Genomic DNA, 72,089 nt, shown 5'->3' with positions numbered 1-72,089 from the left:
ACCTTGAAACTCTCTTTTGGTTATATCCATATTAGCTTCTCTTATCCTTTCTGTTTATCATTTACGTATCGTGAGTGTTGCGCTTTTTGTTTTACTGTTTTCAATTTTAACTTTTCTTCAAAGGCTCCTAGAATAAATCTTCTTCAACTATATTATATATAAGCTTTTATTTTTAGAATTCGTAGTGCCTCGCCACTTCTATTTTACATCCTAGGTGTAAAGCTCTGTGTGGTAGGGTGTTACAAAGTGTGCCACCAGACTATTGAGTGAAAAATTTGAAAAGATGAGCGAGCTAAAGAAAGCGATCGTTCCTGAATTAGGTTTTGGTGGACTCGTGCACATTTCGAAAATGAATGTGCCTCACAAACTATTAAAGGAGTTGGCTAACTCCTTTAAATTGGGAAAAAACACACTGGAAACAAGCTATGATCTCGTGTAATAAATTTAGGTGTATATGAGTGATATTTGGGTGTATTTCAAGTAATAAATTGTTTTCTTTTTTGTAGGAGATCTATTTCCTGATAAAGTGAGTTATAAGAATCTTTCTTAAGAGAACAAACTGATTTTTAGAAGGTTCCAGGGCAACACTCTAAAGAATCTGACCGATGACATGATGAGTATCGGTGTTGAAAACGAACAAGATTGCCTGATGTTCAAGAGGATTTTCATCCTCTATATTCAGATAGTGTTCTTGTTTCCAACTACAATAAGCAAAGTATCCCGTGCACATAGCTCCAATTTTTGAGATGGAGAAAATAACGGAGGGCAACTTGGGAGCCCATGTGCTGAATTTCATCATCAAAGGTATAACAAATTACCGTTTGAAAAAGAAAAAATCAATTCACAGATGCCTCTATGCCTTGATGATAATCTATTTTCATCTAGCAAAAAACAAGGACAAGAAAGGATAAGAAAATCCTGAACTGTCCTGGGTTAGCAACTGGAATAGAGAGCAGCTGGTTGCAAGGATGAGAGTAGAGATAGATTGTCATATGATAAGCGAACATAATACCTTCTCTAATTTGGGTGTGTTTTATTTATGTAGATGCTATAAACTAACATTTCTACTATTTCAAGACATCGTCAAGATGGCAGAAACAAAAAAGAAATTGAAAGAAATGAAAAAGAAAAAGAAAAGAAAGGAGAAAAGAAAAAACAAAACAAAGAAGCCAAATTCATCATCTGAGAGTGATCCATCAGAGACTGAAGTTGATTTTTCCTCTGAGTCTGAGTTGGAAGAAGACTCAGAGGAACCTAGAAGGAAACAACCCAAAAGGACGGTCCAAAAGTAAGTAATATTTTTGGGTCTATTTTGTCAGTTTTAAGGTGTTTTTTCCTAAAGATTGTTTACTTTCCAGAATGGAATCCAGAAAGAGGAAGCAGATTTTAGAGTATTCCAGTTCAGAAAGCAAAAGTGAATCCAATGATGAGTAAGATTCTGAAATTATTATCAATTTCTTTCCTGTTTCTATCAAAATTTAATGTATTAACAGAGAGTTTCTCATTTAATTTCAGGAGTGAAGAATCATTGCCAATTAAAAAATAAAAATCAAAGAAAAAAATTCACACTCCCGCCAAAAAGTATGCATTGCTTTTGAGAGTATCTCATCATCAATATTGTTGTATTTGTCTGATTCATAATTTTTTGATTTTCAGGACGCAATCCAAAAAAAGAAAGCACATAATTGAGGATTCGTCTTCAGAAGAAGAAATTCATTCCTATGATGGGTAAGATACTTTATAAAGCTATCTTACACTCTATAATCAAAACTATATCTTATTAACATGTACTTTTGAATGTAATGTCAGAACTGAAATTGGAACCGAAACAATAGAAGAACTTTTAAGACAATAAAAAAAAGAAGAAAACAAATGAAGAGGCTGCTGCACAGGGGTATGTTGAATTTGGGTGTATATTACCTTTTTTAAGGTGTTTTGGTTGCTGATTATTATTCTTGCTTTATTTGATAGAATTTTGATATCCTGATTTAACTAAAAAGTATTTTTTACTGAATGATATTTATTCTATACTTAGAATGCCGAAGGTGAACTTAGCAAACGAGACTGATCCTTTGTTTCAAGGACAAACGGATCAAAGTAGTGTAAACAAACCTTCAGATTGCATGTAATTTATTTTTCTTATACCACTAAATTCTTTTTTTACCATATTCTTCTAATTCTGTATATATTTTTTTAGAACAAAGAGCCCTTTAATATTTTATTCAAGAAAAAAAAGGCAGGAAAAAAAACAAAAATCTGCAACTACGTAAGTTCTCAAAAAAATGAGCCTTTCCGGGTGTATTTGGTTATTATTTGGGTACATTGTTTTCTTATTTGGGTGGATTTCAGGTTGAGTCGGGAAGAAGAATCGGTCAGTGACCCAGCTCAACAACAGATGGTTGTTTTTCAACCTTCTAATCATCTATTTCAAAGGGCTTTCTTAACGTATTATTTTTGTCTTGTTTAGAGTTCCAATTCAACTATGCCTGCCTTCATCTCAGACAACATCAGTAAGCCCTGTGCCACCATTTGAACCATCTGCCCCAACAGAGAGGTGAGGAATAATATTCAGGTGTATTTAGTTATTATTTGGGTTTATTGTTTTCTTATTTGGGTGTATATCTCAAAAATTGAGCTGTAATTGATTTTTTTATAATTTGATTCATTTTCTCTAACCCTGCAGCACTCCACAACCCCAGAAAGTTGATGAAAGCACACCGACGGTGCCACCAGCTCAATCTAAAATGTAAGTTCAGCACAATAGAACTTAGTTTTCGGTATCATTCGTCTATTCTTATTCTTATAGTACGATATATCTCAACACACAGTGATTTAGCCCCTGAAGCCACTGCTGCTGCACTATTGATGATGGCCCGGACAGCATCTTACGTACTTAGGAAATTTCTGTTGCCATCATTCAGCCTTGGCTTGACTGATTCAAGCCAAGAAGAAACACAGACCCAAGAGGGGTAGGGGCAACCAGAACCTCAGGTGGGAAAAAGTTCGGAAACCGGAGTACTAATAGAAGAATTAAATGAGCTGGTGGAAAAAATTGCAAATAGTAGAGAAAAGACAGCATTGAATTTTGCAGAGGGTAAAAGTCCCCCAATTGAAAAGCAGACTGTGGGCCAGATTTTTGACAAGTTTGAAACTCCTGCAAGGAGCAATTTAATGTCGGCCAAAATGAAAGAAAAATGCTACCTTTGGGCTACACGTATAAGAACATACGGGGACGGAAGTACTGATGAGTATGATCCAATTTGCACACTCAATGCTCAACAACCATTGGTGTTGTCAAGAGTCCACTTTGCATCTCTAAAAGCTGCTTCATATATCAAAACTGACGTAAGATTAGAATAAGATTAATGATTATGTTATGACATGTGACTGCAATATTGATTGATGTAATTAATTTGGCTATTTTATTTTTCTAGATTGTCACTGCTATGTGCCTGATCTTGAACCAAGAAAATATTAAAAGATTCCAGTAAGAAATTTACTGTCTCCCACCTAATATTGTGGTAAGGTGCAATGTAATAGAATTTGGGTGTATTTTATTATCTTTTGGGTGTATTAAAAGATTTCTTTTGGTGTTTCACAAATGCTGCAGAACATGGCCATTGGAAATCATCCAGGTGGGGAGTTCTTACAGCCGAAATCCAAAAAGCCATTTAAGGTCGAAGACTACCCAATGTTTATACCCTTTTTGGACCTGACAAAATTAGCATCACATCCATATGTAAGTTTTCTTTTCTAAAACTTCTTATCACAATTCTTTGGTTATGTGCGAATTAAACTAAAACACTGTTCAATGTGAACATGCTTCAGATTTTTGCACATGTTTGCTATTCAGAGCATTGGTGGATATAGGTGGCTGACGTAAGAAAGAAAAAATTTTATATACTTGACCCATATCACAAGGAGTGTCCCTCCAAACCCAGAATGAAGCTAATTAAATTTATCGTAAGTTGATTATATTTTTTGCGTTTTAAAATTTGGGTGTATTTCAATTCAAAGTAAGGTGTATAGTGTGATCCTTTGGGTGTATTCATTTATTAGATTTATTCTTTCTTATATTTTGTTTTATTTTTTATTTTTAGGGGTACGTGATTTCGAGAATTAGGGTATATGCCGGGGGCACCTCTCAAGAGAAAAGATCGTGAAATTGAACTTCCATACATTAACATTTCAGGCCAACAAACACCGTATAAATCTTTCACTCTGAAAATTGTGTTTTCTCTTGCTGTCCTATTTTAATTTGCTAAATTATTTTTGGTTTTAAGCTATGATTGTGCTGTTTATGTAATGAAATGGTTTGAAATAATCCAGCCTCAAAACGTTAACAAGGGGAAGTATGAGTGGGACAATTGGACTCAGGTTATTGTGTTTAAAACTATATAACTCTCTATTACTTTTCTAAATTAACAGAGTTGATTAAAAGAATATTCTTTCAAACTGTAGGCGGAGGTGGACCACTTCAGAGTTGAATTTGCTTCCCGAATTCTTTTTCATGAGATGAATCGTGACAGAGATACAGTGATTAGGGGAAGTGAAGCAATGAGATTGTCGAAGCCATCTGCAGTGTTATTGAGTCCATATTGTCAAGTAGATTCATATGATATTGACAGTGACAGTGATTAATTTCAGTGTTATCTAGTCTTGAAATAGTTTGATCACTTGTAAATTTTGTGAATATTTAATGCAGTTGTATTATAAAATTTGTTTGCATAAATAAACTGTTTGTGCTGTATTCAAAAGCTGTAAATTACAGGTACAAAAAAAATAAAGGAAAACAACACCAAACCAACTAATACACCCAATTACGTTAATTATATACCCAAATATGACCCGTATACACCCAAATATATACCTTAAAGCCCTAAACCCTAAAACCCTAACCTAAACCCTAAACCACTAAAACCCTAAACTCTAAGTCCTAAATCCTAAATCCTAAATCCTAAACTCCTAAACCCTAAACCCCTAAATCCTAAACCCCTAAACCCTAAAACCCTAACCACTAAACCCTAAACCCTAAAATCCTAAAACCCTAAACCATAAACCTTAAAACCCTAAACCCTAAACCCTAAACCCTAAAACCCTAAACCCTAAACCCTAAACCTTAAACCCTAAAAACTAAACAAAACACTAATTTCTAACATAAACAGCAGCATCTAAAAAATATAAAATTAAAATGTCAAACACAAGAGAATTCAGAAATACACCCAAAAAACTGAGCGTTACACCAATATCCTGTAACTATACACCCAAAAACTTATCTGCTGCTGCTGGATCCCTAAACTGATAATTCATAACATGTCCGTGATATTGGTTGGAATTTGCTTGCACCACTGATGCAGCATCAAAAAGGTTTAATTGGAAATAATAAACTCACATATTAGCAAAAATATTAACAAAATAATTAAACTCAATTACCACCTATTTAAAGAACATCGCTTTTACCTCGCTTAGAGCTCTCGTTTTCTTCTTCTTTGAGGGATTTGCAATCTATTTGTCCAACTTTGAACATAGCCTATTTTTTGGACATCTTCTTGTTCGAACCCTTGGAGGGCTTTGAAGCTCGTTAACGGATTCCAAGTTGGCATCTTCATGAGATAATGAACAGGTCACCTTCCTTTTGGCTTTCAGTTCTTCCATCTCAACCATGACGTTATCGTAGGCACGGTGCAGAATGGCAGTCAACTCCTCAGATTTTGATACAAATTCGCATATATTTTGCTAACGAAACACCAATTCGTCAAACCTCTTGCTTCTTGGCTCCAACAGTGGCTCGTCGTGGCTGCTCTTGATGTGTGTGTGTCGCTTCTTTAACTTCTTGATCCATCGTTCAATATATATCTCGGTTACAAAACACTAATTTCCCTAAATCTAATTTCCCTAACCCTAGCCGCCATACCCCTTTCCCCAAAAACAACATAACACCCATAGCTTCAGTAAACCAGAGAAAGAAAGGAAAGAAAGAAAGGGAGAAGAAAGAACAGGGAGAGCAGAGAGGAGGAAGGAGGAAGAAGGAGGCGGCGCGTTGGGTGTCACTGCCATCGTCACCGTCGCTGTTGGCAGAGGAGAGAGGAGATCCGAGAGAGAAGGAGATCGCATAGCTGCCACTGCCCAGCCGCGTCGCCGCCGTCCCATGGAGCTGTCGCTGAACCACCGCACGAGGGAGACGAGGAAGAAGACACCGTCACTGCGCCACGCGTCGCCGCCGACCTGCCTTGAAGCCGCCATCGCAAATCAAATCTGAGGCGAGAGAGAGAGAGACGCGAAGAAGGAGGGGACCGCGCGGTGCCGCCGTGCCCAGTCGTGCCCTCACCGCGAAGCCATCACCGTCGATCCGTCTTTGTCAATGGAGACCCCACCGTTGAGCTGCTGCACCGCCGCTGCCGCCATTGGGCTTGCCGGGAAGGTGAGCTCGAACGAGAGTGGGAGAACACGGAGGATTGCCACTGTGGGTGTCGCTGCCGAAGCTTCTGGCCATGCCTCTGCCGCCGGAGAACGTTGCTGCCGCCTGAAACCACCACTGAAGCCTGTATCTGTGTGGTAAGCTCTAAGCTTGCTTTAGCTTCTTTGTCTGTTAAGTTAGTTTTTACTGTGAGAGTGGTTGCTGAGATTGTCTGTGTCAGGATATATGGTCACTGTGAATTTTTCTGTCATATGCCACCATCGGAGCCGCTAAACCGGTGGTAAGATCGCTGCTGCTCTGTGTTCTTTTACAGTAAGTATTTACGTTTCGAAAAACCTTCGCGTTAGTGTCCTGTTATGTGTATTAAAGTCTTTGCGATATTGATGTGTTAGGAATCAGTAACCGAGCTTACATGTAGCGATTAAGGCTGTTTCTGCTATTGGGAAAGCAAGCGGAGCTGAGGCTTCAGTTGCCGCTGATTTTGGGCTTAGAGAAAAGAGTTCAGTTGACGCGTTTGGGTTATGGTTTCTCATTTCGAGGTAGGGGCCTTTTTCAGAAAACTATACTTTATGATTTAGAATTGTTATATATGGATGCTGCTATGAGAAATATATTTTTAGTGATTGTATAAGTCTTATGTATTATTTAGTTGTCTTGGTTGGATATGAATGTTTGTTTGACTGGGTTATTGTTTGGTTTGGTTCGGATCCGAAAAGGGTGGCAAAGTCCAAGTTTTAGGGGAGATGCTGCCAAATTTTTATGAAATTAAGATTTTGTTTTAAAATGTGATTTAGAAAATGATTTGGACTTGAGAGGTCCTATTATTTGGTTCTTGATTTATTAAGAAATTGGTGTTTCGAGTTTAAGCTGTTTAAGAAAAATTCATGTTTTCCGATTGATTTAAATATGAAAGGGCCTATGTTTTGAAGATTGATTAAGGAAGTACCTTTGGAGGAGTTTTAATGGATTTTAAAAGAAATTGAATTTTGATTAATTAAATTCGTTTTGCTTTTGAGGTATTCTTTTAATTTTGACTTAGCAAGATTAAACAATTTCGAGCCCTGGAAAGGTTTCCGATTTAATAATGAAATGAAATTGGTTTTTAGGCTTAAATAACTTTGATTTTGAAAGTGGATTATGAACCTGGAATAGTTGAGATATGAGGATTTTGAATTTTGAAACAAAGATGAGTTTGAATTTTTGGGTTTTAAAGTAAAGTAATTTGAGAAAAAAGGTGAAATATGGCAAGAATGATTATTTGACTTGGTTTGGATTGTGAATGAAGTGCGGAAATGATGATGAATGAATGATTATGAATGAATATGTGGCTTATGAATTTAATGTTATCTGAGATACGAGTTTTCTTGGGTACAGAACCGTGACTTGCCACCACGTGTTTCAGGTTGAGACTCGATACTCTGTTGACCCTACGACGTAAGGGTGATCGGGCACGTATAAATTTCCGGGAATGGTACCCCCCATTGAGTGATTTGATATATATATATATATATATATATATATATATATATATATATATATATATATGAGAAAAAGCTATGCATAGACTCATAGGGATGCACGTCGGGGGACAGTCCAGGGGTTTAGCAAACTGGACTTGTCGGGTTGGCTTGATAACCGACAGATGATACTCATCAGCCATAGGGCAGGCATTCATTATATGCATCTACGTGACCTTTTTTGGGTGTGCATATTGTAATTAGTTTGCCTACATGAATAATTATGTCTAATTGCTAATTGCTCTACTTGATATAACTGCTTGATTGTGTTTGACCTTCTTACTTGTGTTTGTGACTAAAAACTGGTTGGATTGTGGTGGATTGACTGTTATTGAAATGTTTGGGCCTATAGCCCTGATTGATTATGTGATGGGCCGAAGGCCGTGAATCGTTTGTGTTTTTAGTTTAGTAAAGTATGAAAAACTAAACTGGTTCAGCATAGACTTAATGAACCTATGCTTGGAACAGTTTGGTCATTCATACTGTCTAGGAAAAGCTCTTTTAAAAGGGTTTGGATTTTTGGAGAATTAATGGAGTTCTCTTTTAAAAAGGATTTTCAATTTTGAATTCGGATCTATGGTTTTGAAAAGATACATAAGGCGGGTAACAATCATTGTACTTTAGAAACAGTTTTTATTTTCACGTATCCTATTATAATAATTCTGCAACCCTATAGTGAGAACCCTTTCGAGTACGATGTTCTCACTCCCCTACAGGTGTTTCCTTTTCAAGATATGGACGAGAAAGTCACGAAGAGTTTATTCTATTTTCTGTTTATATGATGTATTGTAGTAGTTACCTTTTTTCCTCGCCTTTATCCTTACAAAGTTTTATAAGAGGGATAGGAATTGTATTAGGTAATGCTTGTAAATTGTTTATATATATGTATCCTTTGTAAGTATTAATATTTGTATGGATGTATGTTATCTATTAAAAAGTCTTTTGAGCAGTAATACGAATTAAGTTTTGAACAAGCTCATATTTTAGTATTAAATATTATAAGAATAGTCGTAATACCCGAACTATCAGAGTGGCTCAGCTGGAAGTGTAACATTTTGATAGTTAGGGTGTTACAATATCTCTCTAACTGTTAACCTGATTTTAGAAACAATCAATCAATAAATAACAACGAAACAGGAGAGAAGCACACGGAGTTTCAAATTTCAATTCAATAATACACAAAATCACACATGTGAATCGGAGAAGATAAGGCAGAGGACTTATGAAAAACACCGGAACGTATGATATGAACAAAGAGGTCGACGATTCTGATTCTGATTTTTTTTTTCTTTTTGGTCTTGGGTTCTGATTATGTTGAATTGGGGTTAGGAATTTTATATTTTTTTACTGGTGCCTACAACGTCGTAGTGGCACCGTTTTTTGTTTTTGTCTTGGGCTAAGCCCAAAGAATCCTACCCGAACCAAAACCCAACCCACCTGACCCAAACCCCATTTGATCATCCTCTCACAATGAAGACGACGCACAAAGCTTCTTGTTTCCATGGCTGCCGCGACTCGCCTCCAATTGATCTTCGGGTCTGGAGTCAAGACTTGATGCAATTGAGCTGGCCCAAACAGGTCTCTCCCCAAGAAGATCCGCTGCAGAGGATGACGGAGTCCGCTTAGCGCTGAACGCTGCCCTGCTTTCGCCGACGATCTCCTTTGATTCTCATCCATCGAAAACTTTCACTCACGCACTGCTCCTGTTTCAAGCATGGTGTCAATTGCTACCTCCGAATTCTCATCCATCTGCGCTGCTGCTTGCTGTGACTGGCCCCCTTTTTCATGTATTGCTGTAATTGTTCCTCAACTAATTCTTTGAGGCTTCTTTGTTTTCATGTCATTGTGTTTGTAGCCCACCCAAATTCACAGAATTCATCGTCACAGTGTTCGATCAATTGCATATGGTTGCGAATTGCGATTCCGCTGCGAGTTCTCCCTTATACAGGAGAATAGGATAATATATAATAGGAAAAGTATGAGGAGCCAATGGAATATTTGTACAATGTGTACAATGGAGGTTTAGGGAGTATTAGAGATATAACCATTAGTGTTATCTTTTTCCATCAACTGAAGCTTTTGGGATGAGTGGTATCATGACATGGTATTAGAACTCTAGATCCAAAAGGTCAAGAGTTCGATCCTTGGTGAACCCAAAAATCAGTTTAAGCTTTTGGGAAGATGTTTATTATCCCTAGTACTCGGATGGTTATTCTAGATAGTATGAGGGATGTTCATTTTGTAACTCAATATCCCATTGTACAAATAGTCCATTGGCTCCCTAGCAGGACTCTATATAATAATATTATCATTATTTTATTATCTATTCTATTATATAAAAATCGGATGTCTGCACTTAATGATGAAGCTGACGTGGCATGCTTCTGAGAGTGTTTCCCGATTTAATTTATTTGATTTGATTTGATTTGATTTGATTATATATTTAAATATTATAATTAATATGATTTAGATAATTTATTATCATTTATATTACTTAATTAATTATACTACATTAATTATAATTCGTTCTATTAGTGAATTAATCTTTTTATTTATATAGTCTAAAATAAAATAAAAGTTTAAAATAAAATAAATAAATTGTTATTTATTCTAATTAAATTTGTTTATCTACTACATATCAATTAACATTAATTTATAATACATTAATTTATAATCCTTTGACTTAAAAAAAATGAAAGCCCAGCGCCCGGTTTGGACCGGACCGGTATACATTCGGTTTGCCTAATACGATGTCGTTTCGGGGGGGGGGGGGGGAGGAATAACGCGTTAGTGCATTACTGATTGCTGGTCTCCCTATTCTCTTTTCTTACTTTCAGTCATTTCTTCATTCAAAGATTAGAAAAAGGAAAAACCCTAGCTAGCCTCCACCGCCGCCGAACGGATTGACCGGTTGCCGCCGTCCGTGGCTGTCCGAGGAGTCTTTCTTTGTACTGTCGTTGTTTTCCAAGTCAGATCCCCTATTTGATGTCTTCTTCATCACTCGGCGCCCATCCTCCGTCGGATTCTTCCTGCTGCTCGTGGTCGTCTTGTCGCCGTCGTCTCGACGTCATTATCTCGAAGGTCAGTGGCTTTGGTGCGCACCTATTCTTCGATTTTCATTTTATTCTCTGAATTTCTGTTCTGAATCAACAAATTATTGAATGATTATAGGGTTTTGTGTTTTGCTGAAATCTTTGAACGATTGTTTGATTTTTGAGTTCTGGCTCTGTTGTACTGATGCTGCTTTGTGTGTTTTGTGTTTTGTGTTTTAGATTACACGGAACAAAAAAAACCACTTACTTGGAACACTTGCACACAAACATGCCCAGTCCTAACAGCAGCTTCCCAATGAATCCTTGGTTGGGTCCTTCCCCTGTTCTCAGAACCTTAGCTGTAATCATGGTAAGTCTCTAAACTAATTAATTAATGTATGTAATTTAAAACCCTAATCCCAAATTGCATGCGACCAACATGTAATTAATTTTATCATACAATTGATCCTATTTTTAATACGTCTTTTCACGTAATTTTTTTTGTTTTGTCTAAATCTTATATATTTTTTTTATTTGTCTTATGTTGCAATATTTTTTTTGGAGTCAATAAAAATCAATTCCTCAGATTTTAAATTATAGAAAATATGATACTATCCTCTCAACACAATCTTTGGTCATATATGGAAGGTACTGATAACAAACCTTTTGGGAATTATATCAGATTAGGAAACAAAAAATTGGTGCTATATATCAAATTTAATTCTCATAACGCCTTTAGTCTGTACCTCTTGAAATGTCAGTATCTATGATATAGAATGTTTTGACAACATACAAAAATAAAATAATTTCATGCCTTTTCGAAACTTATTGTGATTTACAGTTCCTAATTAGTGTATGTAAATATGGTGATTTCCTCTTCAGCATATATTGCTTCTTATTTTGATTTTTCAGAATTAAACTCCAGTTTGCCATGTAAATGGAACACAGTAAATGTTGGCCGTTGATTTCTAACCTACAATTGAATTTTATTTTATTTATTGATTATTGATTTATTGATTTATTGATTTTATTGATATGATTCAGATTCTTTAATCTTGAATAGTCTAAACACTTTCCCTTTTTTTTAGCTGGATTTTGATAGGAACGTAAAGATTCTTGCAATTCTTACCAATACTGGGGCTGAACAGTGCTGTGACTCTCTATAAGTTTGGCATAGGTGATCACCACATTTGTTCTTTATCTACACTGAAATTCAATTTATTTAAGTAATTTTGTAGTGGCAGGTAGCAATGGCAGCTAGGTGAGTTCATGTGCCATGTGGATTGTTTCACAATAAGTTTTTTTTATCTTTCACTAAATATGAGGTCTTTGATTTTTAGGTATGATCTCATCAATTGTATCAATGCTGGTCCAGCGCATAAGGTGTAGAAGCTCAAAGTACGTGTCATTAGACTTTGGACCGTTTCTCAATTTGCAAGATCTGGGATGAAGGCACCTATTGAGATGGTTGTCCTTGATGAAGAGGTAAAATTTTCTCTTTTCATTTCAGATTTATTTTGGTAATGACTGAGCAATAAACCTCATTTATCTATGACTCTATAAAATTAATGCATTCAGGGAGATACAATTCAATGCACTGTAAAAGACATATTTGTTCCTATCTTCGAGGGCTTACTCACTGAGGGCAACGTGTACGTGGTCACTAATTTTGGAGTTGCTTTGAATACCATCAAGTTCAAGCCTACTAGACACAAATTTAGGATCCATTTCAAGAGGGACACGATTGTGCGTCCGGTACAAGATTCTTCAGTTCCATTGAACGGATTTAATTTTGTTCCGTTCAAAACAATTCAATCAGAGTCTAAAGAAGATGGTTATTTAGTTGGTAAGTACTTTGTTAGATTAATCTATGATGCATGTGTTATTTAATTCTTTAAAGTCTAATTTTTTAATCCTATATATTGTTTTGCACCATTTGCTGTCTTTTTTATTATGAGCATATAGTGGACAGATATAGATTCAATTGATGGTTGTTGTTATTCCTCTCAAGTCTCAACTATTGTAGATTCATATAATATTAATCTAAAATTTGTTTCATTGAGATATTATATTAAGGAAGAATTTTTTTATTATTCCCTTCCTGTAACAAATATTCCCTTGCTGTAATTTTATATTAAGAAATAATATAATTTCTAACTCAGTTAAATATTGTTTCATTTGAATTTCGTTTAATAAAAATATTTATATAATTTTGTGTATTATCTTTATAATGTCCTATAATTTTGTTTCTTCAGGAACTTCGATTTCTAGGCCCTAACTATTTATTAACAGTTTTTTATATTTTTATTTTTAAGAGAATTAAAGGGATCTAATTTCAACATGAATAAAATGCGTTGATTCCAAAGAGAAAAATTTGGGCATATAGAGTTTTGTTAATCAATAGATTGGTGCCTTTATTTTGTAGATGTGATAGGTCAGCTTGCTTCTAAGGGTAACTTGGTCGAATTCACACGGGACGGGAAGCCGTCAAGTTATATCACCATAGAACTTGATGATCTTGAGTAATGCTTAATATCTTTTTGATAGTGGCTTTTGTTTTAAAATCTTATTTTGGAATTTTGTGTCTCTCTTTAATCTACAATAATTGCTATTTCTTATAGGGGTGGACAGAAATTAAGGGTAACGTTGTGGCAGTCTTTTGCTTTTGAATTGCTCAAATATCTAGAGGAACACCCGTGTCTTACCTATGTGGTTATTCTCCAAATGGGCAAGATGAAATTTTATAGTGGTTTGTTTATTTGTTTATTTTACTGGTATTTGAATGCATGTTTTCTGTCATCATATGCTTATGGTATTTTCTTTGTTTTGTTATGTCTTTTGTAGGGGTCATGGGTGTATCTAACACAAACTACAATTCGAAACTGTTTATCAATGTTGAGTTTCCAGCTGCCAGGGATTTCTTTGCGAGGTACAGTGTATAGATCAGTATTGTGGTAAGCAGATTATTTATACAATGCTTTTGATTATTAAACTATTAACAAATTTCATAATTTCTGATTTAAAAATGCAAGGGTGAACAAATTGGATCCTGTTGACGGACAAGGCATAATGCCGCTGGTCTGTGGTCAACCTGTTTCAGATGAGGAGGATTTTTTGCGTCTGTCAGTCTACAAAACAATTGCAGAGATAAAGGAGCATAATCAGGTAAAATTCTTTCTTTATTAGTCTTCCTTTTTTTATTGTATGTTTTTATTGTATTAGTTCTAATGTTTGTTGGATCATAATCTCAATTGTTGTGTTGTACCCTCCCATCCATCGATTTTAGGATGCTGTATTTGTTACAGCCGGGACGATTAAAGAAGTTGAGACTGAATTTGGTTGGTGGTACAAAGGATGTAAGAAGTGTCGTTGTGGCTTGAGGGAACTTGATAAAAAATATTTCTGTCCCAATTACATTAGAGACTACGGGTTCTATGAGCCAAGGTATGACTCACGATACTTCTTTAACATTCACACATTATATACTCTTTGTCCTCGAAGATAATGGTGTAATCTATGCATTTGTATTATTTGCTCAGACACTATTAAATTATTATTATTCAAATAGGTATTTTTATAACATTTTTTATGAATTATATATAATAAGGATTATTTTAAACTATTCTCGCTTGTGGGATGGAGACTCTTGGATAATTCCCTTTTCTGAGTTTCCAGATCGAATATGGAATCTTATGTGTTGTTTTTGAGTTTGATGTGAAGTTTCACACTGCTCATGATTATTATTTTTTTCTTGATTACATGTTGTAAAATTCTACTTGATTAGTAATTTTTTTTTAATTAAAAGGCACTGCTCATAATTTTTGCTTTTGTTATGGCCAGTCGGTGATAATTGTGTGAATGTGGGGTTGGAGATTTAGATTAACTATTATTGAAATCACATTGCAAAGTTACTTCCGTGGCTTGCTATTTCTGTGTTTTTGGATTCTGATTCACAAGGGAAATATAAAAAGATTTATTGGCTACTGGTTTGTTTAGCCTTGATTTGTTCACGGGGTCACTTGCTTTTAGATTTTTTTAATTCCATTTGATATGTTTTATTCTTCCTTGTGGGATGGAGACTCTTGGGTAAGTCATTATAAAATTATTTGCATCCAATTCAGTAATAGCATAGTATAGACACTGATTATTGGTAAGATTTATGTAGTGTGTTGTTCTTGGACTGTATATTTTTTGGTGAATAATAGGTACATCATCCACATAAGGGTGATAGACCACACCGATGCTGCCTCTTTTGTTTTGTTCGATGGAGAAGCTGCAAAGTTTCTTGGAGTTTCTGCTAAGGACCTTAGGCAGTCTTGTGTGACTAAGGTTTGATGTCATATTCATTTTTTTGTGTTAATAGTCTGGACTATACCTTAATTTTTATTACTTATGAGAGCATGAATGAAGTTTTTTTCCCTAACTGTGAAGGGTGTTGAGAAAAATTCCTGTCCCGAAGAGATTAATAAGCTTAGGGATATTAAGTTCATCTTCAAAGTGCAACTCAAGATGAGGAATCTAAACTCTTATGAACCATATGTGATTCATGTGCTGAGAATGACTAATGAGAATTCTCTGGTCTCTGCCTTCCTGGATAAATACAATCCTGACACTGTAATCCCCTCTGTCTAATAACTTTTTCTTTTGTTTCTGTATTACAAAAACAGATCAACCAGATTTTGATGATGTCTTTTTATTGAATCAATTGTTTTGTAGGGCCTTTTGTCCCATGAAAATTCTGAACTATTGAGTTTGTCTACTGGTCCATACAACACTTCTAAGGTTTGTGTCAAATGATTTCCAATTTAAATTGTTACAGTGATGTTATTAATTTTTACATAGTAACTAAAATATTATTATTCTTATATTTATTGGTACATGATGGCATATCCCAGGCTTGTGAGAGTGAGCCAACTCCATCACCTGCAGTTGATGAGAAACATAATTCTAAGATTCTCGGAGCTAAGAAATATATTGAAGAGATTGGAGAGGAGTCAGTTTCATCCAAATCTAAGAAAGCAAAGTGGGTTGTGGTGGAGGACTAAATCAACACGCCTCTACACAGTTCGATTTAAAATATAGGAGAATAATTTATTTAAACTATTATTTGAATGAACTATGGTTGTTTGAAAGTTATTAGGATCTACAATATATGAGTAGTTTATTTTTCAAAGTTTTTGTGTTGACATTAATTTATCTCTTATAACTTGATACAAGAGTTGTTTCGTATATTTGTTTATTTAATCCAAGATTTTGAGTGTGTTTTCTTTTAATAAATAGTTATTATTATTATTAGTATTTGAATAATTATATAAAAAAATGAAAGCCCGTTGAAGAAATAAGTGTAATATTGGTGGTGGTGATAATATGTTGGCAATTGCAAGGAGAGTTGAGTGAGATTCAACTATGCACAGCATGTTTGGTCTTGGAATATCTTGAACCTTGCATTGGAATCCCCTCTCTCACATGGATATGATTACTACTTTGAGAACTTGGGAATAAATCATGCATTACTGAAATTATTTGCTCATTCAGCATCATTATTATTATCATTATCATATACTTCTTCAGTTTTAAAATAGGTATGGCTTTTATTTTAATTTAAAATGCATTTTTTAATTTTTTAATGAATCTAAATGTTAAAATTAAAACAACAATTATTTTAAAATAGAAAGAACCTATTCAATGAACAGAAATAAGAACTTTTTTAATCAATTTCTTCGTTTATCAAAATAAGTGTAGAGAATCTGATCAATCACAAGTAGTCTCTTTATAAATTAGAATGAATAGAGAAAACAAAAGAAAATAAAAAGGGAATTAAAATAAATAAAGAAAACAGAAAGGGAATTAGAATAAATAAAGAAACCAAAAGAAAACAAGAACACGTTAGTTGGTCTCCATCCTCTCTTTTGTTACTTTTATTAATTAGAATAGATAAATAAAACAAAAGAAAACAAAAAGGGAATAACACTTACTGCATGCTGGTCTCCCTCCTCTCTTTTGTTACCTTTATTCATTATTTCATTCAAAGATAACAAGAAGAGAAAACCCTAGCTAGCCTCCACCGCCGCTGAACGGTGTGACCGGTTGCCGCCGTCCGTGGCTGTCCGAGGAGTTTCTCTTTGTACTGTCCGTGTTTTTCCAAGTCAGATCCCCTATTTGATGTCTTCTTCATCACTCCGCGCCCATCCTCCGTCGGATTCTTCCTGCTGCTCGCGGTCGTCTTGTCGCCGTCGTCTCGGCGTCATTATCTCGAAGGTCAGTGGCTTTGGTGTGCACCTATTCTTCGATTTTCATTTTATTCTCTGGATCTCTGTTCTAAAATCAACAAATTATTTAATGATTATAGGGTTTTGTTTTGTTGAAATCATTGAATGATTATTTGATTTCGGGGTTCTGGCTCTGTTGTACTGCTGCTGCTTTGTGTTTTTGTAAAATTTGTAGATTATTATTTGATTATTCAGCTCACCGTTGTATGTTTTGTGTTTTAGATTATAGAGAAAAAAAACCAATAACTTGAAACACTTGCACACAAACATGCCCAGTCCTAACAACAGCTTTCCGATGGATCCTTTCTTGAGTCCTTTCCCTGTTCTCAGAACCTTGGTTGTAACCATGGTAAGTCTCTGAACGAATTTCATTAATATATGTAATTTAAAACCCTAATCCCAAATTGCATGCAACCCATATATAATTAAATTTATCATACAATTGATCCCTCTTTTAATACGTCTTTTCACGTAATTTTTTTTTATTTTGTCTAAATCTTTTATATTATTTTTTTTATTTGTCTTATGTTGCAATATTTTTTTAGGAGTCAATAAAAATCAATATCTCAAATTTTAAATTATAGAAAATATGATACTATGTTATAAAATTATTTTTTCTAATAATTTAAGCTCATAAAAAAGGCATATGATTTGGATAAAATTATCTTAAATTTGCTACGTATGATACATGGTTTAGAAAACAACAATAAAATGATGAGATTTTTTTCGAAATAAAATAATACAATATCTTTCTTCTGATACATATATTATGTGTATTACTGTACACGTATATATTATGGATTTTTCTTATACATATATTATGGGTATTATTATATACGTATATGTATATTTTTTTTTCTTAAAGGAAGACATGAATTCAGCTGTTATTTTCATATCTTTTTTTACTCAATATAATTTTAATTGACAGTATTTATGATATAGAATAAGAGCTGTATTTTCAATTCAAATCTTTTTTTTATTTTTTAAATTATCAAGACAGATTTTTTCTTCTTTTGGATTATGGAAGAAATATGATTTTGGATGCAGTCTAATTTTAAAGTGATTTACCCAAAAAATATACCTCTTCTTAGTTGCTATAAAAGCCTAGGAAGTATGGTCTTATACTGTTATCATACATACTTGCTAGAATTTACGTTTGCTCTTATTTTTTTATCTAGAGAAAAAATGGATAGACAATATGATTTGTTAGAGATGATTGCACCGCCAAAAGAGAGCTGGAAGATTCATGTCAGAGTAATCAGACTCTGGTCTTTACCAAAATTCAAAGACCCCAAATCCAGTAGCTCTATTGAAATGGTGTTGATGGATGAGCAGGTACTTCTAATTTATTTATCCACACAATTATTTCTCTGTTTTTATACACATAGTCCCACATTTATATGTTCCTCACTCTCATAATTATTACAATTTCAATCTCAACAGTTTTATGGTTTTCTTGTGACCATTCAATTAAAAATTGAACAAGAATAAAACCCAATTATATATTTCCTTGCAAGAAAAGCAAGAAAATTTTTTATAAAAGAATATTTTACAGTAAAAAAAGATTTAAATTTTAACTCTGTTAAATATTGTTTCATTTAAATTTTGTTTCATAAGAAAATTTATATAATTTTAATTATTATCCTTATAATGTCCTATAACAATTAAATAATGCTTTAAAAATTAATGTGTCTTATTTTGGTTTAAATTCTGCATTAAAGAATTTTATTAAGGAAATATAATTTTATAAGCCAAAATAATTTATCAATATGATTGTATTACATAATATGTTTATATTTAGTGTATTTCATTTAAATTGGCTGATGCGTCATTTTTTGTTATAGGTATAGGACTATAAAAAATTGTATTATTTAGTAAAATTTTTCTTCAATTTGTTATTGGCTCTGTTTTATATTATTATGCGTTTTATTTTAACACATCTAAAGACAGATTTCATATATATAGCAACTAAAGAATTAGTATCCTTAAAGGTATCGTTGGTAAGGAGTACTAACCTATTTATTTTTTGGTTTTTTCACGAACTTCGATTTCTAGGCCATAACTATTTATTAACAGTATTTTATATTTTTATTTTTAATATATATGAAGCAACTTTATCTTCAATATGATGAAGTCATGTCACAATGAGATCCCCATCTTGCTTGCGACTTACATGTATCAGAAAAATTAATCTTTGCCTTCTATTTTGTTGTATTTTATTTCATGAATTTTTTAGGTAATTTAGTATATGTCCTCATTAAGAGTCAATTTAAATGAAAAGAATTCAATCCAAATACCAAGTCTTTCCATAAGTGTGACTAGCACGCATATATATATATATATATAGAAAAGAACAAAATCTAGGTGCAAAATATAAAACTAACTCTTCCTTTTGTAAAAAATGTACACTAGGGAAAAGAAAAAGATTCAAAAGGTTTCACTGTCGGCCATGAGGAACTATAATGGAAAAGAGAATCATTTAAATTGAGAATGGAGGGAGGGATATTTGGCCAATAAAGAGGGGGTTTTGAGAGACTTTTAGCAAACTTTTTAAAATGCTCTAATTAGATATACAGTTAAAATTAAATATTCTAATTATTCTCAATATATAATTAAATATATGTTTAAAATATAACGATAGTATATATTAAAGTATTAAACATTTGAATCCATTATGTGTATATTCTTCCTTTGGTTGCATATAAATCTGTTACTAATGCTTAATACTTAATATTCTAGATTTAAATCATATTTTTAATTTATTCGGTTATAAATATTGAAAGAAAATTTTTATATAAATTTTGTTTGTTTATTTAGTTGGAACTTATTGGTACTGGGTGTAGAAAGTGAATAATAAAATTTTTTTCTTTGTGAAAAAATAGGGAACAACTATGCATGCTTCTGTAGGTGAGGATCTGATATCTGTGTTCGAGTCATTGATATCGGAAGGAACTGTGTATTTTTTACATACTTTGGAGTTAACAACAACTGTGGGTTGTATCGCACAACATCGCATCAATTTCGGTTGTTTTTTCAAGATAGAACTACTGTCTTACCCTCTTTCTGTGATGCAATACCGTTATATGGTATTAAGTTGGTCCCTTTTAGGAAAATTATGGGATACTCTCCTCATCATCCTTTTTTGGTTGGTAAGTGTATAATTTATGGCAAGTACACAAGTTGATTTTTTTTTTAATTATGACAAAATATCACTAAAACGTGTGATTTGGGCACATTTTTCTGTTTGATATTTATTTAAGACGTTGCTGGAGTTATGGCCGGCGTAGAGGGTGAGAGGAAATACATGAAGGATGTCAAACTTATTAACATGATGGTCATTCATATTGAGAATGACGGGTGTATTTTTTTCAACAATCCTTACTCACCACTTAATATGTTTAAATAAGTAATCTTTTATTTTCTAAATAATTTGCATTTCTATACAGTTTACAGCTTAATATTGTTGTTCTTGAAGAGATGGTGGACTGGATCAAGGATTTTCTAGCATCGGGCGATCAACAACTGCCAATAGTTATTTTTCAATTTGCAAGAGTAAAAAATTTACGTGAGTATTTGATTACTATCAAATGATTATATTCTTATTGTAACTATTTTTACTAATTATTGAGATGCAAAATGGGTGGCTCATGAAAGGTTGTCAATAGAAGGACGGTTATGCCATCAATATTTTCATATAGTAAAAACATTTGAGATAAGTAGGGATTTTTTTAAATATCATTGGAAATTCTCTTTTTTGTTTTTAATTTCTAAAATTTAATTGGTTGAAGTGATACAAACTATTATTATATAAAATTGGATAAACGAGGTATCAGCAGTTTTTTTTTCTTCGTTGATTGTAAATCCTATGTTGAATTACTCGAGAATTAATTAATCAATATATAATTTTAAACTATATTTCTGTTATTATATAATACTTTTTATTATTTTATATTTGCATTGAATATTTTTTTTATATGTCATTGCTAAAATAAAAAATTTTAATAATTAATTAGGTTCATAGTAGGTTATAATTATTTTTTTAAATCTAAGTACACTTTTGGTTACCTTCCATTCGATAATTCTTCTGTCATATATAATTGTACAACTCATTTAAACAATGATTGTTATATATAGGTACCAATATTGTGCAGAACATTATGTATGGTACTAGACTCTTGATAAATCCAGATATTCCTGAGGCTTTGATGCTTCGAAAAAGGTATTGTAACAATAGTTGTGAATTATTTATGGTTGTGCATATTGACTGTATTTTTGTGGCATCGTGATTGATAAGTAGTGTGTACTATAGAGAGATCTCGCAGTACCTGTCTGTGGTTTCTGGCAAACCAGCATATCTTGATGAAGATGAAGTTTTATATTCCATTGGGAGGAAGACAATAAAGGAGTTACGTGCTGCTGCGGATGTGAGTGCTTTATATAAAACTACTTTTTTTCGTTTGGTTAATTTTTTTTTTAAAACTTTCAAACTGTTCCTATATAGGTTGGATTCTATGTTGTTCGGGCCACTGTTCTTGATGTTGAACCCGTTCCAAGTTGGTGGTATAAATCATGTGTTTGCAGCGTGAAGGCAGAAGCTAATGCGGATGAATACTTCTGCGATGGCTGTAATAAGAACGTGAATAATGTGGTTGACAGGTATTACTCTAATTAGATTTATTTGTCCAATCTTTTCATAAAAATGCAATATAGTTAACTAATTGATTATGTTGATTTTTAATGATTTAGCAATATCTGGCTTAATACTAATATTTATTAAAAACAAAAACTGCTTTGGTTGATGGAAATCTGGTTTAGCCACACAAAAAAAAAAAGCTGGCAAACAAAGATAGAGTGCACAGAAAAAAATTCATATACCTACATCACTTTTATACCAAAGTCTCCTTTGCTAGGCTAAAATCTAGAAAACTGATAAATCTAAAAAAAATTGTGTTTGAGCATCTAAATTATGTTGAATATCATTTTTATGATTTTGTTGTAACTAAAGGGTGATAGGCCAGGTGTTAATTGATGTTTTTGAATAAAAAAAAACAGGTATAAGTTGAATTTGTTGGTTTTTGATGGTACTGGTACAACGAACTTTGTTGTGTTCGATAAGGAGGTCGCAGCACTATTCGGACGAACATGTACTGAGATGGTGAAAGAGTTGAATGTACGTGAAACCAATTTCGTTGAACACGTTATGATTGTCAATAAGATATGTTTGTTTATTTAGAACGATATAAATGTAAAATTTTTGGTGTAGGAAAAAGGGAAAGCAAGCAAAGATCCTACTGGTTTTAATGAGTTTTTCCTTGATAAGGAGTTTCTATTCAAGGTCGAAGTAAAAACTACTGGATGGTGCGATTCTTATGATGTATCGGTGATACGTTCTGATTCTACCAATTTACCGAGGTGGAGGGACACTCAAGGCCCGGTAAAATCTGGTGTACCCAGTGCTGGTCCTATTAACCCTATGCATGTATAATTTCTTCTTTATTTTTTGTTGATTTTTAGACTATGTATATTAAGACTTAATTTGCCAAATATGAGATGTTGTTTATTTATTTTTTTTCATTGTTTTTTTATGTAGTCTCGAGGTGAAGATGGATGTTCTGTTTGTGATGAGTCACCTTATCCAATTGTGAAAAATTTGTCTGTTATTAAAAGACCTGTTGTGAGGGTATTCATTTAGTCTTCACTTATATGGCCTCTTTTATATTTTGAAATTTATTTTTTGGTTAAAATCTTAATTATACTTTTTTGTTTTGTTTTGTTTGAAGCGTCTGTTGGATGAGTTCAACATGTCTGGTACTCCTTCCATTAAAAAGTAGCTGCTGTGAAACATGATGTTTTTCATGTAATGGAGATAAAGGAGCATGTTTTAAAGGTTTGGTAAAGTCTTGGCTATGACTATTGTTTATTGAGAGAACAGATACTATTCAAATTTTAAAATATTTTAAATTAAATAATTATTGTTTTGTTTTATTTAATTATCTATGTTTTTTGGGATATGCTAATGACATTGAAAGTACTTTCTTTTTATTTTGATATAAGTCAAACATGACTCTAATATATAATTAGATAATTATGGGTATTATTAGCGTATAATATATATATATATATATATATATATATATATATATATATATATATATATATCATTTTAGATGTTATTTTTTTTATTAAAATTTATTGAATACTTTTAGAATACAGATTTTTTGACTATATGATTATATCTGCTATTTTCTGTAATTGACTAAAAGAACAAGAAAGTAATTGACTAATTGACCTGTATATCAAACAATAGTCATTGGCGTTCAGCGACCTTGCTCCTCAAGTTATTATTATTTGGGTGGGGATCAATCATCGTATTTTAAAGAAGATAGAATAATTTAAGCTTTTTGGTGGTGTTTTTTTTTTTTAAATGTTCAACATGGATTCCAAAATATCAGTACACTTAACACTTTTTTTTCTTCCAATTTTATAATTTAGTATTAACTCGAAGGATAGCGATTTTACCAACTTCTAATTAATAGAGTCACTTATTTATTATATGCTATTTTCAACTTATTCTTAATGTGGGAGAGTTGCTGCGTTGTCTCTACTTTGACAACAGTGACCCTTCACTCTCCCTCCTCTCCCCCCCCTTAAGATCGAGATTTAGAGAAAAATTTTGATTCATGAAGTTGTTTAAAGATCAGAAAAATATTCAGAAATAGGAGTGGTTCACGAAGAAGATGGCACAAGTTTTAAACAATCATGACATGGGACTGATATATATTAATCATATTCTAAATTCTTCAACCTAAACTCAAAATCCGCAAATAAAAATTAGTATATGGATTTTTCCGAAATAAAATAATAAGGGTTTTTTACTTAAATAAATTTTATAGAACCCAAATTTACTGGATTCCCCTGAAATGAGATCTGCAACGTGATTATCCTGTTTCTATTATTATATAAATCGTCTTAGGCTGTGTAGGATTAAATAAAACGTAAATCATTTCAGCCTGGAACGATTAATGCATGATCTAGCAAGGGAAACAAAGGGTAAATCGTGCCAGGTCCCTAGAGTTAAAAGGAGAACGTAAATCGTTCCAGGCTGGTAGGTTTAACATGTTGTTGAGCTAAACCACATTAGGCTGCCACAATTTACACACAAAGGAGACCCTACTCATCTTGGCGCGATTCACGTGTTACTTGGTAGCACAAACTGGGCTGGGACGATTTATGCTTGCAATGTTGTTGAGTTGATTGCATGGCAAAATTAACTACGTTAATATGTTGGATCATATAGTATATGCTTAGTATGCAATTTAGAATAATTTTGAATGAAGACATTGTGCGACGGTGAGTTTGGTGGGTTTAATGATTTAGGGTGTACGTAGTTTAGTATAAGACGTTAGAAATTAGGCTTTTTAATAACTTAGTTAACACTCTTTCTTACTGTAGAGTGATGGTTGTATAATAGGGTACTTTTATTTATAATATTTTAATTTAAATTATATCTATTTAAATTTTAACTTAAAAAATAAAAATATACTTTTTATAATTTCAATTATTGATTTCATTGAGAAGATTAAATTAAATTAAAAAAAATACTAACAAATTATCATAAAAGAGTACTAAATTTTAATACATAAATTTAAGTTTTTTCTTTACAAAAAATGTCAAAAGGTGTTAAATAATATTAATTTTGCATAATATAAATTTATGTTGTTTTAAGTAACATAAATTTAAGTTTTTATGAAATTTTTAATATTCGTGGTTTATATAATTTTTTTTAATCATTTTTATTAATGCATATTTTTTATTGAATTTTTTTGTCTTTTTTATTTGACTTCATATAAATTTTAATTATTAATTCTATTAAAAAAAACCAAACTAAATAAAAAAAATACTAACAAATTATAATAAAAAGAGTACTAAATTTTAATAAATAAATTTAAGTTTTTTTATAAAAAATGTCATAAGGTGTTAAAAAATATAATTTTGCATAATATAAATTTATGTGGTTTTGAATAACATAAATTTAAGTTTTTATAAAATGACAAACAAAATTTTATAAAAAAATATGTATCAATAAAAATGATTAAAAAAATCATATAAACAATGAATACTAGAAATTTTATAAAAACTTAAATTTATGTTATTCAAAATAATATGAATTCATATTATTTAAAATTATATTTTTTAACACCTTTTGACATTTTTTTAAAGAAAAAGGCTTAAATTTATATATTAAAATTTAGTACTCTTTCTATTATAATTTGTTAGTATTTTTTTTAATTTAATTTAATCTTATTAATAAAATTAATAATTGAAATTATAAAAATTATATTTTTATTTTTTAAGTTAAAATTTAAATAGATATAATTTAAATTAAAATATTATAAATAAAAATACCCTATTATACATAAATAGTAGCAGGGTGAGTAGGCTTTCCTTTGTATGTAAATCGTGGCAGTCCAATGAGGTTTAGTCCAACAACATGTTAAACCTACCAGCCTGGGACAATTTACGTTTTCCTTTTAACTCTAGGGACTCTGGCACGATTTACCCTTTGCTTCGCTTCCCTTACCAGATCATGCATTAATCGTTCCAGGCTGAAATGGTTTATGTTTTATTTAATCCTACAAAGCCTAGGACGATTTATATAATAATAGAAAGAGGGTAATCACGTTGCAGATCTCATTTCAGGGGAATCCAGTAAATTTGAGTTCTATAAAATTTATTTAAGTAAAAAATCCAAATAATAACATTAATAAAAAATGCTTTTAATTTATTATTAGTCAATCATTGAACGTAAAATTATCAAATAAAAAATATTATTAAATGAGAGTAATTACTGAATGAGATTGATTGTTAGGGTGTTGGTGTTGTATGCTGCTGGGACTTATTAAAGTATGTTATATTATATTTATGACTCCGTAAATAGAAATTTTTTATTTGGTTCAAAAAGGAAAACTATTAAATTTAAAATAAAATAATATCTTTGATTCTTTCCAACAAATTATAATATATACACATTAATATTTTAGTCCAGCCCAAAATACAATAGCTCTATATAAGAACTCTACAATTACATATAATCTTTCATACTCAATATTTGATTATTAGATATCCTTTTGAAGGTGTTACTGTTGCACATTGCACCGCATCTTTATGTAAGTTTTATTTATTTTTTTTCATTTCAAATAAATTTTTTAACTGTTGATTAGTCTTCTATTGATTAGTATTTTCATTTTATTTTGTTCAACTTCTTTACAATTTTATTTTTTTTACTGTTCACATGTTATAAACTTATTAGTTTAGTAATTGAAAAGAATTAATATAATATAGCTTAATTGTTAAATATTTGAAAAAAATAAGACTATTATACACTCTCTAAAAATACTGTTACTACACAATACACTATGTTTTATGTAATTTTTATATGTTTTATGTAAGTTTCATTTTCTTTTATCAGATAGGTTAAAGTTTGTTAATTTGGATACTAATTTTTATTATTCACTCAATGTAATTATCCAAAATTATATATTTTATTATTTATAAAATAAATTTAAAAATTACATATCACGGAGAACATGCATAACCACTTTTTAAAAGTATATTATTATTATTATTGTTGTTGTTGTTGTTGTTGTTGTTGTTGTTGTTGTTGTTGTTGTTGTTGAAGCATACCACAAAGTTGTATTTAATTTTTAATACCTAATCTAATTTTTAATATTTAAATTTTAAATGACTAAAATTATTCTGTGTTGAATATTTTGTCTTTAACTAATTTTTTTGTTATAATTATTATTGTTGTTGTTGTTGTTGTTGTTGTTGTTGAAGCATACCACAAAGTTGTATTTAATTTTTAATACCTAATCTAATTTTTAATATTTAAATTTTAAATGACTAAAATTATTCTGTGTTGAATATTTTGTCTTTAACTAATTTTTTTGTTATACGTTGATTAAAAAATGTGATTTATTGAATACTTCTAAATTCAAATTTAAAAATTATCGTGCAGGAGTGTATATTTTCAATCAATTATTTGATAATATATAATGTAAAAATTAGTTTGCTTAAGATAGCTATATTTAAATTGGTTTGGCTTTTATATATATATATATATCCATTTTAATAAGATTATTAATTTGTGAATTAAAAGTCACTGTTAATATATTTTTACATATTTAAAAATTAAATTTTTTATTTTTTAAGTAAAAATTGATACCTCATAAATTAATCAATAAATAATCAGTATTGTGAGTTAATGGATATTTAAAATTTAACTTCAAAATAAGTATTAAAATTTGAAAATTTGTATTCGTAGCTCATTGTTGCGGAAGAAGTACATTGTAGATAAGTGACTTAACAACGATAATGTATCCCACTCCAATCACACAATCAAAGGTTGCAAGGTTAAGATGAAAGATAATTTTGACAAGAAAACGAAAAAGACTTGATGATAATGAGTCTGCTTTCTTTGGTGCTTCTGGTAAGTGTTTTTCTAAAACTTCTTTAATTTCTATTTTTTATGGGAATTACAGTTTAAACTATTATTGTTGTTGAGAATATTAGCGAAGTAATTTGTACTATACATAATTTTTTAAATATTTTAGTTTAGTGATTTAAAAACTATAAATAATTGTTCATCTTTATAATTTTTTTTAAACTCGTATTTAATAAGGTATAAATTACATAAAAACTATGCAATCTTCAAATCTTCATATACTATTTAGGTTAATTAATTATTTAATATTATTTAAAATATATTCTATCATAATTTAAAATAATATACTATTTATCCTAAATTAATACATAAAACTCTATATTAATTGAGAAAATATAAAATTTGATGCTTTTGTGTGTATCTATTTAACTCGATTTAAATAAATTGAAATTTTAAAATTATATTTAAATTTAGAGTTTTATTTATTATTTAAATTGAATTGTATTTATTTTTAACTGATGATTGGTTATATTTTGAATAATATGATATGAATACTCATTGATTTAGTTTAATAATTTAAAAAATAATTCAATAAAGCTAAACCAATACAAAAAAAATTTTAACTACGAAAGTATACTACTAAAATTATATAAAATCAAATACGAGATTAGTTAATTGAATAATTATTATTTGTGTTTCATTTATTTTTTTTTTACTTAACAGTGTCGACGAACAACAATAATACAAATTTAATTGACTCATATTTATCTAAATTTAATTTATATCGGTTTAATGATGAAAATTTTCTATATATTTCTCATTACTCATTCATAGGGAAGCAACTATCTATGCATGGTATACACTGTGCCTCGCATGGAATTTTTGGACAGGAAAATACTCCTCCTAATTATGTAAGACCTTCTACATCAGAGATAAGATCTAAATCTTTAACTCTACAGACGGATCCTTCATTGACAAGAACTCCACTGTCCGTGTTAACAAATAGTACGTATAGTTAATGATTGCCAAATGATTCATACACCAATATTTAACAAAAAGTATACTTCATCGGAAATCATTTATATAACATAGATTTATTAAAATTCTAGCATACTCCAGTGTACAAGGACCCGTCAATAATCTAACTGAAGTCGTTTCACAAAATCAGCTTCCATCACACTCCGGTTTCCACCAATCGTGCCTAACAGAAAGGTAATTTAGAAAAGATAATCGTCATTATTATATTCTTTTTTTTCTATAGTTTCTATGGTTTATTTGAATGAAATTTAACTTTTTTGTAAAGAAGTTCTACTATGATTGGGGTGCAAAAAGGACAATCTTCCTCTGTTGTTGCTTCGGTGGCTATTAATTTGGCACAACTTTATGAAGATGTAAATTTATCGACTGTTAAGACACATCCACCAAACGCTAACACACACAGTGGCCAACGTGTTGACCCTTTTGTTGATGATGAAGGTAATTTTTCACTATATCAAGAATTTAAGTTTGTAGTTTGCAAGATATATGAATTATTAGTAATACATCAAAATGATTATGTTTGTATTTTTTATAATTTTTTTTACTGTAGTTTTGAATGGTTATGATGATTCAATGTTGGATGTGGATATGGAAGATAATTTTATACCGTCCTCAGAAATCTTAGACGGTATGTAAAATTTTTATCTGTATGCTTATTTGCATTTGTGTACATCATGGACTAAATTGTATCGGTATGACAACTGAGTAGCTAAAGAGAGTTCATTCGGCAGATGTATGGGATATAGGAAATCCTATTTATCAATGTCAACACTGTAAAGCATGGATGTGGTCTGGAGAAAGGCTTGCTAAATCCAAACAGTCACCCCAACCAAAGTTTTCATTATGTTGTATGGAAGGAAAGATCGAGCTTCCTCTACTTTCTGTGCCTCCTGATGAGCTCATTCAGCTTCATACTGGAGGAGATCAAAGAAGTATTCATTTCCTAAAAAATATAAGGACATTTAATTCAATGTTTTGTTTTACATCAATGGCTGAAAAAATTGACCGTGGGGTGAACAATGGGACTGCTCCTCCAATTTTTAAGCTTGGGGGTCAAAACTACCATAGCATTGGTAGCTTACTTCCTCCTGATAGTTTGGGACCAACATTTGCCCAGCTATATATTTATGACACAGAAAATGAGATTGATAATTGAATAGGCACACTTCGATAATTTTCATGCAACCAGTCAAATTTTTTAGTTATTTCTTATCTGTGAGAGAAAATAACATAAATTTTATTGTTTTTTTTTTTTGCAGTTCCAATGAAGCTATAAATGAGCGGGATAGGGAAATTGTGGCAATATTAAGAAACATGCTAGACAGATATAATAGTTTGGCAAAGAGTTTTCGCTATGCAAGAGATAGATACCAACAGGAAAATTGCACAAACATAAAGCTTAAGTTGATTAGTAAAAGGACTACAGATGGCAGGACATACAACTTGCCATCTGCATCTGAAGTGGCTGCATTGATTGTTGGCGATGTCGAACAACTTAGCAAGGATAGAGATATTATTATAGAGAGTCAATCTAGAAAGCTCCAGCGGATTGATGTTTTTCATCCATCTTATTTAGCCTTGCAATATCCATTGTTGTTTCCGTATGGGGAGGATGGATTTCGTTTGGGTATTGCAACATCAGATTCTATCTCCGCTAGACCTACAAAGAAAAACAAAACAATCACTTTGCGACAATTCTTTGCTTTTCGACTACAGAAAAGGACGGGTGAATCTCCGTTAATTCTGAGATCAAAGAGATTATTCCAACAGTTTCTGGTAGATGCCTACACAATGGTGGAATCAGAGAGGTTAAAATTCTTTAGGTGTAAACAACCACAGTTGAGGGTTGATAAATACAAATGTCTGCATGAAAGTCTTATAAACGGGGATGTAGATGCTGCAAGGCTTGGCAAAAGAATAATACTTCCCAGTACTTTTACCAGTGGACCTAGGTATATGATGAATAATTGTAAAGATGCGTTTGTAATTTGCAGATATGCAGGATATCCTAGCTATTTTATCACCATGACCTGTAACCCTGAATGGGATGAGATAAGAAGAGAAGTGACTTCCATTGGATTGAAGGCAGAAGACCGTCCTGATATATTGTGTCGAGTTTTCAAGATCAAGCTTGATGGTTTGATAGATGACCTCAAAGAGGGAAAAATCTTTGGCAAAATTTTGGGATGTAAGTCTGTGTTTATGCAACGTTTTATTAAAATCCTATGTTGTAATGCTTTGCTCATTTGTCTTTTTCAATTTTCAGACGTTTGTACTGTAGAGTTTCAAAAGAGAGGGCTTCCGCATGCACATATCCTTTTATTCATGAGTAACAAGTTCAAGCCACAAACACCAGATGACATAGACAAACATATAACAGCTGAGATTCCTGATGAAAATGAAAGGCCAAATCTACATAGAGCTGTTCAAAATTACATGGTACATGGTCCATGTGGTCCATACAACAAGAATTCACCTTGCATGAAGAATGGATCATGTTCAAAGTTCTATCCTAAAGAGTTTAGACAGCGAACACTCATTGATGAGGCCGAATTTCCCAAATATAGGCGTACTGATAACGGTCGAACAGTGAAGAAAAGGGAATGTGTACTAGACAATAAGTTCATTGTTCCGTATAATCCAGAATTGTTGCTCAAGTTCAGGTGCCACATAAATGTGGAATACACATGCCAAACAAGTTCTATTAAGTATCTGTTTAAGTATGTACACAAGGGTAATGACCGCGTAACAGCTACTCTATACAATGCTGGTGATCCGTCAGAAGCCACACAAGTTGTTGACAAAATTAGGAATTACTACGATTGTAGGTATATTTCGGCATGTGAGGCAGTCTGGCGTCTTTTTGGATACGAAATCCAAGAGAAAGAACCATTTGTGATTAGACTTCCATTCCATTTGGAGGATGAGCAACCTGTGGTTTATGGTGAAACTTCTAATGTGAATGATATCGTCGAAAGAGAAATATCTCATAGGTCCATGTTTTTGGGATGGATGGCAGCGAACATGTCATATCCTTATGCTCGAAGTCTGACTTATGCTGAGTTTCCAACCAAGTTTGTTTGGAAGGACGATTCTTCAAAGTGGTTTCCTCGAAAGAAAGGCTTCGCAATTGGAAGGTTGACTCATGTACCTGCAGGTAATGACGAGTTTACATTCAATTTTGATCTTACTTATTTAAGGATTTAAATTTAAAATCTTAACAGCCTGTACTCCATGTCCATTTTATTCAATTTATCTACACTAGAAAATAAATGTTCATATAACTTTCAACAGTTATAATTTGTAGATTATACGATTTTTTATTTTTCAATATTTTTTACAAAAATTATTCTTAAGCGGATGTGAAGCTACATAATAATTAAAATAGCGTAGCTTAATCCATTTAACAACTTAAAAGTGGGATTTTAACTAAGTTTTTTGCAGCAAATACCGAAGAATATTACCAACGACTTCTCTTGAATACTCAAAGAGGATGTACGAGTTTTCGAGATATAAGAACAGTTGGAGGAACAATTTATGCTACGTATAGAGATGCATGCTTCGCCCTTGGACTCTTGCAAGATGACAAAGAATTTATTGATGCAATTAAGGAAGCAAGCTCATGGGCCTCAGGATCATATGTTAGGAGGTTATTTGTCATTCTATTAACATCCAACAATATCTCAAGACCAGAACATGTTTGGGATAGATGTTGGCATGAACTCTCAGATGATATTTTGTATCGACAGAGAGCCGTGATGAACATGAGCGGTGAGTTTCTATTAATTACAATGATAAAAGTTCTTCCTTATTGATCATTTTTAGTTTGATTGAATTTTTATGGTATCGTATAATATGCAGAGTTAACAATGTTAGATGATGAGATTAAGCAGTTGTGCTTAATGGATATAGACAAGATCTTACATTCCTATGGTAAGACCTTGAAAGACTATCCTCCTATGCCTTTAGCAACTGAAGTTGATAATTCTTTGTTAACCGAAAGGGTTATAAGGGAAGAGCTAAACTTTAACAGGGATGATTTAAAGAAAAATGCCTCAGATATGTTAGCCATCGCAACACCTGAGCAGAGATATGCATTCGATAAAATTGTTACAGCTGTGTATTGTGATGAAGGGGGTTTTTTCTTTGTGTATGGTCATGGAGGTACTGGAAAAACATTTCTCTGGAACCTTATGTCTGCTGAGATTCGCTCAAGGGGTGATATAGTGTTAAACGTTGCTTCGAGTGGTATTGCATCTTTACTTCTTCCCAATGGAAGAACGGCACACTCAAGGTTCAAAATACCGCTGAATATAACTGAGGATTCTGTATGTAACATCAAACCTGGTTCCCCTCAAGCAATGTTACTGTTGAAAGCCAAACTTATAATTTGGGATGAGGCCCCAATGGTTAGTAGGTACTGCTATGAAGCGCTTGACAAATGCTTGGGTGACATCATGAGGTGTTCCCCAACATATAGCAAAGATTTGCCCTTTGGAGGAAAAGTGGTTGTACTAGGTGGAGACTTTAGACAAATTCTTCCTGTCATTCCACGAGGATCGAGACAAGATATCGTTCATTCAACCGTGAATTCATCTTACCTTTGGAAGTTTTGCCAGGTGCTCAAACTAACAAAAAATATGAGACTCTCTGTAGGGACGACTGCTTCAGATCAAGACGAGACAGAGCAATTTTGTGAGTGGTTATTGAAAGTTGGTGATGGTCTAATAGGTGACAATATGGATGGTGAATCTGAGATATGTCTTCCAGGAGATATTGTTATTCCTTCTTCGGACCAGGCATTTGATGAGTTAGTTCATTTTTCTTATCCAAATATTCTGGAAAACATGTCCTCAAAGGATTTTTTCAAAGCAAGAACTATACTGGCTCCCATACTAGACATCGTTGAAGAGGTCAACAACCATCTGATGGCTATCATTCCTGGAGGAGAAAAATTATATCTTAGTTCGGATTCCATATGTATGGATGAAGGGAATATGGAGAGTCAACTAGATCTCTTTGGTCCTGAATTACTGAATAGCATAAATTGCTCTGGTTTGTCTCCACATAAATTAATACTCAAGGTTGGTGTTTCGGTGATGTTACTGAGGAATATTGACCAATCCAGTGGTCTTTGTAATGGTACAAAGCTACAAGTTAGGAAGCTTGGAAATCATGTCATAGAATGTGAAGTCTTAACGGGTAACAATGTTGGTCATATTGCTTTGATTCCAAGAATGAATATGGTACCAACAAATGAAACCGTCCCAGTTAGATTCCAACGAAGACAGTTTCCCATAATAGTATCGTTTGCCATGACAATTAATAAGTCTCAGGGACAAACTTTATCTTATGTTGGATTGTACTTGTCCAAACCAGTTTTTACACATGGCCAACTATATGTGGCACTTTCAAGAGTTAAGAGTAAGAGAGATTTAAAAGTTTTACTTATGAATCACGTAAGAATGTCTGCAAATTCAACTATCAATGTTATTTATAGAGAAGTCTTTGAAAAAATAATATTCTAATGTAAATATTTTAATTTTATTTTAAATTCTGTATCAGTGTATAATTATTTTACTTTAAAATATATAAAATAATTATTACTTCCTTTTTTAAGTTAAACTTTGATTTTAATAATAATTTTATAAATTTTTTAAAATAATAATTATTTTGTATTTTTATTTTAAGTATCGAAACATATAAATTTTTTTCTTACTTTTATAAATTTTCCCGTGCTAAGCACAGGTTTATACACTAGTTTTATATTATAATAGGAGAATAGCAGTAATACTCAAGGTTGGTGTTTCGGTGATGTTACTGAGGAATATTGACCAATCCAGTGGTCTTTGTAATGGTACAAAGCTACAAGTTAGGAAGCTTGGAAATCATGTCATAGAATGTGAAGTCTTAACGGGTAACAATGTTGGTCATATTGCTTTGATTCCAAGAATGAATATGGTACCAACAAATGAAACCGTCCCAGTTAGATTCCAACGAAGACAGTTTCCATAATAGTATCGTTTGCCATGACAATTAATAAGTCTCAGGGACAAACTTTATCTTATGTTGGATTGTACTTGTCCAAACCAGTTTTTACACATGGCCAACTATATGTGGCACTTTCAAGAGTTAAGAGTAAGAGAGATTTAAAAGTTTTACTTATGAATCACGTAAGAATGTCTGCAAATTCAACTATCAATGTTATTTATAGAGAAGTCTTTGAAAAAATAATATTCTAATGTAAATATTTTAATTTTATTTTAAATTCTGTATCAGTGTATAATTATTTTACTTTAAAATATATAAAATAATTATTACTTCCTTTTTTAAGTTAAACTTTGATTTTAATAATAATTTTATAAATTTTTTAAAATAATAATTATTTTGTATTTTTATTTTAAGTATCGAAACATATAAATTTTTTTCTTACTTTTATAAATTTTTCCGTGCTAAGCACAGGTTTATACACTAGTTTTATATTATAATAGGAGAATAGCAGTAGGTTCATGGAACGACAAGTGTATAGGGTCAATATTTGACAAGTGGCAAAGCAAAAAAAATTATTATGTCAACGAAAATTCAAAATTTTTTAACATGGAAAAGTATTAAGCGAGAGTTTTATCAAGTTAAATTCAAAACTATTTTGTCTAGTTTTATTCCCGTTGTAGATCACTTTTAAAATCATTCTTTCTCTTTCTCATTTTCATATATATGTTTTTTTGTTCATCTTAATCATAAAAACAACTGAGAAGACAAAAATTTTAAAAATAAGAAAAGAGGATCAGAGACAGGACTGCAATTCTTAGTATGGAAGAGTAGGTGGCGTTGATAGGGGAAAGACTTATGTGGCAAAGAATAGAGGGTTAAGGGTGAGAGAGAAAAAGACAGAACAAAGTAGAGAATAAAAAACACGAAGGAAGAAGGAGAAGATGGTGCCTACTGCCTAAGAACCGGCGTTCGCCACAAAACAATGTCGCAACTGCTCCTTCGCCGGTGGCGGCAGGTGCTGCAAATGTGAAGAACCACTTCATTACAAGGTTGTTGTAAGTCGGAGATTTAGACCATGTTGTCAACGAAAGACACCCCTACTATTTATTCATCCAGGCCCGACAAAGAGTTTCAATTCAACCAGGAACAAGATACTTAAAATCTTTCATATTTTCCTTCCTATTTTTCAATCTTCTGCCGAAAAAAATAGGTGACTTCCCATTTTGTTTATTTTGGTTTAATGGAATTTTTGTTTGAGCAGCAAAAATTTGCAATTTTTGTAAATGTGATTTGATTATAAGTGTATGATAATGATACTAATAAAAGTGAGTATTTTGGTTTGGTTATGAAGAAGAAGAAATCATGGCGGTGATGAAAGGAAGAATAATGACGGAAAAAGGAGAAGAGGGTGGCGATGAACTGGCGTCTCCCGCAGATCGGCATTGCAGTCGCTTCTTCGCCGGCTGTGGGTGCTGCGAATGCGATAAACCAGTTCGTTCCTTTGCAAGATCTGGTAAGAGAATTATTTATTTCTATTAAATTTGTTCTTTCTTTTCCTCCTAGACATCAGTTTTTATATCTAATTAGCTGGCGGGGAAAGCAGTCTTTTAACAGATATGCAGGTACTGAAACTAGCATCATATTTTACAATTTTTTGACCTTTTTTCTACTTTATTATATGTCTAATTAAATTGATCATTCATGAAACACATTTTTTTAGGGAAGTATGTACCTAAGTTAGAACCCCTGATAAATGATAGGAACCTTTCCACTAATTTCAAAGGTAAGGTTCTACGTAGTGCATAAAGAATTTTGTTTTAGTAATTAAATGAAGCTAAGAATATTTTCCTTATTTAGTATCTTGATGTCTTACGCCTTACACTTCTCTTATTTTTATTGTATTTTTTTTTTTACAAGTCTACTTCTGTGTTTCAATAATTTTCTATATATAATTTTGTTTTGGTAGACAAGTACATCTTTAAAATTTACTGTATTAAACCCTAAAGAACGCATTTAGACCATGGTAGATGGAGAAGTTGTAAATGATGATATTGTCCTTTGCAATTTTTGTGGATTGCAAAATTTGAACAAAGGCAACTATATTATTACTAGACTAACTCTTGGTCGTTATTTTGGGGACTAATATACTCTTTATCTACTCTATTGGTGGCATTGCAAAATTCCTTGCAAAAGAAGTGCCAATTATGTGCATTATGAGATTTGGGTCTTTAATGAATTTTTTTCATTTTGTTGAACAATATTATTTGATTTTTTAATAGTACAATATCATCAACTGAAATACTTAGATTTGGATCTAAATATATAACTGAATGAAATATAATTAGTAATAATTGTCTGTATAATTATAATAAAAACTATTTGTATTAATTATTTAATGTTTTTTTCATGTAACATTGTGTTATAAATTTTATTTAAATACATGTATGTAATAGTTTTTTTTACATAAGTGGAATCTACTAATATAAACAGTAACTAAGAAATATATAATGGGTTTTTTATTTTTTATACACACAATCTTTTTTAAGATAAACGTAACAAATATTAGTATTAGTTAGTAGATATAATAGCAACTCATTTTTATATTAGATGGTCCGTGCCTAGCGCGAATGTTACACTAGTTCGAAGAGACATACAACATTAATTTGATTGGGTTACATTAATTTACGTTTTGCTCCTAAAGTTGTTGCCAATAATTCAAATAAAACTCCAATACCACCATGCAACTGCAAGAAATTTTTCTACCAAAAGAAATATTGTGAATGCTTTCAGGCTGTGTTAGATGTTCAATAAGCTGTGATGCGACACATGTAAGAATACGTTTGGTAGAAAGGATGATTCTAATTCTATAGGAGTAGAAACCCAATTAGAAGTAGAAACAGGTGGAAAAAATTATTGAAAATGCATCACAGAAAATTGAAATTCAGAATTTCGATGATTATCCAAATTTTGTTCCAATCTTTATGCCATCTTCTTGATCTTCTATAGGTTAATTTTGTAAGAGTTGAAATAAGAACTAGAAGTTAACCTTACAAATATTGTGAAAATAAAACTAAAATATTATGAAATAAATTAAAATATTGTTTATCTATTATAACGTAAAATGCATGTGTTTAACAACTTTCTGAAATATAATAAAACAAAATGTTTTATATTACAACTTGTTATGTTAAATTGATGTAATTGTTTTTATGCTAATTGTTAATTATGATTTTTTTTTAAAATGAGGATAAAATATTTTTATAGTATTGTATTATATTTTCACATTTAATCAATTCAAACCATGAAGTTTAAACTATATTTTTTTTTTTTTGGTTAGGGAGAAGATTGTTTAGAATTCAATTGAAACATGCAAAGAGATTTGCTATATTTGTTAAGAGCCTGTTTTATCATTTATTTTTTAAAAAATTTTCAAAACATATTTTGTTTACCTTAAAAAATATATTTTAAATTTATTTCTAAATGTTATATTTAGAAAAGACGAAAGTTTTAATCATTTAGAAAATAATCTTAATCTACAATATAATATAAACACACGGTGAATATGTCAAATAAAGTAAAAATATAAAAAATGATTTAATTTAGTTTACAATAATTATTATTAGAAATTAAAAATATTTTACTTATTTTTTAATAAAGCTTATAAGATGTTTGCTTATGGATTTGTGCTTTGTTATAATAAAGCATAACAAGAGTGAAATAATATGATGTTATTGATAGGTCAAGATTATATTATTTGTGAGTACTATTTATATGTTGATTCAATAGGATTTACATTACATAAACTTTTGAAGAGATAGACACCTCATATAACTTTTGTGTGAACATTTCTACAAAATGTATGAGAAACTTAGAGGTGTAAGATGCATGTTGTAATATACCGAAATTTATAAAACTATTAAATATGTCCAATAATATTTACGATTTTTTTTCACGATATTAAACATTTATATCATTTTGGTTAAATATACATTTACTTCTCTTGAAATTCACTTTCTCTATTCATACATAAGTGTCCTTAGTTTACGTTCCACCCATTAAAATATCTGCAATCTAAAAAAGATGTCATTATTATTATACTTGAAAAAAGATAATTCGAACGTAAAAATAAAATAAAAGTGCATTTTACCTAAGAATAAATATTTATTTTGTCAAAGTGTTAAGACAGGTAGAGGTAAGGATTTGAAGACTCAACGGTAAAACGCGGGCCTCATTTTGAACATTGTATTTAACTATTTATTTTGTGAAATGTTCTGGTCCGATTTATTAACTTGTATATTCAAACCAACTTGGGTGATGGTTAGTTCATCAGGTGGCTTAATTAAGTGTTGGAGTTTGAATCAGGTACAATGTTAATAAAATTCAAACTACTACAACATTCACTTAAAGGGGAAAATGCTTGAGATACATAATTCCCTTTGTATAAGTGGGTCAAGACAATTTTTTTTTAAGAAAACTTATAAAAATCAATTGAAAAAATTATTGTATCAAACTTTTTTCAAAACACATCAATTCCTAACAAATAGGTACATGATTAATTTGATGTCAAAAGGTGATATTTGATGCGCCAGCTCATCACTCAAACGTGCCACTTAAATAATTTCTGTTGCCAAAGAGTCACATTGTCTTAAGAGAAGTTCTATGGTATGGAAAGAGTTAGACATCTAGAGATATGGATCCGACGTGGACGGAATGCAGTTACAATGTGTGCACGGGAGCCCTGTGTCGTTAAAGCAGGTGAGTTGATAGAAAGACCGACAGCAGCAGGTCTTGTGTTTCGTTCCATGGAGTGTTAACAATTTAACAAAATTAATTAAATATGTGGTGTGATTAAGCTTTATTGGATGATGGGCTGAATAAAATATTAAAATATTTTTTGATCCGTTGGTTGGATTTTGGAAAATCATGACAATTAATTGCTAACGAAAAATGTTACAATATGAACAAAACAATTAATCACCGGTCTATTTTTAAGAATCTTTAATATTAGGAGTCTCTCTTGAACACTTCAAGTAGGAGTCTCTCCTGATAGTTGAAAAAATTTAAAATGATCTTTGGATCATGAAATCGTAAATATATGTTTTTGCAAATAATACTTATAATTTGTGACGTCTTTTTTTGCATTTCCATTTTTATTGGATTGGAAATGTTTCTATTTTTAGACATTTTTTAAGTATATTAATATATTTTTAAAAAAATATGAATATTTTTTATTATTCATATTATTTTCACTGCTAATGAGTTAAGCAATAAATAATAAAAAATATTAATTTAAAAATTATTTTTTAATTAAATTTAATTAAATATTTGTTTTTTTTTCTTCTTATGTGCGTTTTTATTATTTTTTTTTATTGGACTAAGTTAATTATTAAAATAATTTGATCATGCAATAGCATTGCCGTAAAAGATTCTTTATTAATATTGTTTGCAAAGGAAAAACATTTAAGAACAACATTCAACGTATATTATTGTTAGTAACAATGAGACATAACTATATTTGCAGTATTTTTTTTTTTTTTTGGTGACTAAACAAGGAAAGAAACAAAGCAAAAATTATTCTAAATCCGAGCGGATGATTCGTTGGAGATCAACACTAGGCTCAGACCAAATAACATGATTAGAGTTACTCTTGGCACCATATTTAGCCATCCAATCCGCAGCTCTATTTGCTTCTCGGGACACCCATTCAACGTGAACAAGCCAAGGACGAGATAAAAGCTCCTGAATCTTGTGAACCAAATCTGTTACTTCAGATGGATACCCACTTGTAAGCTCATGCATGATGGGCAGAATGTCAAGGCAATCTGTTTCACATATAATATCCCTCAAACCGCAATCCCAAGCTAAAACCAGCCCCCTCCAAGCAGCAAATAATTCACATCTGATTATAGACCAAGGGGGAATGCTTCCAGAGCAGCCCGAGATCCAATCTCCCTTAGAATCTCTAATAATACACCCAAATCCCGCTAAATTTGAATCCATATACAAGCTTGCATCACAATTAACTTTAAAACTATTGCCTACCGGTGGTTCCCAACACAGGCAATTTCGGAGAGACCTAAAGGCATTGCTTCGATTCCTGTAAACCTGTAAGTCCTTGGCGGTAATTCTGGCCAAGGCAACAACCTTATGGTCTGTCCAAGGGTTGTCAGTGTTGAATATGTCATTGCACCTATGTCTCCATACCCACCAAAGCCCTGCACCAAAGGACGCCTCATTGTTAGCCAAGGCCTTCCGAAACCACTCTTCAAGAGCAGTACCAGCCGTCGAGTCCAGGATACTAGGATCCAACATATACCAGATTGCCTTTGATCGTTCACAGTCTCTAAGGCAATGCTCCATAGTCTCCTGCGCCTTGTTACATCTCTTACACATATCTGAAGAAGCTAAATGCCGCTTGAATCGAAAGGTCTCAGTTGGTAGAGCATCATGTAAGCTAAGCCACATAGTAAATTTGAACTTCTCTGGAATGTTTGTGTTCCACAACCAGTTCCAATTACTGTTGGCATTCCAATTTAATGTTTTCTTTAATAACCATCTGTAACCCTCCCTTGCACTATACTTTTTTGTTGCTGCAGGCCACCACTCCCACTGTGGCTCCAACTCAGTCAAACTAGGATATCTCAGACCATAAATAAACTGCTTAATCTCATGCGGAATAGGCGTGGTAAGACTATCAACCTCCCAAGACACCCCTTTCCACAAGTCAGCCACCATGAAATCTGATTCAGAAATATGTACATAAGGAACAAGGTTGCAAAGCTTACCAAAAGGAGTCCACTCATCATACCAAACTGATTTGTGGACATCTCCAATATTCCAATGAAGCCCTTCCTTGAGATGCTCATAGGCACTAACAATGTTCTTCCAGGTAGCCGATGAAGAATTTCTACTGTTTCCGTTCATACCAGATTGATTCCTGAGATATTTATGCTTCAGAACCTGCACCCATAACTTCTCACTATTATTTAGACAATCCCATACCAACTTTCCCAGAAGCGCCATGTTAGCACAGGAAGTATCCCTAATACCCAATCCTCCTGCCTTTTTAGGAGTTATGGTGACCTCCCACCTGACCAGATGCAGTCCTTTTCCAGTCGCTTGGCCTTTCCACAAGAATTGTCTCATCAAGGAATCAATTTTATTACATGCATACTTCGGGAGAAGAGAAATTTGCATTTCATAAACTGGGATAGAGGCCATAACCGATTTAACAAGACAAAGCCTCCCTGCCTTATTCAGTAGGCGTCCTTTCCAACTGGAGAGCTTTCTCGAAATTTTTTCAATAATCTCCTGAGCCGTCTTCCTGGAAGCTCTGGCATGACCGATGTTAATTCCCAGGTATTTACCCAAATCATTGCAGAACCGGATGTTAGAGACCCCTGAGAGAACCTCTTTTCTCCTCTCCGACACCCTCTTGGAACACTGGGCCTTTGACTTATGAAGATTTACCTTTAAACCTGACGCTCTAGAAAACAAGTCCAAACAATGCATGACCTCTATTACTTGAGCTTTTGATGCCTTACAGAAAAGCAAAAGATCATCTGCAAACATCAAATGAGAGAGTCGTGGTCCATTCCTAGAAACCGCAACTGGGTTCCACAAACCTTGGGAAACTCTATGAGAGATAAAGCAGGCAAGCATTTCCATACAGAGTACAAATAGATAAGGAGACATAGGATCTCCTTGCCTCAACCCTCTCTTCGGATTGAAATTTTGGAGCCTGTTCCCATTCCACAAAACTGCCAACGAAGAGGAAGTCACACAATTCAATATAAGATTAATGGTAGCCTTTGGAAACCCAAACCGGACCAAAGTAGCTTCCAGAAAACGCCAGTCTACCCTGTCATAAGCTTTTTCCAAATCAATCTTGAATGCCATGGTCCCTTTTCGAGACTTGGTGTTCCTCATGAAGTGCATAATCTCTTGAGCAATGATAATATTCTCTGTGGTTCCTCTTCCTGGAATGAACCCTCCTTGCAAAGGACCAATGATCTCCGACAGGAAAGGTCTAAACCTGTTAACTAGAACCTTTGTGACAACTTTATAAATTACATTACATAAGCTAATAGGCCGAAACTCCCGTAAGGAAGAGGGAACTTCCACTTTAGGAATTAGAACAATGAGAGTATCGAAAATAGCCGCATTCAATGGCTCACCCTCAAAGGCTCGCTTGACCAGTCTACACACATCGTTGCTAAGAGAGTCCCAGAACTCTTTGTAGAAAATTGCTTGAAATCCATCTGGCCCTGGGGCTTTAAATGAACTCATGGTCATCACAGCTCTTTTAACCTCTTCAGACGTCACCGGTTCCACTAACTTTTGACAAGCCTCAGTACTAAGAGACGGGCAAGGAAAAGGCCCCATGGCGTCCAGGTCAATATCCTCCCTTGTAGAAAAGAGCTTTTGAAAGAAAGAATTTGCCGCCAGTTCTAGATTCGTAGTCTCCGTGGTCCAAGACCCATCCTCCAAAAATAACCCATGAATTTTGTTCCTCTTTCTCCTGATAACTGTCTGCAGATGAAAAAATTTTGTATTTCTGTCTCCACATCTCACCCATTGTTCTCTAGATTTTTGATACCACAACAACTCTTCTTGAAGAAGGACAGCATTCAGTTCCTGATGCAAAACTTGCTCTTTGATCCTAAGCTGTTGATCCTCTCGACTTTCCAGAGTAATCTGAACGTCATTCAAAAGCCTCTCCAACTCCCTTTTCTTAACAAAAATATTGCCAAAAACCTTTTTATTGAAGCTAGTTGCATCTTTTTGAACCTCCAACAAACATTTAACTACATCCGGAGCTCCTCTATTCCAAGCTGTATCAACAACATTCCTAAAAAGAGGATGAGTCATCCACGCAGCTTGGAATCTGAACGGACGATGGCCCTTGGTAGCCCTCTTTGCCATCTTGCACCTAGTGAATAATGGGCAATGATCAGAGTGAAGGCGCGCCAGCACCTCAGTATAAGCCTCTGGAAACATTAGTCGCCAGTCCTGGTTGATGACTGCTCTATCAAGCTTCTTGGCCACCTGCACCCCACCTTTCACCTTCCTGTACCAAGTGAATCTTCTCCCAATAGCCCCCATATCAAACAGCCCACAATCCTCCAATGTTTCCGCAAATTGTTCTGCTCTGGCAAGTCTAAATTGCCCCCCTCTAACTTCACTCTGCAACAAAACATCATTAAAGTCCCCTAACACAATCCAAGGTCCGTGGATCATATTAGCAATCCTTGTCAAGTCACCCCACAGTTCTTTACGCCGATGTATATGCGGATTAGCATACACCGCACTGCAGTAACTAGATGTATTGCCCATAGTGATTTCAAAACTGATACATTGATCAACTACATCCAATACTCTCACAGAAATATTTGAATTAGAACATAGAACCCAGATACCCCCACTATGACCATTAGCCTCAACAATACCAACATCCTGGTAACCTAGATTATTCCAAAAAGATTTCATCCTCTCGAAAGCAATATGGGTTTCAAACAGAATGAAAAAAGTAGGATGAAATTTATTCGCTAACTCCTTACTATGAACCCGGGCCAATTTATTAGAGGCACCTCTAATATTCCAAAATAGAAAGCTTAAATCTGAATAATCCATAAAACAATTTGTATTGTAAAAAGGACCAACCTCAGCTGAAGTCCCTAACGAGATGATGAAGATCCACCATCATATCCCCCTGAGCCTTGCTTGTCCTTGTCCGGTTGTTGCCCAGTCTGTCTGTGTCCCTCCACTGACAACCCTTCCAATTTGCCGATTTGCTGCTTGCTGGTGTCGCCAAGGCAGTCCGGAGTCGACGGCGAATTCTGCAAAGAAGAAGGGCGCAACCTCTTGTGTCCGTTTTTGATAATGGCAGTGAAAGTCGGCACCGCAACGGAGACAGATTTGCCCTTCACCCCTTGCTGTTTGGAAGATGCCATGCGTGCCTTAGATCCGCTAACCGACCCGGTCTTCACCCCTGATTCGGCTCCTCTCATACGTAGCCCAAAGTCACGGTTCTGGTCCAATTTCTGATTTGAGCGCACCGGCATTTTATCTTTAGATGTTTGTTGGGCTTTGTTTGATTGACTCAATTTTTCTCTCCTTTTGCCGCTGACTTTGGTCCAGCCAGCCTCATTTTCCAAATGTTGGGACCCCACTTCCTTCCCATGCAACGTATCATCTAATTCCTCCCCAATTTCTGCAACTATCACTGACTCTTTGGGATTGCATCCAAATTCAAAAATTTTCTCTTTTGAAGCTTCCTGTGGCTGCACCACCCGGGCCGCCGTCTCGGTCACTGATGTTTCCTTTCGATCCACCCTTTCCGAATCTATTGGGGTCATTCTGCAGTCAGTTGCTGGATGCCCGAAACAATTGCACTTGTCACAAATAAGGTGTAAGCATTCATACTCCACCTTATATTCAAACTCATCGACAATCACACTCCGGACCACCGGCAAACCAAGATTAATTTGCACGCAAGCCCGAGCAAATTTTCCCCTTTCCGCCAACTTAGTAGCCAGATCCACCTTGACTGGTCTTCCCACAGCAGAAGCGATTCTCATCATGGCTTTATCCTGATAGTACCATATGCTCAAACCAGAGATTCGAATCCAAACCATAGTCTCCCCGAAAGTGTCCTCACAAGGTTTAAAATCCGGTGTCCATGGCTTGACCGCAATATAGTGACCGAAGATCATCCATGGCCCCCCTAGTAAAACCTTCTCTCGATCGTCCATGCGATCAAATTTAACGAGGAAGTACCCAAAACCCACATCCAAGATTTCATATCCACCGGTGATCCTCCATACCCCTTTCAATTTGTGAAACATGGCCGTGTAACTAAGGTTTTTTCCAAGAACCTTAATCACAATTGCTTCCTTGTATGGTTCAGAAAGGATGTTCCTAGCCTCTTCGGAGAAGCAAACTCTTGGAGGCATAGGATCTCCTTGTTTTCCAGTGACCACTGCCATAGAATCCTCATCTAGAGCTTCAGCCCGATTTATCCCTGTGGCTACCGTAGAACCAATAACCTTGTCACGGAACGAAATCTTGGAAGTCACCCTGTAACTAAGCCCGATTTGCAGTATGATTTAAATAGATTTAGAAAATAAAATTTATTTAATTTGTTATGATTTGAATAATATCCGTTTGATTTTTATTGTTTACAAATAATAGAATTAATATCAAATGAATTTAAAAGTTATTTTGCAATGTACTCTAATTCAAATTATTGTAATAAATATATAAATAAATGATTTATTGGTATATTATTTTTAAAAGGATTTTAAATTTTATAAAAATATGTGTATTAATAAAAAAAATAGATGTTTTAAAAAATATGAATACAAATAATTAACTTAGGTTATTTATTTCAAAAATTGTTTTATTTAATTAACAGAAATTTGTTGATCTATATTTAAAAAGTGCAATTTCATTTTTCTTTTGTCTTTTGTCAACGTTCACACCTAATTATGTTTGGTCTTAAAAATAACTTAGGGCCATATTTTGAAAAAATAAATATCATTTGAAATCTTAAACCTTAAATAAAACACAGTTTGTCGTATTTTTTGTGTTGCTTACGTTATGCAATTTTTTAGGTGAATAAAAAAGATAAAATTGTATAAATTTTATCTGAAAAATATAGAATTTTTAGTTACATATAAAAATTGTTATCCTATTCTACTTTATCTGTTTTTTAGATTCTGTAGATTTTTTTAGTTGAAAGTAATGAAAAAAAAAATATAAATTGTACTTGAAAAACCTAAAAATTTTAGCTGGACGAACAAAAATTGATTTGAACTGCGTTAATCTTTGGAAGGGATTAACAAAGAAGATCCACTAAACTTTTACAAAATTAAACAAAAATTTTTGCTATACAAATACTAAAGCTGTCTCCGATTTTGAGAATGAAAAAAAATAAGACAATGAAAAATAGGATACAAAAAACTAATACGAAAAATAATTAGTGTTCTTATATTTGGTAATAAAGAGCAAATTCAAAAAATTTAATTTATTCATATTTTTTTATATAATAAAATTACACAATATTTTTTTATAATTATTTTCACTTATATTAAAATTAATTATATTTGTTATTATTCATAATTATTTATATAAATATTATTAAATATATATAAATAACAAATATAAAACATTTTTATTAATTATAATATTATTTTTTTATAATTATATAATATTTATTAATATTAATTTTTAATAAATACATATAAGTATATACGGGAGTAATCATCATGTTTTTGCTCATCCAATATCACGATCTGATTCTTCAAAAACATATTTCTACGGTTTATGTCATTACTCTTCAAAATTTTTTAAAATTTTTCATCAGTAATTAATTGTCATGGGCTTCCAAAATCCAACCAACGTATCAAAAAAACTTTCCAAGTTTTATTCAGCCCATCATCCAATAAAGCTTAATCCCGCCACACATTTAATCAATTTTGTTAAATTGTTAACACTCCATAAAACGAAATACGAAACCTGCTCCCCACCTGCTGCTGCCAGCCTTTCTATCAGCTCACCTGCTTCAATGACACAGGGATCCCGTGCACACGTCGAAACTGTATCCCGTCCACGTCGGATCCATACCTCTGGATGTCTAACTCTATCCATACCATAGAATTTTCCTTGTTCTAAAACGTTAAGGGACAAGGACCGAATTGAACTCTTTTTTTTTTTTTGTTAGAAGGCACTTTGTCCTTCGAGGTAATGTTCAGGACTGGTTAGGTGTTCACTACTTCACTCTTAATTTAAGTTCCCATTTTATGCTTCAAGACAATTTAAAAAAAAAAAAATAACCCTTTAATTTTAGTAAATCCAACATGAATAGACTGTATTTTGTTCTGCTTTTCTTGCACCGGCTAGAGAAGATTTATATTTGAATCACAACGCTGACAGCAGTTTATTAGTTACGCATAACAAAGAACCTTAAATCTACAATGAGCTGCCGAGTCAAAACATCAATCCTCAAGGCAAAATCATTTTTCCAAGGCCGCAAGCCCTCATCGAATACCATATGGGAACCCCTTAACTAACAAAAGAATGATGTTATTTAAATGAGAACAATAACAAGTTTGCAGCAGCAATGGGACGATAGGTACTAAGGTCCAAGGACAAGCTTCGTTCCACAAACATAAATATTTCAGGAGCAAGGAAACAAAACAACCGAAGTCTTCAAGCAGCAACTTGTCCAAAGAGCAGCTTTCGGATCTGCAATAAGGAGCAAGAAACTTCATTAATTTAATGATTTTACATGGTTAAACCTAGGACTAACTCCCCATTTACTCCAATAACTTCACAACCAGTTCATCACTTCATCAAACATACGATATTTGAGGGCAGAGCCAAAAGTATCCCAAGACCAGAATATCAAATAAGAAGATTATATAATTAGCCTTTTAGAGAAGGACAACTTTATGATACCACCCTGCCATTTATTTCAATAATAATTATTATTATCTCGTTTTTTCGAGTTTTTGTTTTATTTTAATAGGTTGCTACAATCAAAAGGCATAACTAGGAGGTCACATACTTAAATTGAATGTGTAGAGAAAGAAAGGAATCATTATTTCTAAAATTTAGTGTCAATCTAAGAGTAAGTACAGAAGCAACTTCTTAGAAAGCTTTGTTTGAAGAGCTTAACCCTACAGTACCTCCCAGTTCCAAGCCTCATTCAATTTCCAGTAATTCACCTAGTTGTCCATCACTAGGTAATATTAACCTAACTTGTTTTATTTCAATGTCAAAGTTTCAAATTCCAATATCTTGAAAATAAACTAAATTTCTAGTTAGAGTAAATCGAAGTATTCACAATACAGATACTTCAGAGCAAAGCATTCAACAAAGGCAGCACAAGTCACAGAAAAAGAAAATTGCTATGCAGCAAAAAATTACCTCAGGAAGCTTTTTACGGAACACCACATCCAGTCGTGCATCAAGTGTATTTTCACACACAATCTTTCCATCTCGGGAAGCCAATACAACCCCACCAGAGCTGAACATCAACATATACAATCAACTTTACTGAAACTGATATCTTAATATGGAGCAGCAAAATAGCTAATACAGTTTCAGGAAACACATTCTGTCAAGTACAATTCTATAAACTAAAAGCATGCCTGAATGTATTGTATCAGCTAATCAAGAGAAGGAACAGTATGGAAAAGAACGAGGGCCTGACTACCAGAGCAAGACAGTTATTTAGGGATTTAAAATTAAACCAAACATTACCAGTAAGGTTCATGATCGTTGTGATGGCTGGGTGCAGGTGGAAGATACACCTCGCGGTCAACAATGATCTCTGGGGGATGAACATTTGCTTTGTCAGCATACTCCTGTGCAGCTGAGTCCAATACATGCTCTACCGAGTGTACATCTTCTTTCCGACATCTCAGTAAGACAGAAGGTTCTTTCAGCCTTAGCAAACTCTGTCAACAATGCTTATGTTATGTTCGCCCTCCACAAACTTACAAATAGAAGGTAGTCAATGAAATAACATCTGAATGGAATAAGATAATGAACCTATGACGACACTGACAGACACCATAAAAGACCATGGTTGCTTTCATATGAGCAATTGACTATGATATAGATTTTATAAAATAATTAACATCAGTTTCTTGATGTCAAAATGTAATTGCAAAAACATATACATAGAATAATACCATCATTGGCTAAACAAATTTAATGTACAGAATTACTTATCAAAACTGCAAGATCAAACCACACTTAGTTTGATTTGCAATATTTGATTCTTAACTGACCTGAACAATGAGTTCTTTCAGAAGGTTTCTGTACACATGGTGATGATGGTTCACATTCAAAAGCTCCTTGGCCGCAGCTTCTTTCATGGAACCAACCACCTCATCTTGAGCTTGAAGAACTTTTATGCGAGAAGCATTCAACTGCATCGAGTACTCACTGCAACAAAAAATTATGCCATGAATCTTATACTGAGAACTAGCACCATTTGGGAAGTCAAAATAAGATCGATACTGGAGGCAGACTAGCTTCACATCCCCAAATAAATTAATTAATTTGTGCCTCCAAACTAAAACTCCGGGTCTCACCCATTTCATTAGAATTTCTTATACATGATATGTTGGCAACAACATCATATTCAAGTAATTGTCACCGAAAACACACCACACCACACCAAAAGTTAGAAAACAATTGAGCATCAAAACCAAGATCAATCAAAATCAAGCACAAAATGCAGGTAACAATTGTTATGGATTTCAGTGAACAGAACCACAAGGATGAAGAATCCACTAGACCATGAGTATAAGCCTGGTGCAAAGATCATGACATACAAGGATCAAGAATAATGCAAATAGCCTTAATATCCGAAGATCTAAAATTGATATCCAAAATTGAGTGCGAATCATGTCAATGGATGAAAAAATTCACAGGATTTCTAGTGGTGTAAAAGGTGTATAGTATAGTGAGTTACATCTTCTTGCGAACTTCGACTTGCTTCTGTTTACGCTCGTACTCCTGCCTGATCTTCTTCTTCTCTGCTTCAACCAACTGAAGCTTCTCGATGTTGAATTCCTGCAAGGAAGAGAAGGCTTAGAAATTGCGATGCAGAGAAATAGTGAAAGTGATGAAATGGCAGTTAGCGGTTACTTCTTCAGCGGAGACGGAGATCTCGTTGGCTTTCTCCTCCGCTTCCTGGCGGATGAAGTTAACCATCTGCTGGATCTGCTTGGAGACATCTGCGTCGTTCATTTTCGCTGAGAGAGGAAGATCGATCGATCTCAACCTGATACTTGTTCGATGATTCACAATTGATGCGTCCCACACCTCTGCTTATTTCTGAATTTTGATCAAGACAAATCAAACAGCGTGTACTCTACTCTCTCTCACGCCTATAAGTCTACAACGTTTTTTAGTTTTTACTGGCCTAAATGAATTTTTCTCGTTGTTAATCAAGTATAATTCTAGAGTGAAAACAAACTTACATCGATAGTGAAATTGATAACCGAGATATGTAGATAATGGAGTCAATATTCAATTTAGTCCTCTTTATTTTAAATTAGGACAAAGCGATTTTTGTTAAAAAAAAAAACCATTTATATGGGTTCATGTTTCTTTTTAAAATGAATTATTGTGGTTCTTTCATCATATTTTTTTGACTAAAATTAACGAAAAAATCTTATATGATAATTACCGGTACTGATATGATGTTTGTTTAGAGTGAAGTGTTAAGTTAAATTAAAAGAATTAGACAAAACTCAATTTGTTCCCTGTCTTCTTTAAAATCGACGTTATTTTTAAGTTAACAAGGAATCAAATGTCGTTCTCACTCACATAACTCCCAAAACCCCACCCTTAATTACAGAACAACCAAATTCTTGTAATTTTCTTTGCGTGAAAGAACAAACAGTAGAGGAAGTAGCTAGTGGTAGTGCTGACAAGGGTGCTAACTAGACGATGCTTCTAACTGTGTAATTGATGGAGTCACTGACGTCGTAGAGTGGAGATAGCTCTTGTCGCTGTTCAGGTTAGTGACAAATTTTACGGTCTCAAAAATTAGCAATATTTAATCTCTACTCCTAAATTGTATGTTGGTGTTGGAGTGTTTAGTGATGTTGATGTTGGAATATTCAGTGATTGTGCTTTTTTTAAATTTCATAAATGGCATTTTAAGTTGTTTAATTAATTTGTTAAATAAATAATATTGCTTTTGAATGGTTTAGATCACGGACACAGTCAGATAAAATGTCATAAACTAAATTTTTATTAGTAGTTATTTGTAGATGGACGAGTTTAAAATAGTTCATGTTTTTCATCATGGAGGATATTTTAAGAGGAATTCATAGCATAAATTGGATTATGTTAATGAAAAAGTGAAGAAATGACCACATTTAGACATTGATTTGGTGAACTTCTTTGATTTTGAAGCGTTACCGAAAAAGCTTGGTTACACAGATTACAAGACTATGTTTTGGTTTGATAACATAGCACTTGATTTAGAATTTGACTTATATGTAATGAGAGGTAATTCTGAGATAAATGACATGAGGAATAACAAGAGTAAAAACAAGGAGACAAATGAAATTTACATCTACTTTGATCATCCGGTTAGTATGACTAAAAGTTGTAGATGAGGAGAAGCAAGCTGAGAACGTTATTTTGAGTGACTTATCATCCACAAATGATGGGTATGAAACAACTGAGGACGAGTCCTACAAACCTCCTCCTCCGAGATATGATGATATAAATAGTAGTGAAGATAGTGAGGAGCAGAAGGAAGAAGAGGTTGAAAAAAAAGAAGAAAAAAATAGTTTCACCAAGGAAGAAAGCTATTCAGGCCCAGATGGTGAGGTAAAGTCTGGCCCAAATAGTGAATTGATTAAGGGTGACCCACATATTGTGGATAAGGTTGGACCAAGTAAGAGTGGTCTAAGTAATTCTCCGAAGACAGCCAAGAAAAGGGCTTCAAAAAAATATTCAGGTAGGAGGAGGACACATATTCTTGATATGGAACAAGTAGGTGAGAGGTGATAGAAGTAATGGACTTCAAGCAAGGGATGGTGAGGGATCTGAAAATGGTTTGACTGGAAATACAGTGGATTCAAATTCTGAAATAGTTAAAAAAGAGTTAGACTCTAATTATGACTAGTCTTATGAGTATGAGAGTGAAGCATCTAACAGTCCAGTGTCAGATAATGATGAAGGCAAGACTGTATTTGATGCATTCAATGAGGAGACAGAGTATAAAAAAGTTGAATTTAAAGTTGGGCAAACATTCATTACAATAGAAAGTTTCAATAAAGGATTATTTTGTGTATGAAAGGAAGGATATAGTATATCTAAAGAATGAAAAGAAGAGGTAAGGTCTGCATGTGCAGGACAGGACTGTTCTTGGTTGATTCTGACATCTTGAAACAATGCAGGGGGTTCTTATCAGGTGAAGACTTTGGTGAATGAGTATAACTATATTAGCAATTTTGGTAGTAATCTAGCTAACAGGTAATTGATAACATCAAAGTTGGTCAAGAGGCTACTTACTTAGCCTGATTTAAAACCTAAGCAAGCTATAAAGTACATCATGAATATTACAACGTGCGCCTAAGTGGTAAAATAATAAGTAGGTCATTGAAAGCTGGTAGAGAGATAGTTATAGACAATGAACAAGTTCAGTGTGAAAAAATTCGTGATTATCTGATGAAACTTCATAGGAGTAATCCTGAAAGTACAGCTTTGGTGAATGTGATACCTCAGCCAGAGTCACTGTCACTATTTGATAGATTACTATGGTGGACAGCTATTATCTGCAGTGGGGAAAGATGTCAATAACTATTTTTTTGTTATTGCGTATGCTATAGTTCCTAACGAATGCAAAGATACATGGAAGTAGTTCTTGTCAATACTTCAGCAAGATCTAGGAGATTGCACTGAGTTAGGTCTGAATTTTTTCTCGGATCAACAAAAGGTAACCTCTAACTATTAATTTTGGTTTTAAAAAAACATATATCCTGCCTTGTTAAAATTTTTAATGTCATATACTCTTGTTTGTTTTTAATTTCATATTTTCATGTAATCTGCTTGGTTACTTGTGGATGATTTGATACCTTGTACTCTGTTTGGTTACTTATTGTTGATTTTAATACCTTGTACTTTGCTTGGTTAATTGTCAATTTTTTAATGTCATATATTCTGATGGAGCTTGATGATTTTGGTATCATGTATCATGGTCTGTTAGTGTTTTTTTTTTTTAAATAACCATTGATGAGTTTGATATCATATACTATTATATTCTGCCATGTTAGTTTTTTTTTTTTTAAATCATTGATGAGTTTAATATCATATACTATTATACTATGCTATGTTAGTTTTTTTTTTTTAAGTCATTAATGAGTTTGATATTATATACAATTATACTCTGATATGTTTTTTTTTTTAATGTCATGTATTTTGCTTAAATGGAACTACTAATAATTGTCTTGGGACTAATTTAGGGAGTGGCATTGGCTTTGAAATATATTTTTTCGAGAGCTTATCACAGGAACTGTGTTCTACATATCTAGAAAAATTTCATCAAGAACTTTAAAGATGAAGAGACAAAGCAATTGGAATACCACACACAATGAATTTAGTGCTGCGATGGAGAAACTGAAATAAGTATGTGCTTCAGCATGGGAATATATGCAAAAATTTGAGTTAGCTATTTAGTGTAAGATGCTTTTTAGTCATGGGACCAAAGTAGACAATATCACTAACAACATGTATGAAGTTTGGAATGTAAAGCGTAGAATATAGGAAAAAGCCGATTTTGACGATGTGTGAAGAGTTGTGGTGCTACATAATGAGAAAGATGGAAATACATAAGAAGAAGTTAGAGACTTATATTGGACCTCTTGCTCCAGTACAACATAAGAAGTTGGATCAATTCATCAAGCCTAAGAACTATAGATGGAGAGCTATTTGGGTTGGTGATTCACAAAGGATCCTTTTTTAGGTGCATTCCCAAAATCATAAGGTTGGTGTTAATCTTCAGGAGAGAACATGCATATGCAATGTTTGACAATTAACCAATAAGTTTGATTTTATAATTATTGGTTTGTTGACTGGTAAGTTCGTTTTTATAATTATTGGTTTGTTGCTAATTGTCTAACATCTGATTTTGATTAAATTGGATGTTGTCAATAGAAATGCTTTGTAGACATGCAATTGCAGCATTGGCTAAAATGGGCTTTAATGCTGAGGACTTTGTCCATAAGTGGCTAGCTATAGATGCTATCAAATCAATATATTCATATTGTATTAAACCTATCAACAGTGAAGAGTACTAGACATTTACTGATGCCCCAAGGTCACTACCTCCCATAATCAAGAGAGTTGCTCATAGACCCAAATTGAAGAGAAAAGTTAACCCAGTTGAGAGAGAGATGAGTATAACCAAGGCAAAAAAGACATTCATTGTTACCCGCTCTAAGTGTGACAAAAAATGTCATTACTACAAGACATGTACAAATGCACCACAAGATCCCAATTAGAAGTCTATGACTAAAAAGGAGAGAAGAGTACAGAAAAGGACAATGAACCAGAATTTATCAAACACTCCAGCAATAAACACTGATTAAGTACATCTGTCTACTACAATGTCTCTAGATTGGAGATTGAATTGTCCAAAAAATAAAATGTTCAGGAATTTATATGTCCTAAATAGGTTTAGATATATTCTTAATTGTGCATATTTTTTTAACTTTATTGAGTAGACATAAGAAGGTAGCAGCACCATCAATGTCAATGAAAATGTCACTAGAAGAGAGACAATAGTAGATTCTGTGGTGAGTCCAATGTATAAGAATATATATGTTATATTGTTTTGTTGCTTGCTTTCTGTAACACATTAATATGTCATAGATTAAGGTAAGAAAAGCTAAGAAAAAATTGTCTAAAAATTCTATGAGGGTTGGAGCAGTAGCCCAAATTCAGAGTGAAAAAATTCTACTCTGCACTACAAACTGAAAAGGTCATTTTTTATTTTTTATTTTTAGAAAAAATAAAAACCTGTTTGATGCTGTATATTATTACATATCAATTTCATAGAAACTTTTAGTTAATTAATTTAATAAATTTATAACAGACTGCAGAAAAAAACTCCAATGGCAATCCTAGATCATTTAGAGAGAAATACCATATTGTTAGGTCTACAGCTCCATGTATTATACCCCCACCCGTATCAGGACTAGGGCCAACCTTATGGTTCAAATCTCAACCTTCACAAGGTCTAAACCTGATGCCTCACAACTCACAAAATCAATGCACTGGTCCAGTAGCTAGTATGACAACTCCAAGAAACACAAATGATGCAATTTCTATAGAGACGATGGTTGCTACTACTTCAACTATTGCATCAAGACTTCTGAAATTTGTACTAACACCTGACTTTAGGCTTCCAGGACTTAAGCCTCTTAAACAGCATTGATAATGCTAATAGGGTTATACAAATGTGAATTGTTGTTTTGGTATTTTGGTTGTTTAGGTTGTATCTTTAAGACTTGAAATGATACAATAGTTCCAACATACATATTAGTTTTTTTATTTAGGGTCATGTTGTTGTCCTTGTTATGTTATCTAAACTATAAACAGATGAATTGCTTATTAAGTATCAGTGTGAATATAATATATGAACTTCTATACTTTATATAAAATTAGTTGAATTCATGTTACATGTATAAATATTTGCTACACGAATTTGGATTAAGTTCAGGGACCTTTGAATAATGATAACAGTAATTCATCTTCATTTAATTTTAAGAATGTTTAAATACATGATTTCATCTTGTGACACAAAACCAAAATTATTCATCAAGTTTCCTATAAAGTTGTCCCGAACAAGTAGGCAACCACAATCTCACTAAAAAATACAAAAATACAACAATCTAAACCCAAGCATTTACTTTCACGCATTTTTTATCTACTCTTCTCCAATTGATTTTCTAATCCAATCAACATATCCTCTAGTTTTTTCACTTTATCATCCATCGCATCACTTAGGCCTTCAAATCAATTCTGCTTCTGCGACAATATCCCCTTTGAGATTGTCTTCACATCATACTCATTAAACGAAGAAATATAATCATCTAGCCATGCAAAAAATGAGCAATGAGCTTCTGCAGTCTATACTTTGAATTAATTTTGTGAGACTAATAGTAAATACAGAATTAAACCAACTAAAACATTAATACCATGAACATACCTCGAGGTAAGGGAAACGAAAGAATAACCTGTCTTATTTTCGGTCTCAGACATGAATAGAATAGCATGAGACCCGCAATAGCACTTTGGGAGACCCATCTCTTCTTCCTTTGAGCTCGAACACTCTCACTAAAGTTTATGCTGCAATTTGAATTATCACCTCCAATTTGCAAGTTCGAGGATGAGCAATATACTCCACTCCCAATCATGGTACCCTAGGATTTGTCTCTTATTGTATCGAATACGAGTGAGTGTGGAGAGGTTAGGAATGCAGAGGACCATCCAAATTAGGTTTTAGTTCTTCTTTAACAAAAAAAAATGTCGTTTTTGAAGGAGGCATGGGGACAAATTGATCCCTATTTATTTTTCTTAATCCAACTTGGCATTTCACTGTGAACAAACGTCCACATCAGCATCAGTAACTACCACATAAGATTTTTTTGTCAACTTTGGTTAAGGGATACGACGGAGGGGCCGCGATGACTCATTTTAGGGAGGGACAGGAACCGGCATGGGTGTCTTTTTTAGACAAGGGTCGCCTTGTCCTAATTTGGAATGGACAGGGACCGAGTTGGGTGTTCACTCTGATAATTTAGTTAAATATGTCAAATTGTCTAACCATTGTCAGCTATTAATAGGGGTGGCAATCGGGCGGTAGAGACAGGTTTTTGCTATATCCGATGCCATCCTACCCTACAATAACCCGGATAGAACTCTCCTACTCGCGGGTAGTAAAAAATTGAACTCTAACTCGTTTTCGTGGGTACCTATCCCTATAATTATTAAAATCCAACAAATAAAATAAAATTTCAAAATTTATATAACCATTATCACATATATAATACAAATTAATTAAAAACTTAAATATGATATAATATTATTAATCATTTTATTAATTATTTTATATATATCAGAGCAAGCATTACCTAAATCTGATCCCATTCCGCCCCACTCAAGACCCACCCTGCTAAAAACCTGCTCCACACTGGAACAAGTGAACCCGAATAGATAAGGGAGGAGTGGATACTCCGAGTTCGAATAATGTTGTCATCCCTAACTATCAACTTCATATGCATTTTCACCTAATTTTAGTGTTCACTAGAAAATATGAAAATCAATCGGCAAATGTAAAAGTTAGGAATAAGGATTGAAAGATTAGTTGCATAGTAGGATAAATTAAATATCAAAAAATTTAACCACTAAATTAGTTAGTGATATAAATTATATGTTAAAATATAAAATATACAAATTTAAATAATATATACTTATACATAATAACTAATTAGATACTAATTTTTTTTATGTACACATAACATTTTTGTTATTTTATATATTTTTATGTTAACTTATATGTTCAAATTTTAATTATATTATTTATATTTTTATTATATTTCTTTGTTTTCAAAATATTTTTCAATTTAATTAGATTTATCTTTAACCAATAAATTATTACACACATAAAAAGAAATATTAAGTCATCAACAGAATTTATTGTTTATAACGTTTCCTTAACCATCAACTTAATTCCTTTAATCTAATTTCTTTAATCTTATAATCCAACAACATTCTTTATCCTATACTTTTAAATATTGATAACTAATTAATAGCAAAAAATAATAAATTATAATAATCCTTATCATTCTTCGTCATAAAGTGTGATTCGAACCTCCCAACGTGTTTATTATCATAAATACTATGCTACAAGAAATGATAGTTCCTAGGGATAGCCCTATCAAACTTCTTGACTTTCTTGTTCACGTGCTGGCCATTTAACGACAACGAATTGCAACACAAATAAAGTGTTTGCTTGTAAAAACTCAAAAGCACAACATAATTTGTTTCATGCTCAAAAACTGTTTCAACACCAATATTGTACTCAAGTTCTAGGAAATCGCACGGCCAAACAAGAATAGAGATTCACTTTTTGATTTCTACTATACAAAGAAACAGTATACACTAAGCTGTTGAAGTAAAGCTTTCGCTTATCTTCACAAGAGTCTACAACTCCAGGTTTGTTTGTGTTTTGTCAGCAAGATCATCCTCTGAGAAGACGAAATACTTAGTTGCACCGAAAATTCCGGCGAGTTGCAGAATTACATTCTGATAGGAATAATTTGGTGGCAGGACAGGCGTTGGAAGAGAAGGGACACATGTCGGAAGGAACTCACTTTTGTCTTGAGCTGGAGTGTACAAGGTCAATACTGCTTCACAAAACATGAATCTGTACCAAATCGGAGATGAAAAGGTTGGCTTGATTAGTCAATCAAAGCAAACATGAGCTTGTCAAGAGAAGCAAAAGAAAGTATGTTCCATAATATCTGGGTAACATTCTTAGTATTTCACAAAGGAATATGTTTCAGATATATTGAACGTAACTGTATATTTGAATTATCTCCTGTTTAAAGGCTAACATCCTCGGTTTATTCTAATTATATTTAGCATATGATTTGTTTTGACCCTGATACTTTTTTGTCCTCCTTTTTTTTGTTTCCTATAATTAGGGAATGTTATTGTCTTATGTATTTATAAATTCAGCCTGAGGATTTTTACTTCTCAAGCATTTCAGAAGAACAACTCCGCCTATGTTACACTTGCAGTACATAGCCGGTCCCAAGCCCGAATAAAGGAGGAGGGTTGTGTTAGGTCTTCGACAACCAACATAAAAATATAGCCGAACCCCCATGACATGAAGCATTTCAGAAGAACCTTACTCAAGTTGGGGATAGGAACATTAATGAAGAGAGAAGTTTTACCTTAAAAGAATTCTCCTTATAAAGGGATCACCTAAAACCTGTCCCCATACAGGATTGAGTGTGTCCGTGGTCGCCAACACAGCTCCCCAGTTGTTTAATGAAGATGAGAGCAGCATTTCAGCATTGTTATATTTGTCCTGAAATTAAATTTAAGTTGATGAGGGACCAAGGATAGAAATTTCTGGATCCCAGAAAATAAAAGATGTTTAAGGAAAACAGTTGCTTAGAACGGACCAAATCAATATCAGTGCCTGAAAATCCTAGCAGCAGACAGAAAGCTTGCAGGGGAGCGGTAAGAAACATGGTGAATATACTACCATTTGAAATATGAGAGGAAGAATCAGATGCAATTGAAGGTGAACAGCTTGGAGAAAGGAGCATAGCAATCGATTCTCCCTTTTCGGCTCCGGATATAACCTGCACATTATCAATTGCCTACTTTTTTTAAATGCTCTAAAGTAATCAGTAAGGCCAAAGAATTTAAAGACGGAAAATACTAGTTGTGATTACGTCAAGAATTCCAACAGTATTTTCCATTATGCAAAATGTTGAAATAAAATCTAGTTCAAAATAGATAGATTTTATGTACATACAACCCTTTGGGAGGTCGAATCATTCTAATTCAATCTTGGCTGCCCAGCATACTTAAATTTCCGAGAAAAATGGATACAATAGTTAACATTTACGCTCAATATTTCCATTAACAAGTACGCTATTGCAGCAACATTACTTCCCTCCAAATTATTAGCTCAATCGGAAAAGCAAGCATTTATAAACTACTATAGACAATGGCAATAAATCGAAGAAACAACATTATTATTTAAAAATAAAATAAAATTGTGATATTAAAAAAAAAGGTGGGCTTGCCTTAAATGCTTTGCTGTTATCATTATCGATGACCAGAAGAAGTGGTCTTCTTGTAAATGGTAGAAAGTCAGATGGGTATACACAGTTTGGTCCTGGAAAGGGATGATCAAGTTGAAGTAATCTGGAGTTCCAACAGAACTATGTCTAATGTAAGCATTCTATCATCGTTATACAAATTGATGGGCGAGAGAGAATCATTAACATATTACAAGAGCTTTTCAATATATACCTATGACCATAATAAATGTTAAATCTTCATCTTGCTTGGACCTATTTCAGAAAATTTGACAGTGAGAATGACTTAAAACAATTTACAGAAGGTACTAATTGTAGACAAGTTAGAGATAATACACTTCACAGTTCAAATTGTAAAGGTTCATGATGATCCACTACCCATGAACAACCTTAAAGGTCATGTTACTATTCATTATTCTCTTTCTTTATTAGCAGCAGCATCACATTCTAGTGTTCTCCATTATTATTATATTTTTGTGCTGTTTTCCAGACAGTTAAATATTACTCTACTAAAATATCCATTAAAATAAGTTCATTTAATGGATTTTGGTCCAGTGTAAGAATTAAATATAAGGGCTTTTCTTCACACAATAGCATCTGATGTAGCTGACAACTCCACCCAATAAGAAAAAGGATTATCAGGTGAGAGGATGGACAATGAGCACTGTCACTTGAAAGGGCTATGAACCCATTAAAGGAGCTCTGGAAAGTGCAGAAAATAATATGCAGCAAGCAATACAAGATTGAAAGAAAAAGTGTACCTCCATCTCCGCGAGGACCAAGGGGTATACAACCAGATTCATTCTTTGCAGCAGTGCAAGATCCTGCATTTGATGTAGAAAATAGAGTTCACATTCCTCTCAATCAATTCAACTAATAGAGTTTACATGGCTATATTACTAGTTTATAGAGGATAACTAACCTGAAGCCGACAAGTATACAAGGAGAATACCATCAGAAGGAAGCTCCTCACAAATTGTGGCAAGAACCTAACCATTGAAAGGAAAAACGATAATGAAATAAATACTCGCTATAATTTTGAACTGATAATTAAGAACCATTTTTCCTTCAAGTTGTAGAGGAGTGAAGTCAAAAATACATTTTACATAGAATGGACGCTCCAATTTGAAGCTTTTAAAATATCCTCTTCTCTCTCTCTCTCTCTCTCTTTCATTTGAGTGGTCATTGTTAAGTAAAAAACAGCGTCCCACTGCCCATTGCAAAAGACAAACATCCAGTGGTGTTCTGGGGAGAATAGATTTAGGCAGTGTTAACCCAACAAGGGGAGAGGCTATTCCTAGGATTTGAACCTATAACCTGTAGGCCACAAGACATCAATCTTATCATTGAGGCTTACTCTGTAGAAAGTTATCATTAGGTAACACAGTGAAATAGTAGACATGAGATGGCTTCATGAATTTCACATATGCTTTGCTTAGGAATCACCATAAAATCAATTAAATCCCATAAACTTTAGCATGAAATCAAACCCAATTTGATCCAAAGATTAGTGGATAATGGGCTCTTGGAAAACTATTTAAAGGAAAGAAAAAGTAAAATATATTGTTTCATACTTACAGCTACAAAATGGGTTAATGATGGACGGTATAACACAGCTTTCCGTGGATTTGCAGGTAAGGTAGGATCAGCAATTTCTTGGGAGTAACTAATACGACTAGCCCCAGTGGCTCCATTCTGACCAAGTTTTGAACCAGTAGACTGGTAAAATGAGCCACTAGGTTCCCACTCCAGGCATTGAAGCATCCGAAAAGTGTCGAGAGTAATATCTGAAAACTTAACCTGTTCGGAAATAACATTTATATCAATAATGAAATATTATTCCATTATAGCAAACATCCTTTTAGCAGTAATACCTAAATTGGTTATATGAATTTTACCCTGGAATATGACTATATGAGGTAAGAAGCAAAAGTAATCCTGGTACTTACCTCATTTGGATGGAAACTACTTAAGACAGCATCTCTTAATTTTAAACTTCGTTTTGTGATAGCTGCAGCAACATGTGGTAAAGTATCTGGATGAGGGTCCAAAACTAGACTGTATCTCAAGGGTCTGATATTGATAAAAGCTGTGTCAGCTTTTAAAAATTTGACTATTTCTTGAAGCACCAGCTTCCATTCTTTAAAGTCACTTTCCTGTAGTCAAAGTATATGAAGGTCATTTCCAAAAATGATATTCTATCATAACATATTCTGGACAGCACCATGTCATGCCTCGATACAAAACCCTACTTTGTTGTCTATCAGCTTCATTATACTCAAAATGCAGAATACATCAGAAATTCATCAATATTAGATATGTAAGCCTTCAATGAATTACTTATGCTTCAAGAATAGTTGATTCATATCAATGCATGTTTGATCAAGACATTACAGTTTTAATCCTTAATAGTCCCATCCTTCAAAATTAAATTGAATTTCTGCACAAGATCAAATTGACCTGTTCATTATCCACTTTTAACAAATCGGTGTTTCTTGAGGGGCAAGTCCAAATTAATCTCTTAATAGCTGTGCCGGTCCTTGAAACTTGGAACAACATAATTTACACTCGTGTACTCACTCTCCCCTTCTCTTCCTCTCACTCTGTCTCATGCGCACGCACACTGCGGATAGTTTTCATGAACAATCAACCCCTTCACACACAATTACCAAAACATGAATGGCTAAACACAATTTTTAAATGCGGTACCTTTTTATCATAGTCAATTATGGCATGTAGATTATGTTTTAAGTGAACTGTCAATTGTCAAAAATGTAAAGATGTATCATTTATATTCTAGACAGCAACAGTTTTGTTTTTTGGAGATGCTTAACATTATTCAACAAATCAGAAATTCAAAATGCTACAAGAAAATGCGACAAAAATTAGCATATATAAACCTGGAATGTCCTCTTGCATTCATCTACTAATACTTTAAGCTGATTAACCAATTGCTGCACCATTTCCCTTCGGTTTAAGACCAAACACACCATCAGGAACCGTGCAAGAAACCTCAATTGTTTGTTTGCAATATTCACATCTTGAAACAGCCCCTCCTTAAAATACTCCCTCGTCAATATGGCTTCATAGAATATGTATGACTCTGATAGATAATTCGCCTCACTTGTGCGCATATACTGCCCAAAATATAGCTGTCCAATGCGAGATGCAATGTCACCAATCTCCCATCTTTTTAGCCCTGCTTCTACCAGCTTCTGCCGGTTCTCCTGTTGAAACTTCCACAATTGTGTGTACACCTTGAACACCTTATAAAAGTATGTATCATGCCTACAACAAAGTTACATTCACAGAAATCTCGCTTTCATAATTCATAGATCAACCAATACCAATAACTGACCTGTCAATATTTAATTCTTTGCAGGAAAACTTACTAAAATTATTAATCTACACCATTGTCATTTAGCAATGTAATAATCAAAGCAGCAAAATATTAACTACCCAGAATAGATTGTCTCAAACTTCACTAAATTTAAGTTTTATTCTCTAATGAGTAAAAATAATTCTTCCTTGTTGAGCAAAATTAATGCCATTCTTATTTTTAACCATTAAACTAGAGTAAAATATTAATAATTATTGCTTTATATGCCAAAAAACTAAATAACTTAATAAACTACACCAGTATCAACTCCCAAAACTAATCTAAATAAAAGAATCCTTGCAGCAGTGCTGCACAAAATACACCCTATAATATGCTAAATGTAAGGCTTAGTTCACTGATGGGTCAATCTCCTTACTTTATACCATTAACCTGAATCTTTGACAATTATTCGTACACCTTCAACACCTTATAAAAGTATGTATCATATCTCAAACGAGGCTATAAGAAGGGTTTGTCTAGTAAAGGTGAACCCATAAGTATCCTTTCAATATTGCTTTGCATACTGCAAACTAGAATACTAGATAGTCCCTTTTAGAGTCACTTCCTAACATGGTTTAGTTAGCTTTAGCCATTCCACTCCATACACCATACTACTCCATCCAATTTTAGACTTCCGAACTTAGAAGTCCCTTACCTTCAATGATTAATCCTCACATCATTCCTCAAAACAATTCCTCATCAGAACATTAAAAGTAACCCAATTTCCATCATCATTTGTTAGTATAAGCCAAAAAAAAATAAACAACAAAGACTTATCTCATTAGGTTGAGATCAACTACATGGATCAAATGATGTTATTGTATCCTATCATTTATTAATTATTATGTTTGCATGTTTGCAATAAAGTCATTTATACTTAATCTCTCTTGACCACCTCATTCAGAGACTTTTTAGGTCTCCTTTTTCCCCTCAAACCACTTGTCTATCTTCTATTTGATCAACCTTGCTTCGTCGTCTTTTCCCCACAGCTCCAAACCACCTAAGACAAGATTCCACCATCTTCTCAACAATAGGCGCCACTCTAACTTTCTCTATCATGTCCTCGTTCCTTATTCTATTCAATTGCTTATGACAACTCATCCATGCATACTCGTTTCAACCACACTAACCTTATGTTTGTTTCACCCTTTGGCACCTTTGCCACCCAACACTCAGTTCTACTGAACATTTTTCTGTTAAACCAAATGATATAAATAAACCACAGAACAACCTACACAGTACTTATTGTCCTAAATTACACAAAATTGAAAGCCCTATTCTCAAATGAATCAGCAAAGAATTCTTCACTATGACACAACAATTAATCCAATTGATAATTGTCATTCACTGTGCACCAAAAGACTTAAAATCAACCAACAAACTTATTTCAATTCACGAATTCCCTAATTCTTGGGGGAACCAACAAAACAAAAAATTAATTGAAAAAGGAAAAAGGGAGGAAGAAGGGAACCTAGAGCGCTGGTAATAAGGCAAGTCTCTGATGTTGGAGAACTTCTTGTCGGCTTTATCAGCGAGAGTCCAGAAAACCTCGCTCACTGGTATGTTGCTGTTCTGCTGTTGTTGTTGCGACATCTTCTTCTTCCACCTTCACAAGCTCACCCAACGACGTCGTTTTAATGACATCCAACAATGCTCAAGAAAAAATGAGCTGATTGCTGAGAACAGGAGAAGAGGGATCTACTACCTTTTCTAAACACTAGTGTAAAACCCGGGCTACGCCCGGGACAAATATTATTTTATTATAAAAATTTATTGATACTAAACTATTAATATTAATAGTTATTATTTTTAACTTAAAAAAAGTTTTCATATATAAAAATTTATTATGTAGTGTACAAAACTATTTTATTCTATACTTATAAAAGTTAAAATAATTTTGTTATTTTTAGTTTATATTAGTAAACTTCACTTAAATATAAAAGTCTGTGTTTGAGTATTTAAATAAATATGGTTACATAGTTCCTGCTATACTATCTAAAAAAAGTAAAACTTTAATCAAAATAGTTTATATTCTAATCACACAAACAACAAATATAATAAATTGAATATCATTTTAAAGAGGTTTCTATTTTAATGATGAAAGAAAAATAATTATATTAATTAAAATACAAATACATAAAAAATATTACTTATATACTAAATATTTTTTATACCTGTACAACAATATATTTATAATTAATTAATCACATAGTTAAATTATTTTTAATTAACAAAACAAAGAAAATATATGTATAATTGTTAAGAAAATACTGGTGTCAAAATAGTATTTATTATAAAGATGTATATATATTAAAAATAACAAAAATTAATCATTTAAATTATTTTTTTTAATATTTATTACTAATAAATTCGTAAATATATCTTGTTTTTTATTGTAATATATCCTCCACCACCTAAATTTTGAATAAAATAAAAAATATATTTGATTTGTTATTTACCATAATAAGTTAAGACAATAAATTTTATTTATTTGTTTAATTATTCAACAAAGGATTTTTACTTAAAAAATATATTTTGAGTTTTTACCTATTTGATAGTTAATATTTTTTATTATTATTATATGGTAAGTATTTTGTGAGTTAAATGAGATATAATTATTTATTTATTTTACCAACCTAAAATAGTTTTTATTTTTTAAAAATAAAATCTTAAAATTTTATCCTTTAATTAATACCACATGAGAAACACTTACCATTTGTACCATCTTAAAAAAATATCTATATAAAATAGGAGCATAGTCACATTATTTATTGGAAAAGTATAGGGTACCAACATATTATTTGCCAACTTATTGCCAACAATAATTAATTATTATATTTTAAATACATATATAAAGACACATCCAGAAAATATATCTATAAAGACACTTCTATAAAACACAACCATAAAAAGACATTTTTATTAGACACATCCATAAAGATACTTCCATAAAATACAGTTATAAATAATAGTTAGCAGAAGTTAGCAAATATACTGTTGGTAACGTAGCGGGACCGTTATTTATTTGATGTTAAGTGATCTTCAATAAAATTTTAAGTTATTATATTAATTAGATTGACGATCTATGAATGTGATTTATGTTAATTATTTTAGAACATGATAAAGAAGTAAAATTACTCAGCTAGAGTCTAAAGTCATAGGCAAAGAGAAACTTAATATAGGAGTGTCAATTTTATGAAAAAGATGATAAAATAACATAACATAAAAGAGACAAATTCTTATGTAAAATAGACATTTCTTTTCAATTGCTCTATTTCATAATATAAAACAATTCATCTGTATCAGAAAATAATAAAATTGAGATATCATCTTTTAAAGACTAATACCTTCTCAAAACACAATGCAACAAATCAAATTTTTTGGTTTGCTGTTTTATAAATTTATCAGTTCACTTCAATATATAGTCTTTCTCAATCGCATATTTAAATTGATATTTATTTGATTCAACCATTTGATATTAAAATGAAATGCCAACTTAAATGGCACAAATATGATTTTTTTTCTTATTTAAAAAGGGTTTATTTAGTTTCACATAAGATATTTGAACATAAAAATATTGAGAAAAGAAGAATCCTAAAAAATGTTACACATTCTAATACCACAATGCTTTGAATTCTCATATTTTGAATAAAAACTAAAAAAGAAAAGAAAGCACAATAACAATGTATGACACCCACTTCAATAACTTGGAAACTCGGTAACATTCATATTTTTAAATTCTCCATTGTTGCTTAGCTCTAGATACTTCACCGGAGGTTGCTCAGATCCAATGTAACTGAAAATATCACAAAAATAATTATTTATCTTATGATATGAATATGCTTTCCATTTAAAATTGAACGACTATCTGGAACTTTGAAGAAATATGACAACTACCCTTATGAAAATGGTATGGTGATAGATAGAAAAAATAGATAACAGAACTTGCAAATATCGAGTAGTGATAAATCAAAATAAGTAATGCATCTTATAAAGTCTAAACATTCTATCATGAGTGTACAAAAAATAAACTTTTTGCAAGTTGAACAATTTACTTTTTTGTAAAGAATTTGTAAAGAATAGGAATTATAAAAAAATTATTAACAAATCTAAATAAAAGAATAACTGGTAGTAAAATTTCACCCACGTGAATATCAATTTTAATAAAACAACAACTTGCCTTTATAATTTTTCTATCCAAAATTATTTCAACCACCCACGTGAATATGTCAATTTTTTGCCTATTAAAAAGACAAAGCAACAATAAATAAATCCTAAGAAGATCTAAAAAATGTTCACAGCAGTTTTAAATAAACTACCATTTCAATAAAATCATTTTTGTTACAAAAGATCAATATACCACAAAGAAAAGGCACAAATTGAAATATAGATCTAAAAAAGAACAAAAATTAATGATAAATATAATGGTATTTAATTGTCTAAAAGTTATGAGTTATACACTTGTGCAGCATAATCAATTCAGCCAATATAGACGAAAACAATAAAATTAAATAACAACCGATAATACAATACAGCTAGTAGAATCTTTTTATTTACCACCAATAAAGAAAACTGCAAGACATGTGAAAATCAAGCTCAAAAGGTTTATGGGTAGCTAAAACATGCAGACACATCCAAGATAACTATTTAAAAGTATTAAAATTAAGTTCAATAATCGCAATAAAAGATAGTAACCCCAATTTCAAAATTGAACGTAAATGGAGCAAAAATATAACATCTTTCTTACCTAATACCCAATTATCTATGACAATATTATTAGTTCTAATGCTTATAATATGAAGTGAGATTATTTTCTTAGACTCAAATTGGTCATAGACATTAAATATTATTAAATTTACAGATCAATTACCAATCCCTAATATGCTACAATAACTTAACTCAATCAACTTTAAACCAATAAAAATCGATATCAAACAAAGTGTCACCTCATAAAAATGCTTCCACAATACATGTTTAAGATACCAAAAATACATAAACAAAAGGTGAAACAAAAAAGAAACACAATATTTCATCTAATCTACATCAGACACATGCATAACTATGAATTCCCAACCTACAAAACTTATTCAACCTAATTCCTGAATGGTGAAGAATAACATAATAAATCCTTTTAGAAAATATGAATAAAAAACAGTGAACATTCCATATACACAAACTAATCCTTTAATTGGAACAAAACGCCAGAAAAAACCAAAATGAGCAAAGCCAAAAAGCAAGTCCTAAAAACTAACCTTTAAAAATTAAACAGAACTGGTGAAACTTAAACTTACCTACAAAAAGTGATTCACACTAAAACCCTTCGTCGTAAAACAAATGACCCTTAAACTGCTGCCCTCCTCCATACTCTACACTTCATAATTTTAAAACCACACACTAAAGAATCACAAATAAAAATAGCTATCTTGGCAGAAGTAAAAAGCTAATAATAAAGTCAGGTATCCCTTTAAATCTTGGTAATGAATATTTAATTGGATGATTTTTTTACATAAAGTTTATTACCGAATTTTTCATTTCAATTTTTAAAGGAACATGAAATTAATCCCTCAATTGTAAATTTTGAGAAATGTATTTTAAAATTGAATTTGATTTCTTAATAATTTTTCTGCATGCCATCACTTACAGCTAGGTTCAATATTGGCAACTATTTCTTAGAATGACAATTTCAACTTCCAAGTTATAAAAAGTTATCCATGAAAAAAAAGTACACTAATATCCCAAACATATTACACAAAAATAAAACCAATTTTCTAAGGACAAATAAATCATGACACTGTATAACAGTATAAGAATATATGTCTTATAATACATACTCTAATTCATGCATTTTTAACACTTCATAATGCTAGAATCTCAAATTATCACAGTCAAAATATGAATCAATGCCTAGAGTTAAGTATAGTTGCACTACTGAAGCAATCAAAGTCAATATATGCATATTGGTTGCAAAAGAAAAAAATTAGTCTCTGAAAGAAGAACAACTCACATGAAAAGTAAAGAAAATACCTTGACAATAACCCAATATCATCACATCAAACTCAGATATGCAATGTCAGATAAAGAAAAAAAAAAAAAAACAGAACAAATAGTGTCTCAAACTGATAAAGTGAAACCTTAACTACAATAGACTTATGTTGGAGGATAATGAGAGTATTGGAAGAGCACTCATAAGCTGCAAAAATCATTTTGAAGGACTTGATTGAGCACCATCACATAATCAATATCCCATTCTGAAGTTAAAAAAAGGGAAAAAATTATTTGTTTTACAAAATGAGTGAAAAAAAATCTATACAATTGTCAAATTGTTATAGTTATAGATTTCTCTCTGCTTGAATCTCGAACCCTAATGGTATTTTCTGTAACGTTTTTTTAAAAGAAAGAAAAATAAAAATAAATTTCTACTTTTAAAAAAGAAAAGTTACCCACACTGCGGATGACAGGATCTCAGAACTCTCCATTCTTTTGACCGGTGTTTCAACTTGTTGCCAACTGCTCCTTCTTTAGTGACGGTCGTAACACCACTCACCGTGGCACTATTCTTTCTCCTTGCAGCTGCATCAACAGTCACCGATGGCTGATAGAAAATTATTTATTCTCTATATGTTATAAAATAAGGGCTGCTGATTACATGCATCAAACCTAAATAAATAGAATAATTAAGAGTACCTCTGTTATAGAATAATACCTCTGTTTGGGTACAATACTATGGGGAGCTTTTTATATGATTTATATTCAATTGCATTTGACTGGACAGGCGTTAGCTGAGTTTCCATCAGTTTCCATCATCGCCGCCCTCTTCTCCTTCTTCCATGGAGCTTCCTTTCATCACTGTCGTAAGTTCTTCTTCACAACCAAGCCAAAATACTGACTTCTTCATGTCAAGAACATGTTTGGAGATGCGACTACTGCCAACAACAAAAACAGTAAACAGCAACAAACACACTAAATCACTTGCTCAAATAAAGATAGCCTTTTCCGAATCATGATGAAGTTCCCACATGACCCTACCATGTATAAATCTAAGTAATCTATTAAATCAAAATTCCAGATTGAACAACAGAAACGTGTATGTGTTTCCTTTAGTCAAACTTCTCAATAATAATTTTAGAATTACGCTAAGAGCAAACAAAGTATGGAATGCTTATTAAAGCAAATCATTAAAGGACCTTAAGAAACATCAATATTATTGCCTATTGGAATGATTTATTTGTAATGGTAACTTTGCAAAAAATTTATTAATAGCTAATTCTTTGAAAATGCCATAATATAAAGCAATTCACTATTGATCACTATCTGTGTATATTCTTTGAATGAAATTAATTAAATAATGCATATTTAAAGATAAAAGAATAATTAATTCACTGCATATGCATACTTGTAGTTTGAGTTTTTTTAATTCTTTTAAATTAAGATTCAGCTATTACATGTTTACATTCATAAACTGAAGTGGTCCAGTGCAGAGGAAATAAAAAAATACTTTAAGGTAAGTGTGTTTCTTGGATACTTTTTTTTGAGAGTACGCGGAAGTACCACTTTGTGATCCTCACTTTTGAAGAGTGAATTATAGTGCAATTATCTTTATCGAATACATCTAATCTTAAATAAAGATAATAATGAATATCAGTCTAACCCTTTCAACATCCATAGTTCAGAAGAAAATTTGAATAATACCTCTTTAAAAATAATCTTGCGATATGCCTTCAGTCCTTTCGATATATCACCAATATGTTCTGCATGAAGAAATGGAAGAACTTAAAAAATGCTAGATCTTTCCAAGAAACACTTTCTACTAATTGAATATGCAACATCTGAGTATTTGCGTCCTACAGAAATTGTACAATGATAAAATGAATTTTTTATATATCAATATTCAAATATTGAAAAAGAAGCTCACACATTGTTGGATCTAAAAAAGTAATGAACTTACCACAAAAGCAATCTCTTCAACAAACAAAGTTTCAATGTCAAATAATATCTTTTCTCCAATATTCTCTCTACCAATAGGTTTTTCTTTACTTGAAAATCTAATAGTACATCAAGCTTTACTTTTCCTATTCTATTAATGAGAAGCTCAAAGTGAATCATTTTAATAATGATAATAGAATCATGTGATCACGAAATTACAGATAGAGATACACAAAATACACAAAAAAGGAAGTGGTCAAAACCCCAACGATTGCAAGATTATAGTTCACAGTTTATTCAAATCATCCATGTGCAAAATTCACTCATAAATCCTAAAAGAATCTCTTCCTCGCACAAAAAACGACCATGTAGATAGAAAACGCAAAACACAGAATAAAAAGAGCATCTTTCTTCCACACATTGAGAAGTTCTTTTATCTTTTAATTGAAAATCTTAAAAGTTCTTTCCCTCCATCAATAAGTAGGACACAACTATAATCCGTTAACCACAATTATCAGGAAGCTAAGGTAACATAACCATATGATGCTAGATCTACAATTTATAGTTTAACCAACTAATAAAGCAAGCAAACAACATAACCATATGCAACGTTCTCAGAACAAAAACAACAATTAAATTAAAACGAAAAGATAAAATGAAGCAAATAAGCTTTAAAAAGTCAAAATAAAATTT

The 72,089-nt window shown here is 32.5% G+C and overlaps 5 protein-coding genes and 2 long non-coding RNA genes across 7 annotated transcripts; 5 read left to right on the top strand and 2 right to left on the bottom strand.

Moving 5' to 3' along the window:
- The first annotated feature begins 12,556 nt into the window (after positions 1-12,556).
- LOC140181993 (uncharacterized) lies at positions 12,557-13,717 on the top strand. Its single transcript, XR_011877755.1, has 3 exons — positions 12,557-12,813; positions 13,393-13,489; positions 13,589-13,717. It is a non-coding gene; the product is annotated as an uncharacterized lncRNA (long non-coding RNA).
- A 33-nt stretch (positions 13,718-13,750) lies between these two features.
- LOC112776757 (uncharacterized) lies at positions 13,751-16,012 on the top strand. Its single transcript, XM_025820997.3, has 7 exons — positions 13,751-13,896; positions 14,000-14,132; positions 14,254-14,411; positions 15,173-15,296; positions 15,399-15,581; positions 15,684-15,749; positions 15,863-16,012. The coding sequence occupies exons 1-7, from the start codon at positions 13,754-13,756 to the stop codon at positions 16,010-16,012; spliced, it is 957 nt and encodes a 318-aa protein (XP_025676782.2). The 5' UTR covers positions 13,751-13,753.
- Positions 16,013-28,528: 12,516 nt separating this feature from the next.
- Positions 28,529-32,533, top strand: LOC112777911 (uncharacterized). Its single transcript, XM_025822292.2, has 9 exons — positions 28,529-28,685; positions 28,790-28,892; positions 28,984-29,156; positions 29,269-29,346; positions 29,428-29,491; positions 29,978-30,670; positions 30,713-30,906; positions 30,985-31,875; positions 32,163-32,533. Exons 1-9 carry the CDS (start codon positions 28,529-28,531, stop codon positions 32,531-32,533), a joined length of 2,724 nt encoding a protein of 907 aa, XP_025678077.2.
- Positions 32,534-32,587: 54 nt separating this feature from the next.
- LOC140182140 (uncharacterized) lies at positions 32,588-34,733 on the top strand. The gene is made up of 3 exons (XM_072228261.1): positions 32,588-33,496; positions 33,578-34,177; positions 34,467-34,733. Exons 1-3 carry the CDS (start codon positions 32,588-32,590, stop codon positions 34,731-34,733), a joined length of 1,776 nt encoding a protein of 591 aa, XP_072084362.1.
- An 818-nt stretch (positions 34,734-35,551) lies between these two features.
- Positions 35,552-36,568, top strand: LOC112777055 (uncharacterized). Its single transcript, XR_003190285.3, has 2 exons — positions 35,552-35,919; positions 36,061-36,568. It is a non-coding gene; the product is annotated as an uncharacterized lncRNA (long non-coding RNA).
- Positions 36,569-47,583: 11,015 nt separating this feature from the next.
- Positions 47,584-50,813, bottom strand: LOC112776737 (V-type proton ATPase subunit E). Its single transcript, XM_025820971.3, has 6 exons — positions 50,376-50,813; positions 50,200-50,300; positions 49,511-49,667; positions 48,978-49,174; positions 48,642-48,741; positions 47,584-47,957 (listed from the first exon to the last, which is right to left on the bottom strand). The coding sequence occupies exons 1-6, from the start codon at positions 50,475-50,477 to the stop codon at positions 47,922-47,924; spliced, it is 693 nt and encodes a 230-aa protein (XP_025676756.1). The 5' UTR covers positions 50,478-50,813; the 3' UTR covers positions 47,584-47,921.
- Positions 50,814-58,242: 7,429 nt separating this feature from the next.
- On the bottom strand, positions 58,243-65,238 carry LOC112775760 (uncharacterized). Its single transcript, XM_025819595.3, has 10 exons — positions 64,945-65,238; positions 62,995-63,382; positions 62,044-62,250; positions 61,673-61,894; positions 61,017-61,083; positions 60,856-60,918; positions 60,080-60,171; positions 59,447-59,629; positions 59,213-59,349; positions 58,243-58,680 (listed from the first exon to the last, which is right to left on the bottom strand). The coding sequence occupies exons 1-10, from the start codon at positions 65,064-65,066 to the stop codon at positions 58,458-58,460; spliced, it is 1,704 nt and encodes a 567-aa protein (XP_025675380.1). The 5' UTR covers positions 65,067-65,238; the 3' UTR covers positions 58,243-58,457.
- Positions 65,239-72,089: the final 6,851 nt, after the last annotated feature.

This window comes from Arachis hypogaea, chromosome 19 (assembly GCF_003086295.3).
Source record: "Arachis hypogaea cultivar Tifrunner chromosome 19, arahy.Tifrunner.gnm2.J5K5, whole genome shotgun sequence".
Classification (NCBI taxonomy): Eukaryota; Viridiplantae; Streptophyta; class Magnoliopsida; order Fabales; family Fabaceae; genus Arachis; species Arachis hypogaea.
The sequence above is the reverse complement of the archived record's forward strand: the minus strand, read 5'-3'. Positions and strand labels throughout refer to the sequence as shown.

Bases quoted from the DNA above. Each gene is read 5' to 3' on its own strand.
- LOC112776757 (XM_025820997.3), top strand. From the start codon at position 13,754: ATGTTTTCTGTCATCATATGCTTATGGTATTTTCTTTGTTTTGTTATG. The intron at 14,133-14,253 runs GTAAAATTCTTT...CATCGATTTTAG, and splicing joins AGATAAAGGAGCATAATCAG to GATGCTGTATTTGTTACAGC. The intron at 15,297-15,398 runs GTTTGATGTCAT...CTAACTGTGAAG, and splicing joins GGCAGTCTTGTGTGACTAAG to GGTGTTGAGAAAAATTCCTG.
- LOC112777911 (XM_025822292.2), top strand. From the start codon at position 28,529: ATGCATGGTATACACTGTGCCTCGCATGGAATTTTTGGACAGGAAAAT. The intron at 29,157-29,268 runs GTAATTTTTCAC...TTTTTACTGTAG, and splicing joins CCCTTTTGTTGATGATGAAG to TTTTGAATGGTTATGATGAT. The intron at 31,876-32,162 runs GTAATGACGAGT...AGTTTTTTGCAG, and splicing joins GTTGACTCATGTACCTGCAG to CAAATACCGAAGAATATTAC.
- LOC140182140 (XM_072228261.1), top strand. From the start codon at position 32,588: ATGTTAGATGATGAGATTAAGCAGTTGTGCTTAATGGATATAGACAAG. The intron at 33,497-33,577 runs GTTATTCCTTCT...ATGTCCTCAAAG, and splicing joins TATGTCTTCCAGGAGATATT to GATTTTTTCAAAGCAAGAAC. The intron at 34,178-34,466 runs GTAAGAATGTCT...TGCTAAGCACAG, and splicing joins AAGTTTTACTTATGAATCAC to GTTTATACACTAGTTTTATA.
- LOC112776737 (XM_025820971.3), bottom strand. From the start codon at position 50,477: ATGAACGACGCAGATGTCTCCAAGCAGATCCAGCAGATGGTTAACTTC. The intron at 49,668-50,199 runs GTAACTCACTAT...TTTTTGTTGCAG, and splicing joins GTCGAAGTTCGCAAGAAGAT to TGAGTACTCGATGCAGTTGA. The intron at 47,958-48,641 runs GTAATTTTTTGC...TCCTTATTGCAG, and splicing joins TCCGTAAAAAGCTTCCTGAG to ATCCGAAAGCTGCTCTTTGG.
- LOC112775760 (XM_025819595.3), bottom strand. From the start codon at position 65,066: ATGTCGCAACAACAACAGCAGAACAGCAACATACCAGTGAGCGAGGTT. The intron at 62,251-62,994 runs GTTTATATATGC...CTTTGACTACAG, and splicing joins AATGCAAGAGGACATTCCAG to GAAAGTGACTTTAAAGAATG. The intron at 61,895-62,043 runs GTAAGTACCAGG...ATTTCCGAACAG, and splicing joins GTAGTTTCCATCCAAATGAG to GTTAAGTTTTCAGATATTAC.